General features: G+C 33.6%; 4 protein-coding genes and 1 long non-coding RNA gene across 8 annotated transcripts; all 5 read right to left on the bottom strand.

Annotated features, from left to right (window-relative positions):
- Positions 1-14062: 14062 nt before the first annotated feature.
- Positions 14063-17687, bottom strand: LOC141675236 (BAG family molecular chaperone regulator 1-like). 2 transcript variants are annotated; one of them, XM_074481950.1, is made up of 6 exons: positions 17549-17687; positions 17339-17401; positions 17202-17252; positions 16869-17010; positions 15773-16019; positions 15344-15684 (listed from the first exon to the last, which is right to left on the bottom strand). In XM_074481950.1, exons 5-6 carry the CDS (start codon positions 16005-16007, stop codon positions 15566-15568), a joined length of 354 nt encoding a protein of 117 aa, XP_074338051.1. In that variant the 5' UTR covers positions 16008-16019; positions 16869-17010; positions 17202-17252; positions 17339-17401; positions 17549-17687; the 3' UTR covers positions 15344-15565. The 2 variants fall into 2 exon arrangements, with proteins under 2 accessions (XP_074338052.1, XP_074338051.1); XM_074481951.1 differs by lacking the exons at positions 16869-17010; positions 17202-17252; positions 17339-17401; positions 17549-17687 and having other exon boundaries at positions 14063-15684; positions 15773-16862.
- A 338-nt stretch (positions 17688-18025) lies between these two features.
- LOC141675234 (receptor-like protein 43) lies at positions 18026-21851 on the bottom strand. Of its 3 annotated transcripts, none has more exons than XR_012555945.1 (2): positions 20432-21851; positions 18026-19674 (listed from the first exon to the last, which is right to left on the bottom strand). XR_012555945.1 is itself a non-coding variant. In XM_074481948.1 (2 exons), exon 1 carries the CDS (start codon positions 20725-20727, stop codon positions 19657-19659), a length of 1071 nt encoding a protein of 356 aa, XP_074338049.1. In that variant the 3' UTR covers positions 18026-19523; positions 19648-19656. The 3 variants fall into 3 exon arrangements, 1 of the variants encoding a protein (XP_074338049.1); XR_012555946.1 differs by having other exon boundaries at positions 18026-19523; positions 20473-21851; XM_074481948.1 differs by having other exon boundaries at positions 18026-19523; positions 19648-20727.
- Positions 21852-22552: 701 nt separating this feature from the next.
- On the bottom strand, positions 22553-25759 carry LOC141675230 (receptor-like protein 7). Its single transcript, XM_074481940.1, has one exon. It carries the CDS (start codon positions 25661-25663, stop codon positions 22775-22777), a length of 2889 nt encoding a protein of 962 aa, XP_074338041.1. The 5' UTR covers positions 25664-25759; the 3' UTR covers positions 22553-22774.
- Positions 25760-50730: 24971 nt separating this feature from the next.
- Positions 50731-71495, bottom strand: LOC141675238 (uncharacterized). Its single transcript, XR_012555952.1, has 3 exons — positions 71356-71495; positions 51491-51872; positions 50731-51334 (listed from the first exon to the last, which is right to left on the bottom strand). It is a non-coding gene; the product is annotated as an uncharacterized LOC141675238 (long non-coding RNA).
- On the bottom strand, positions 55047-56758 carry LOC141675235 (receptor-like protein 34). Its single transcript, XM_074481949.1, has one exon. The coding sequence runs from the start codon at positions 56415-56417 to the stop codon at positions 55350-55352; it is 1068 nt and encodes a 355-aa protein (XP_074338050.1). The 5' UTR covers positions 56418-56758; the 3' UTR covers positions 55047-55349.
- Positions 71496-72089: the final 594 nt, after the last annotated feature.

Genomic DNA, 72089 nt, shown 5'->3' with positions numbered 1-72089 from the left:
ATGAGATTAAACACTAGTTAGAAGTACTGGTCAAACTACTCTTTGACTATTAAAAAGGCAAACCAAATATATTTATTTTTTCCTAAACTTTTTTTCATATCACTAAAATATACAGATCTTGACATCCGTACGGTTGGATCATTCATTAATATTTTTAAAAATATCGAATCATCAATATGGGATTAAACACTAGTTAGAAGTACGGGCCAAATTACTAGTTGACTGTTAAAAAAACAAACCAAATATATTTATTTTTTTCTAAATTTTTTGTCATATCACTAAAATATACTGATCTTGACATCCGTACGGTTGGATCATTCATTAATATTTTTAAAAATATCGAAACATCAATATGAGATTAAACACTAGTTAAAAGTACTGGTCAAACTACTCTTTGACTATTAAAAAGGCAAACCAAATATATTTATTTTTTTCTAAACTTTTTGTCAAATAACTAAAATATACAGATCTTGACATCCGTACGGTTGAATGATTCATTAATATTTTTAAAAATATCGAATCATCAATATGGGATTAAACACTAGTTAGAATTACGGGTCAAATTACTAGTTGACTGTTAAAAAAACAAACCAAATATATTTATTTTTTCTAAAAAAAATTTCATATCAATAAAATATACTGATCTTGACATCCATACGGTTGGATCATTCATTAATATTTTTAAAAATATCGAAACATCAATATGAGATTAAACATCAATATGAGATTAAACTTTTTACTGATGTTTCGGTTTTTTAAAAAAAATTTATGAATGATCCAACCTTAAGTATGTCAGGATCTATATAGTTTAGTGATATGAAAATTTTTTAGAAAAAAATAAATGTATTTGGTTTCTTATTTTAAAAGTCAACTATTAGTTTGACTAGTAATTCTTACAAGAGTTTAGTCTCAAACTGATGTTTCTGTTTTTTAAAAATTGTTTATGAATGATCCAACTTTACAGATGTCAATATCTATATATTTTAGTGATATGATAAAAAATTTAGAAAAAAATAAATGTGTTTGGTTTGCTATTTAATAGTCAACAAGTATTTTGACCTCTACTTCTTGCTAGTGTTTAATCTCATACTGATGTTTCAATTTTTTAAACAATATTTAAGAATGATCCAACCTTACAGATGTCAAGATCTATATATTTTAATGATATGAATAATTTTTTAGAAAAAAATAAAAATATTTGGTTTGCTATTTTAACTGTCAACTAGATCTCGATTATTTTAACAAATAAAGTATAAATAAACATAATTCTAAATTTCACCGCAAACTTTTGTTAATGAAATTTATCATAAAATCAATCAAAATTATAATAACTAGTTGTTAAAATATATTCTAATATTTTATAATAATATATTATTTTATAATCAAATGATTAAATAATCATAATATTATAATTTTAATTTTCATAATGTAAAACTAAGGAGAACAAATATAAATTCACACTCCTAAATACAACCGATGACAGTTAAATTTAGTGCCATGTCAGCGATCCGCGTGATTTAGATCCAACATACCAAATTGACCACTTAAAAAATGATCCAATGGCTACTTTTGCATTTTATAAAAATAAAACTATAAATTAAAATAATCCTACCCCCAACCCCACCCCACCCGTCACCCCCCCCCCCCCCCACCCCATCTGTCACTTTCCCCTCCCATCCCCTGCATCTTTCTTCTTTTTTTTTCTCCGGCTAACTTCTTGGTGCAAGATTCTTTCTTGCGAGTCCCAAATTAAGTACACAGTCCTAGTTCAAAGTAGTGCAAGATGCGTAGATGATCAAGTCCAATTGGAAGAAAAATCCTCTAAATGCATTGGAGTTGAGATGCAACTGCTATAAGTTTCAACAGGTTGTAGTTTACAAATGGGGTCGGTTCAAAAAGTCCTATCAAGTTTTACGCATCAACAGGATGTAGAGGAAGTTGACAAGAGAAAATGTTGAAGGAAAGGAGATGTAGTTGGCAAACAGCTGGTAAGTAAGTTTCCTATATTCGCGGCGACATCAAACCAACACAGAGATACGTAAAGACATGCTATAGAAATAGACTAATTTGGTGTGTAAAATTAAATCGAAAAACCCAAATTTTGGCAACATCGGAGTTATGGGAATGGTTGCCGAATTTTTAAGCTCGCCGGAAATTTTTTCCGGCAAGTTTTTTTTTTAAAATCCGGTGCTCGTTATTTCAACCGCATTCAGTTGAATTTAGAACAAAGTTTTGAACCATATACGGTCGAATTTATATTTTAGGCGGACATTTCAATTTTTTTTCAAAAATTCAAATTTTTTGGCGGGATTTTCAAATTTTAGGTGAAAAATAAATTCGACCGATTTCGGTCGTATTTAAGCGGTCGAATTTAGCCGCTCCGTATACTAAATACGACCGTTTTACTAAATATTACTCGAGCGAATACAACCGGTCCAAAAACCGGTTGTATTTAGCTAAATACAACCGTTTCCGGTCGTATTTAGCTAAATACAACCAGTTTATGACCGGTTGTATTTAGCCGTTTTTTTTGTAGTGAGCCCATACAAAGTATGGAAAGAGATTAGATATTAATATTGAAAAAACAATAAATTACTGATGATAAATAAAATTAATAGTATTACCTAATATATATATATAAACAATTCAACTTGAAATTAGGACAAAATATTAAATTATATTAATTCATTATTTTAGTACTTTAGTTTTTATAATAATTCTATTTTTACTATTATTTAATTGATAACTACATAAACCCCTTTTTAGTATAATATTAGTAACAAGTTTAATTGTAAAAAATATGCCTATTCTATTATTTCTCTCTCTTCTTTATCAAAATGCTGCAATATGAAAATGGTTGGCTAGGAAAGGTTTAGACTTGGAGTAAACCATTTGGTATTATTAAAACTTTAATAATTGAACAATGGGCCACAGAAAGCTACATTTGAAGCTGCAATGCAATTCTCTACTGTTCAAGATAGGGCAGCTAAAGCCTACAAATAGAGCTGGCCAAGTGTGCGGTCCGTGCGTGCCGGGCCGGGCCGCACACGGGTTGAACACTCGGTAAGTGAACACTGAACCGGACCGCTGAATTACGAATCGGGCTCGGGCCGGGTTTGAACCGTGATTACAGGATTCGTAACCGGACCGTAAGAATTCACGAACCGGGCCGTGCGGGTTGAATCACGAACCGGGCCGTGCGGGTTGAGCCGTGTGCACCGGGCTGGTATTAAAGCTCATTTTTTCGATCAATCACTGCTTCACCAGTGCTGCTGAAACGAATCGAGCGGTTGAAGAATCACTGCAATCTCAGTTTTAGTTTGGAGATAATTACTAAAACAGTTCAAGTACTCTATTTCCTTGCTGTTTGATCTAGATTTGTGATTTCTGAAGTTGTTGAAGTGACTGTTAAGTGAATTCTATTTGCACTTAGCTCGTTTCCAGTAGATTTAGTTGTTTTACTGTATCCATAGTAGAAAATCATAAATGAATTAGTTGTAGCTTATATACCTGGTAGATTTAGTGTACTGTGGATTTAGTGAATTGGAGGAAGATGGAAGTTACAGAGATTTGTTGTCAAGTTCAACTATGAGCACCAAGTGTTTGATAAACTGACTGAGAAAATCATTGAAAGGAGATAATGACTTACAACACTAGGAATGCTTCAAAAGCAGGCCTGAGATAAGAGTTCTCAGAAGAGTCCTGTTAAGATAATGCATCAAAATTTCCAAGGTTTTATGTAAGGACAAGATGAAAAGTTTGAGAAGTTGCAAGAACAGATTGGATTATTATTGAGAGGATTGAATGGACTGATGAATTCTCAGAATGAAAGAAGAAAGAAGATGTTGTGCGGGCCGGCTCGGGCTGTGCGGGCCGGCTCGGGCTCGTGCGGGCTCGTGCGGGCTCGTGCGGTCCCGGGTTCTAAAATTGGTATTCGTGTTCGGTTCACCTGAATTACCGAGCTGTGCGGGTTTGAACCGGCCCGGTTCGGTCCGAATTTTTTACGGTTTCGGTACGAACCGGTCCCGAATGAGCGGTTCAAACCCGCCCATTTGGCCAGCAAATTTTACCTTTACATGCAAATGCTTACCTTTACATGCAAATTTTTAAATGCTTATCTTTTTGAAGCTAGAATGCAATGTTTTTACAGAATAGGCTAGCTAAAAATGCTCAGCTACATATGAAATTCTTAAATATTTAGATGAAGCCTATTTCAATATCTTTAGAACTAATTTAGCTAGGTTTAATTAATTTTTTTTTTTTTTGTAATAATTCAAATACAAATTGTTTAATCTTCAATTGTTCCGTGGTATTTTTTTTGAACAATTTTTTTGTTAATTTAATTTAATAAAAGTTAATATTGTCCTTCAAATGGACAATAATCCAAATTATTTTTATATTTTTAAGTTTTTATAATTTAATTATTATTAAAAAAATTAAATTCCCGAAGAAATATTAAACTAAAATCTCGATGCCATGCACGTTTATCAATTTAAGAAATTTTGAGTTATAATTAGTTATATTAAAATTATACATTGGGTGTTAATACGCCGCGGTAACGGTAAATGTAGAAAACTAGAGAAATGAGCCGAACTTTAAATTGCTCATGTTTTAACTTTTTAAAAATTATAGAACTAAAACTTTATTCGATTAAAATTTTGTTCGTTTATCGATTCATTAATAAAAATGTTATCCGCGAATATATTAATGAACAACTCGCAAATATATTTCACTAACTATGATTTAACTTATTCACGAACCCTTAATCACGAACAACTTAAATTACGAATTCGTTCTCACGAATATGGTGTTTGCGAACTTTGGAGTTATAATATTTTGTGTTCAAATTTGACTTATTTATAAATCGAACCTTAAAATTCAGTTCATATTTAACTTTTTTTTAATAAAAATGAATGAATCATTGAAAAAACTAAACAACAAGAATGAACTTATCAACTCATTTAATAAAACTCTACTCAGTCTTTCCTCCACACTTATAATATTCAACCTTTAATAAATATTACATGTAAATTATAGAGAATACAACACTATTTTTTTTATATGAACTTGGCCAACATGTATAGAGTACTACTGACCTCCTCTACCTTCAGGAAAATACAAAATCAATAGCCAGGTAGAAACATCCTTTTTCTTATACATTACTTATAACTCAGAATTTATTACTAATGTGTGTGGGGTGCAAATAGTGTGCAATAGAAAGACTAGTCTAAGACGAGTACTTTGAGAAATAAGGCTTTCTCAAAGCTAGAATACAATTTTTTCAAAAATCTTTAACGTTTATTTCTTGAAGTAATACCAATACAATGTACCCGTTTGGAAAATTTTAAAATAAGTAACTTATGACTTAAAATGAATAAAGGACTTAAAAGTGATAAGTAGATGGATACTTATAAGTTAAATAAGTGTTTGGTTAAATTTCAGAATTTTTTTTACTTAACTGAGCTAAAATAAATAAATTTTAAATATAATTATCTTAATTCGTAAATTTTAAATTAGAAAGACATGTAAAAACATAAATTTTAAAACAAAAGTTAATAAAAAAATGAAAAATTAAAATAAGTTGAGAAAAAAAAAATAATATACAGTTCCATGTAAACTTTTTAAAATACACTATTGTTCATATGAATATAAATATAAATATTATATATTAATACAAAATAATTGAATATGATATTATAAATATTATTTTATAATAAATAAAAAAAAATTAAAAAGAATCAAACACAGGTGTAGGAAAAAAATATAGTATATAGGATTTGTACACCTACGATTAAATCTATTAATAAAATATCTATAAGCGGGAGATGATCTTTTTATTTCCCGCCAAATTGAAGTACCTATAAGACTATACTAATTAGTTTCTTCACTAGTCAATCTCTGAATTTGCCGTGAATATGTTTTCTTTCTTACTTTCACTTTGTCCAAAATCAAAACCCACATCGACGTACTATCAATTATGTGAAGTATTTTGGAAATGATGGTAGATGACTTGTTCTAAAAAGTCTATTAATTTTATAAAAAATATATTATTATTATTAATCAATAATTATAATTTAAAAATTAGAAAAATTTATACAAGTGATTAGTGAATATTTATTATTTATTGTATATATAAATTTTATTCGAACTGAGTCGAGTTACTAAGTTTTATACAAAAACTCGGCTCCGCTCGTTTACTTATCGAGCTCATTTTCATTTCATGTTAAACGATCATCTCATTTAAGCAAACGAACCGAACCAAGTTAATTTATTAAACAAGCCGATCCCGGATTTTGTTCACGAACCGGTCATCTACGGCCCTCCGTATATTTACATAGTACATGATTAGGTATGAGCTGCTTTTATCGATAAAGTAGATGCAGGGAGGTTGGTTTTATGAGCTAGTAGTTTTTCTTAAAGCTTTGTCTGTTCAAGTAAATCCAATTTGCCATATTACCCAGCTGATAGTCTTTTGTTTGATGTGTGTATAAGTCTGTTCTTCCATTGCTGTCGTGCAACTTGTTATATATGAGTCCACGTAGAGGGGTCATTATATGAGTGTATATACGATCATTAATTCGAATTTGAATGAGACTGTGACAGCGGAATTTTGGGTCATTATATGAGTGTATAACTCATAATTGCTTTAATCCACAAGAATTTTTGTAATTTGTTTTTATTGTTGAAGTATGAGATACGGTTTGTTTTTTATTGCGTCATACATTGCATAAGGACTTAGCTATGAGTTGCAGGGGTCATTTTTATAAAAAAACTTGGAGTCTGTCTCCTGATCGGTGGGTTCTGAGGAGATCTACTAAGGGACTGGATCTGCGGACTGCAAAAAAGACAACACCCAGCACTCCGAGAATGAAAAGATGATAGAAATGATAGAAAATTTTAATCCTGTTCTCTGATGCATGTGCTTATAGTCAGGTCCGGTCCTTCTTGTCATACATTACGTATCAGTCAGAATCTATTACTAATGTGTGTGGGGGTGCAAAAAGTGTGCATTAGAAAGACTAGTCTAAGACCAATACTTTGAGAAATAACGCGTTTTTGAAAAGCTAAGCTAGAATACAATATCTGCTGTACAGAAAGGGCCAGAAATGTGAAATCAATCTTTCTGCATAAGTTGGGAAGTACTTCACAAAAATTGCAAATCAAACAAACTCAAACACACAAACCACCTTGCTATTGACAAGGTATGAAATCTCGACTTCAGGTGAAGGGCGCCAACGATACCAGCACAGAAAAAGGTCTTTTAACAGTTAAGAATCAATTCCCCTGTTAACTATGAAATGATCCACTCTCCCAGTGTAGTTTAAGCCACATACTTTAAACTAGTAGCTGTAGTCTTTTGCTGATGCATGTGTTTAGTCAGGTCAATGCCTTGGTTGTACATATGTTAGTAGGCCATGTAGAAACATCCTTGAGATTTCAATTCTTTTGTCTGATGCATGTGCTATAGTCAGGTCCGGCCCAGCTTGTACATACATTAGGTGTCAGTCAGAATCTAGTACTACCTCTGTCCCAAATAACGTTTCCCGTTTTGAATTTTTACACTATTTATGATAAGTGATTGACTACTAATTTACATTTAATCTATAAAATCAAATATAGTCATGAAAAGGTATGAAATCTTGATTTTAGGGGAAAGGAGCCAGAGATACCATTACATAAAGAGGTCTTTTGATAGTTAAAAATCTCACCGTGTACGTTAAGGCCAATTACTTTAAACTACCTGGTATTCTTTTGTCTGATGCATTTGTATAGTCTTTAGGTCCGCACATATTTGAGCATTATAAAGAGCAATAGAAGACAAAGACCGAAACTGTTTCATAAGAACCCAAGTAGAGTCATTTCAGACAAATTAAAGTCTTTCCAGTTATGTGTGGGATGCAATAGAAGTCGATCTAGAGCAGTAAAAGACGAAGGCCAAGACTTGAGAACTGAAAGAGATGGGAATGAGTTTGTGAGAACTATGTACTTTGATGCTGGAATGCAATTTGAAGAAAAGGAAAGAACTAATGAAATTTCCTGAACTTACTTTAAACTTTGTTTCTTCAACTAAAGCCAATTATCTAGTGTACAAAATGGGCTAGAAATGTGTTTTGGTCTTCAAAGTGTTTTACACGAAGAACTTTAGGATTTGAAAGAGTCTTTGATAGCTACTTTTAGAGGTGAAAAGTAATATGGTGTCTGTTGTCATTTTGAATACCTGCTAATTTGTGGTGGTACCTGCATGAAAAAGACAAGGCGTGTCGATCCTTTTTAAAAAATTAATTTAGCAGGGGATATACAGCAACTTGAAATTATGTTGGTTTCTTAAATACAAAAACTTCCAGCTAATTAATACAGTAGTTTAGACTCTTTTATCCAAGTTGATGATCTAGCACTTTCAGTGCAGAAAAAGACAAAGACGAGCCACAAGTGAACATATGAGCTCAAACCTTTCATCTCTCTGTTCTGTGCTGTGAGAAACAACCAGATTCTTTAGTGATCAATATGATATATCATCAAACATGTGAACATGACAGAACAACTACAAAGAACTTTGACATACATAATCCAAGAATATGAAATCGTAGACAAATGCGTTTTATTTAGTAAATAAAGTTCCTCTTCAACACAGAATGAAATGATATCCCTGGTCAACTTTAGATACCATTTCCTGTATATTGTAAAATGTAGAACGAGGCGTGACGTAATTGTTGATTAACTAGGTTGCGAATAGGATGAAGTCCTTCGTACAACATCAGCAGGACACCAGGTGAAAAGCTGAAACTGGGTAAAAGTCTATTCTAACCAACTTGAAGTAAGTGCGGAGTGATAATCATCATCGTGCTCTTGCTCCTCCACTTGAAATGTATCACAAGAATAAACTTTAATAGAATCCAGCTCTAAAAACGTTCTATAATTAATTCCAACGCATCGTGGTATCCTGCAGAGGGGATTTTGGAGCTGGAATGTTCAAGAACAGGAAAGAAATAATGCAATTTTTCTGAACTTTCATGTAAAACCAATTCCATGTCTGCTTTGCAGAGTTTAAACTTCAAGTTCATTATAATAAAGTATTACGTTTATCCTGTATATCTTAAGTTAACGGTAAGTATCCTGGAAATGATAGTTGTTTAATCGGACACGAACAAATACTATATCTCATTGATAGTGGTGGCATGATTTTCCAGAAAATTAGTGTTTTCTTGAAAATGCGGTGTTTTGATCATTTTTAATTTGTGAGATATAGTGTTTCTATAATAACCCCTGCATAGGGTTATCTTAAAAACAAAAACACCAAGCTAATTATGTATGCCATATGGGTTTGATTTGCTTGTTTCAAAACAGTCCATGCAGAGGGGTCATTTTAGACACTAGCTCACAGTCTTTTTTCTTTCATCGGCATGCAGTGGAAGACAAAGACCAAGACTTTAAGAATGGAAATATGATGAGCATGGGTCTGAACTGAGAGCGACTTTGAAGCTGGAATTTTCTGAACTTCCATAAACCCTCGACTTTTAAAGTAAAAAAAGCTATTCAATATCTACTGAACTACATGGGCTAAAATGAGTTATATGTGGACTGCAATAGAAACAGTACAGTAGAAGACGAAGACTTAGAACAGTTCAGTAGATGACGGAAATGAAATTTCAAGAAAAGGAAAGAAATACATGAAATTTTATGAACTTTCCTAAAGGTTTATTTCTTCAAGTAAACTCAATTCAACATCAACGTACAAAGTGGGTCAATTTAGAAATTTATAGTCTTTCTACTAATATTTGAGCACTACAATACGAAGACCAAAACATGAGAATTGAAACATCACGCGAATGAGTCTGTGAGAGCTACTTTGAAGCTGGAAAACATACTACAGTAGAAAATGGGCTAAAATTGCATAATTAGTGGTGTGATAGACTCAATAGACTCAATAGGCAGGGGTCATTTTAGATGGATTGTAGTCAGTGTACTAATATGTGGGCTGCAGTAGAAGCACTTTTAGTAGAGGACGAAGACAAAGACTTTAGGAACGGAAAGATGATGAGAATTAGTCATTCGCTACATTGAAGCTGGATGGTTGATGCAGAGGTCATTTTAGGCTAGCTGATAGTTTATTTTTGATAGTCTGAAGCATTTATAGTCAAGTCCGACCCTGGTTGTTAAAAAGACTTCGTGCAGAGGGGTCATTTTAAATGAATTGAAGCATGTCTACTAATATGTGGACTGCAATAGAAGCACTTTAAGAATCGAAAGATGATGGGAATGACTCTATGAGAGCTACTTTGAAGCTGGACTGCAATTTTAGGAAAAGGAAAGAACAATGAAACTTCTAGGTAATTTCTCAAACTTTGTTTCTTCAATTAAACCAATTCGATCAATATCTACCCGGTAGAAAATGGGCTAGAACTTCATAATGTGTTTATCAAACTTAAACAAATAATGGAAGTGTAAACTTTCTGATATGTAGCCCAATTCTTTTGTACATCACCTTAATTTTTGTTCTTGTTAAAAATCATAATTAATTTAATCAAAAGAATCTTCTTGATTTGGTTTTTATTGTTCTTGATTTTCATAATAAAATTGGCTATGAGATGCATGTTTCACAAGAGTCCAGCACTCCGAAAATGAAAAGATGATAAATATAAGGGTTTCTCTGAAATAATTAGAAGAGAGAAGGAAAGAATTAAAGAAGTTTTCTGAACTATCATCAAACAAAACCAATATAATTTCTACCATACAGTATAGGGCAAATTTTCTAAATTTTCTAAGAATTAAAGGAATACGGCACTGTTCGTTCTAAATTTTCTGATTTAAATGAACTTGACTAACATGTACAGTTACTGACCTCTTGTACCTTGACAAAAATACAAAATTAGTAGGTCAGGTAGTAACATCCTTGAGATATCAATTCTTTTCTCCGATGCATGTGTTTATAGTCATGTCCGACCCTGCTTGTTCATACATTAGTTATCAGTCAGAATCTGTTAGTAATGTCTATATGGGGTGCAATAGGAGCACCTTTATTGTGCAATAGAAGGCGAATATCAAGATTTTGAGAAATGACGTATTTTTAGCCTTCTTTTTTCGAGTCATACAAGTACAATATCTGTTGTACGAAAAGGGCCTGAAATGTGAAATCAACTTTTTTGCACAAGTGAAACACTTACAAAAAGAGGTCATTCTTTTTATGCAATCTCGACTTTAGAGGAAGGGAGCGAGAGACACCACTATATATAAAGAGGTCTTTTAATAGTTAAAGATAATTTCCCCTGTTAATTATGAAATGACATACTCTCCCCGTGTACGTAAGGCCAGATACTTTAAACTGCCTGGTATTCTTTTGTCTGATGCATATGTATAGTATTTAGGTGCGCACATATTCGAACACTTCTAAAGAGCAATAGAAGATAGAAGACCAAGACTTTGAGCATAGTTGTCACATTTGTAGCGGTAGAGCACCGGGGGCAACGCGGGGCAACTATAGACACCAGCTCTAAAGTTGGATGTATTGACAACGACCAAGACTTGGAGTGAACCAAGTCAAGTCAGCTTTAAAGTTGTGATAATTTGTAGGGTACTACAGTAACACCTTTTCGACAATAGTCCATGCAGAGGGGCCGGAGTCATTTCAAACAGTTGAGAGTCTTCTGTCCAAAGTCTTAAATGTGCACGACATTGACAAGGACGAAGACTTTGAGAAGTCTTTTACAGCTACTTTCTAAAGCTCAATGCAGCTTCCAGGAAACCAAAGAAATCATGCAATCTTTTAGAATAAATTTATACATGTATTAATAAGATGAAGATCATTGATAGGATTGAGTCCGTGAGAGTTACCTACATTAAAGCTGGAATGCAATTTCAAGAACGGGATAATTAGTAAAATTTTATGAACTTTCTTTACATTACAGTTACAATGTATCTATTGTAAATTATGGACACACATTGAAAGTTCAACAGCTGAAGTTATAAGTTGTTTTCGTTAATAACTGTGCAGAGAGCAAACAGATGACGGGAATGAGTCTTTGAGAGCAACTTTGGGGGTTGGATTAATGCAATTTCAAGAAAAGGAAAGAAATTAATGAAATATTATGAACTTTCTTAAAGCATTGTTTCTTCAAGTAAACCCAATTCAACATCACCAATTCAACATCACGTACAAAGTGGGCTAGAATAGTGTTCACTTCTTGATGTTGGAAAAAATAGCAGTGATGTTAAATCAACTAATCTAGTAAACTCTGTAATTTCCGTCAAATCTTAATTTAATTAGCAAGGGACTCTACTAGAATCAAACAAGTTTAACATCTTCAGTTCAAATGGGCTAGAAATGCATTTCAGTCTTGAGTTACTTTGAGGCTGGAACACATACTATAGTACAAAACTGGCTAGAAATGCGTAGTATTGTTTATATAGGGCTGATCATGCAAAGAGGCCATCTTAAGTGGCTGATAGTTTTTCTCCCATGTACAGTCAGGTCCGACCCTGATTGTTCACAAAAATCAATGCAGAGGGGTCATTTTAGATGAACTGTAGTCTGTGTACTAAAACGTGGGCTTCAGTTGAAGACGAAGACAAAGACTGTAGGAACGGAAAGATGACGAGAATTAGTCTTTCGCTACATTGAAGCTGGATGGAAATTATAAGAAGAAGAAGAATTTAACCAAATTTTCTACACGATGTTAAGAGCACAAAATGAGCTAGAAATGCGTTTAATCCTTAAAATAGCTTTCAATGATGTTGGATAAAATGATAACCATTTTATTAGAAACCTTATTATAAGCTCATGGAAGGAAAATTAATGGTAAACATCCTCTAAATAATTGTTATCTAACCCTCTCTTTTGTATTTGTGAAGTCACATTTAGCTAAAATTATAAGTAAAACTGGAAGACCAATATTTCGATAATGGATCAGTTGATGCAATTCTGGAGCTGGAATGTTCAAGAACAGCAAAGAAATAATGCAATTCTATGAACTTTCATGAGCATTCGTTTATTTATGTAAAACCAATTCCATGTCTAATCTGCAGAGTTTAGTGTATATGCATTCTGTTCTATTTTGAATATAAATTAATATGTACAAATAGTCTGATCTCTACAAAATACTTCCACTTTTCATAAATTGTAGAAGAACTTTAGAGCATTAGAAGACAAAGACCGAAACTGTTTTAGAAGAACACAAGCAAAGTAATTTTAGATAAATTATAGTCTTTCCAGTAATGTGTGGCTGCAGTAGAAGCAAATCTAGAGCAGTAAAAGACGAATACCTAGACTTGAGATCTGAAAGCGATGGGAATGACTCTGTGAGAGCTATGTACTTTGAAGCTGAAATGCAATTTCAAGATAAGGAAAGAACTTATGAAAATTTCTGAACTTTCTTGAAACATTGTTTCTTCAAGTAAAAGCAATTCATTATCTAGGGTACAAAATGTGGACTAATATGTGGACTGCAATAGAAGCACTTTAAGAATCGGAAGATGATGGAAATGACTCTTTGGGAGCTACTTTGAAGTTGGACTGCAATTTCAGGAAAAGGAAAGAATAACGAATCTTCTAGGAAATTTCTGAGAGTCCATGTAAAGGGGCCGAGGTCGTATCAAACTGCCGAGAGTCTTCTGTCCAAAACCTTAAATGTGTAGGCCTTGACGAAGACAAAGACGAAGACTATGAGAAGTCTTTTAGAGCGACTTCCTAGAGCTCAATGCAGCTTCCAGGAAAGCAAAGAAAAAAACCAATCTTTTAGAATGCATTTATGTGTATTAACTAAGAAGAATAAGTTGTAAAAAGGATAATGTTCTCGAATGAACTGTGACACGTTTAATACAAGTGAAAATATTAAGATGTATTAAAACTTGATCTTCTTGCTCAGCCTAGATAACCAATCTGGGTTTGTCATTTGGAGTTGGAATGTAATTTCAAGGTAAGGAAAGATACAGTGACTTCTCTACATCTTAAATGCAAAGTACCAGCTAACATGGAAGTTGAGAGTCTATTCTTAAAAAATAGTATTTTTGAACATCCATGAAATTAGTCTGTCTACAAATTATGGGAGTGTTAAGTACTTTTAAATAATCCAGGTAACCTCTTGAGTTGAGATCGTAATTGTATAAGGAAAACTATCAGTGTAACATATTAATGCATAGTACATTAAGTGGGAGTTGCTTGTTCCAATTGAGTTGATGCAGAGAGGTCATTTATACTAGCGGTTAGTTTTTTCTCTGATGCATGTATACTGGGGTCCGATCCGACCCTGCTTGTCCAAAAGAGTACATGTAGAGGGGTCAGTGTAGATGAATTGTAGTCCGTCTCCTTATATGTGGAACAGAAGCACATTTAGAGCAGTAAAAACAAAGACGGAGACTTTGAGAATTCGAAGATGATTGGATGCAACTTCCAGAATATGACAGAATTAATGAAATCTTATGAACTTACTTAAGCTTATAGTAACAGGTAAATTGCGATGATTGCGATGTTGGATAAATTGAACATCTTCCACATGAAAATAGTTGGTCTACTGTGCATGCTTTTATAACAGGTAGCATGTACCTAAAAATTACATATTATTACCATTCTGTAAGTACCAGGTCTGACCACCTGACCAATATCAATGAAGTTAAAAATATCCTCCAAAATCAATATTCAAGCTTAGCTTAAACTTGAATAATGCAGTTTTTTACTCGTCGGGACTTCATGCTTAACAAAGTGTTGTTGCAAGAAGATGATCACCACAATGATTGTGAAATTTCTCATTTTCATTTTGGCTTAAAAATTTTGGTGGAGTGATAGTTTGTAAAACACTGTACTTTGAGGTGATATTAATATTATTTTATTCATACCTTCGATTTCAATAAGTATTACAATTTATAGGGCTACAATAGAAGCACTCTTAGAGGAGTAGAAGACGAAGACCAAGATTTTGTTGGAATTAATCTAAACGATTTTATTTGTTTTATTGTTTAAATAAATCAGCTGGTCACTAAGGTATTGGTAAGAGTAGGACTCCAGAGTTGTTAGGATGTGTAGTCAGGAGAATAAGTCATGGAGAAAACTAAGGTGTTTGAAAGTTGATGCGAATGTATAAGTCTGGTTCATCCCTGGCTGCTGTGCACTTGGTCTCATAAGAGTCTATGCATAGGTGTCACTTTCGATAAATTATAGCCTGTTGTCTACTAATAAGTGGGCTGCACAACAAGCACTTGTACAGCGGAGAAGACGAAGACTTTTCTCTTTTCTCTCCGAATGTTATCACTTTCATCCAGCACGAACTTGATAGTACTGGTGGCATGGTTTTCCAGAATATTAATGTTTAGGCCACTCGAGATATAGTGTTTTGTTGAAATTAGTGTTTTCTACTAATTAGTGTTTTGTTGAAAATGAGGTGTTTTGATCATTTTAAATTTGTGAGATATAGTGTTTCGATAATAAATCCGGCATTGGGTTATCTAGAAAACAAAAACTCCAAGCTAATACCACAGTTTGGACTTGGTCTTCACTCCAAATTGATGAACTAGCTGCTAATTATGCATGCCCATGTGGCTATGGTTTGCTTGTTTCAAAACAGTCCATGCATAGGGGTCATTTTAGACAATAGCTCACAGTCTTTTTTCTTTTATATGCATGCAGTAGAAGACGAAGACCAAGACTTTGAGAATGGTGCAAACCAGTTGGCCCTGCCACCATTTTCTTCAAATCACCTGCATAATTAACAAAAAAAATGTCAAACAACTAAATAAAAGCATGCAAAAAATCAAAAACAAACAAGACAAATGATAATTTTTTTACCAAAGCTTGCTTGAGAACTAATGTTAAACTCAAGATATGATGAACCATGTTTCACTTTCACTTTAATATTTGGAACTACAACTAAACTATGATCAGCATCAGAGTTTCTTTTCTGAACCTGCATTCCCCCTGGCCTCATTTCTAAAGGAGCATATCCCTCCAGTCCAACGCCTCCAACCGCGGTAATTCCTCGTGCTGGAGTGAATACTCCAGTAGGCTTGCTCTTCATGTTCATCGTCTCGAAAGTCTATTTATAGAATTAGATAACTTAAGAAATGATGGTTCAAGAACTTAAGGTGGAAGCTAGAGAAGGAAACCCAAGAATAAAGAAAGAACCAAACTTGTGACCCACATAGTCAGAACCTCAACAGCAACACACACATGTTTGCATTTGATTACAAGCTAGCACACCAAACTAGCTATAGGCTACTTTAGAAGAGAATGAAATGCCTCACAATTGTCTGATGATGAGGAATGGACAGAGAGGAATATTGTTTAGAATGTGTACTTGAACCATCTATATATAATGAGAATACTTGCATTTTTTTAAATTTTCTCTCTTTTTCTTGCTTTTTGGTGTTGAAAGTATATAGATGCCTTCGATTATGTCGACCTTAATGCAGCACAGGCATGTATTTGTACATTGATTACAGAACCTCAGAACCTCATATGCCGACAAAGTCCCACAAATACACAATGTGCTGGTCTTCAATGTATATGCCCTTTCTCTTGGAATACATATAAATAGACTTCTCATCAATACATCAAAGCAAAGAAAAAAAGAGGGTCTTTTTCAGTTCTCCTCTGGATGGCTTAGTAGTGTGTGCAAAATCATTATCGGAATAAATTTACCCTATCAGGACTTGTCTTTACGGATATTTTAATGAAAAAATAATTCAGATTGTGATAAAATTATTGAAGTTGCTCATTTTGATCTAAATAAGTATACTGCTCTACAAAATTGCACATTGGGCCTTGTTCATTGAAATGAGAATTTTTAACAGAATAGACAGACAAGGCAATATGACTTGGAGAAGAGCACTATAATTTGCAAATCTCAATTCAATGACATTAGGATGCAAAATTGTATATCTACCTCATTCTTCTTTCTGAGTTTTTGTTCTAGCAGGTTTCACCGGGTTGATAATCTTTCCAAGAGTGACCAATGTTACGGAAACAATGGTTGCAATGAAGTATACACTCTTGTTTGCTACAAGTGTTTCATGCAGGCTTGATACCTGTAATTAACGAGCCAAAAAGATATATATTAATCTCATAATTATATTAGTTGGTGTTTTCTGCAATCAATTTTTTTTTGGTCTCACATATTCTGCCAAACTGCGAATATATGAAAGACTTGCTCAGAAATTGATGCATGAGCAGTTAAGAACTATAAGTGTATACAAGAAGTTCACGAACACAAACATACTCTTAGTGTTAGCCATTTTTGGAGGAACAGATTGCTGCCACCTGTAAATGACTGCGAAAGACATAGAAGTTAGTATTCTAATAGAAAAATGCCTATTTTTCTTATCATAATACGAACTATGGGTGCCTGCTTGCTACCTCTTGAACCAGAAATCATCAAAGCTTTCTGAACGAAGAATATAACTATCCAGGATAGAGACCCTGTTACAGGGAAATGAACAACTCAATCAGTCAGATTAATCAAGTAAAATTTGACAATTAAGTACATAGGATAAACAGTTCAATGAACAAGCTTTATAGAGCAAATACTACAACATAAACTTTTTCTTAAGAGGAAGAAGAGCCTACATTCAGGTTATACGGATACATTTAGGATGATCGAGAAAGTGATGATGTCTTTTAGGAAGCACCATGCTACCAATCCTCCCCTTCTTGGTTTATTGTCATATCAGATAAAAGATTTATGTGGGAACAACTTACATGCAATAGAGCACTGACAGTCAGCAACCGGAAGAAACCAGGTTTCTTCCCCTTCTGAACGAGTCTTTCATAAACATCTAGAGAAAAATAAAAGCATTAAAACACACATATATGTTTAATCATGCTTGAATGTAATCCTCCTGCATCAGAGAGGAATTGCTCCACCAGATCGCTGAATGATTTATCAGGATCTGAAAACAATGGAATCAAATAAGCAACAAGAAAATAAGTACACATATGAAAAAAAGAGGTGCAAATAAGCACGGTCCCATTTGGGTTTGGGTGGTGAAGAATCTGTCCATCCACTGAAACCCAGACCAGAAATAATGATAGAAGATTCCAAAATGGACCAAATGAAATAGTATTTCCAACGTGTACTAAAGGCAACCATATATTGGTAATACATTCGTTTCCAGAAGCCCCATTCTTGATACACAGGTTCAGTAAAACGAGTCAGTGGGAACCGTGGTACAAGGTATAAGTACAAAACCATGCATATGGCAGCTTGGAGAATTGCTCTGAGTGCTGGTGAATATGGATATGACTATATGATGATTGCCTCTCATCTGAAGGCGTCCAAATCTAATTGTGAAGAATAAAGAAAACGGGCTTATAAAAACATAAATACAGTACAATATCTTCGATAAACTGAAAAAACCTGAATTACATGGGATGACGGTTGACATAACATACACATCGAAACAACACTTTATTTATCTCCATTTAATCTCCATCCTCCTGACCTTGAGGCCCAATTCCCTGGCAATGATTCCAGCAAACCATTTTGGTTTTCTAGCTAGCAACATCAAGTATCCAGCAATAAATGCAGGCACCACTCCACAGCCGTATCCAATCACAGATCAAGGATTGCATGACAGATTAAGGATTCTCAGCCTAGGAAACGGGTGTTCTATCTCAGAACGGATGTTCATAAGACCATGAAACTTATTAAATTTCAGAACAAGAACTTGGAGATTTGGAAGAGCTTCCAAACACTGCGGGAATTTGTCATTTATTTGATTAGACTGTAACAGAAACACATCTAGAGCGGTAGAAGAACAGGGGGGGGGGGCAACTATAGACACCCACTTTAAAGTTGTACATATTGGCAACGACCAAGACTCGGAGTTAACCAAGTCAGGTCTGGCACACATTGACTGGTTGTGCATGTAGATTAGGTATGATAATATGCTGGGTGCCCAACTAAGCAGGATTCTATCACAATTTTACAGAAACAGGGCCTCTTGTCTGCCACAGAGGCCAATGTTATCAAAAGTTGCTGCACTCTCCCTATCACTAATAGAGTGTCTAGCATAAGATATACTCGTGACAACGATAGCATATGTTAATATATAATACGCACACATATAGTGATAGGCCTACACCAAAAATCTAGAGTTCTTGAAGGCCTATATGAAATTTATAATCTGTATGATTTAGCAGGAATTTGTCAATTGGACAACATCCGTCAGGCCATTTACAGTTCATTAATAAGGTCCAAATAATTTTAAACTTTTCTAGTAAAAAACTTTGCTCAAATAATTTGAAGCTTTGCTCCATCATGAATTCAACTCATAAACTTTTAATCCGATTTTCTTCATGATTTACCAAATAAGAGATTAAAGATAACATGTTGTAATTACCTCCAAATTACAGATTAAAATCACGACCCTAATAGAATTAGATACAATAGGTAAAAGCATATTAAGGGTTACCGGCCTGCAATACCATGTCTGACCACCCGACTGACATCAACGAAGTCAAAAAGATGCTGCAAATCCATCATGCCTAATTATATTGCGCTTGTTCCAACAATCGAAATATAGTTCACCAAAAGATCGAGCTGCAAAAGGAAGTTAACGCCCATGGGCTAACAGAATCATAAGACACAGAGAAGAAACAAATGGGAATATTATTTCAGAATTATAGACTACATGATATGACAGTTAACATGATATAAAAATTACAGAAAATCTTTAGTATCGCCATTTAATCTCCATCCTCCTGATCTTGAGGCCCAATTCCCTTCCAATTATACCAGCAAACCATTTCGGTCTTCCTGCTACCAACATGAAGTATCCGATAATAAATGCAGGTACCACTCCACACCCATATCCAATCACCACAGCTTCCCAAGTAAATCCACCAAAAAAGTAATCATCATCTTCTTCTTCTTGAGCCGCAATATCAAACCCATCCCCTTTCTTCGTCTTAAAATCATGTTCACACTGTTTGGACAAGGGACGTCCGCACAGCCCCAAGTTACCAACATAGCTATCATTTTCAAACGTATTCAATTGTGGCCCTACTGGAATAGGGCCACTGAGTTGGTTGAAAGACAGATTTAGACGTGCAAGTGTATTCAGACTAGAGAGCTGATGAGGAATTTCTCCTTCAAGTCGGTTGTATGACAGGTCTAGTGACTCTAACATTAACAATTTCCCGGTTGAGGATGGTATGTGGCCAGTGAGATTATTGTGAGATAAATTGAGATATCGAAGGGACACTAGATTTCCAATGAATTCATCAATCTCCCCTTCAAAATTGTTCCCCGACAGGTCAATAGTTGTAAATACAGTTAAGATTCTTACAAACTCAGTCTCTACTCCCTTGATTACTAGACTCATTGAATCACTGTAATAGGTGTCGTCCCCCATGTACTTGCGCTCTGTTTTATCCACGTCACCATTCATCATAGCCTTGAAGTTTTTGAAGTATATTGACGGCAGTGGACCCGAAAACTCATTGTACGACAGATCAATGATTCTTAAGCTATGAAATGGGCGTTCCACCTTAAAAATCGTGATAATAATACCATGAAACTTATTTGATTTCAGCACAAGAACTTGGAGATTAGGAAGAACTTCCAAAAATTGTGGGAATGTATCACTAATTTGATTATTTCCAAGATCAAGAACTCGTAAACTATCAAATTCAAGAAAAGAAGAAGGAACTCTTCCTTCTAATTTATTTCCGTTCAAATTTATAGTTTCCAGAAAACGGAAATTTGATAAGTTTGCTGGAAGGCTCCCCTGTATGTTATTCATCCGTAAATCAAACACCGAAAGAAGGGTCAATTGTGTTCGACAACTGGGGAGTACACCGCTCAACTTGTTATGAGACAAATTAAGTACCCAATCCAAGGTAGTTGCTCAAGACCACCTGTAAGCCTGTTGTGAGAAATATTCAGATACCTACTCACTGACCCAATCCAATCAGGAATTTCCCCTTCAATATCATTGTTTGATAGGTCTACATAATCCATTGAGATCTCTGCATCTTTTGAAAAGTGTGGGAACTCTTTCATGTTGCAAGATGACAAATCCAATGTGAGAAGTGTAGGAGGGAGTGGGCTCATAGATGTGCTTCTGACTGAGAGAAAATGGTTATGAGAAAGACCAAGTTCTTCGAGGGCTTCAAGGGGTGAAAACATACTGATGTTCAAAACACCACTGAAATTGTTTGATGAAAAGTCAAGAAAAGTGAGGTTCACAAGTTGAGAAATTGATTGTGGAATGGATCCACTAAAATTGTTAGAATCGAGGTATAAAATTGCTAAATTTGTTAAAATTGGGCCATTGAGAAGTGTTAAAATTGGGCCATTGAGATTATTGTGGCCCAGGTCCAAGGAAGTAAGCTGAACAAGGTTCCCTATGGATCTGGGTATCGGCCCAGACAAATTACAAAACGAGAGGTCCAAACTGGCCAATGACTCTAGATACCCTATTGCATCAGGTATACCTCCGTGATTGAAGTTTATCTCTCTAAGAGAAAGGCTTCGGAGAGTAGCACTACTTCCCCACTTAACTTTGGGTAATACTGCTTTTAGATCGAAGTTACCACCCAGGTCTAGAACCTCTAAGTTGGGAAGGTGGAAAACCTCTTGGGGTAATACTCCGTGTAAACCAGTATCCGGAAGGTTAAGAAACCTAAAGGAAGTAGATAAATTAAAGGGTAAAACAGAGGAGATGTTAACTCCTTCAAGATTAAGCACTCTCAGTTGAGTTAAATTCTGTAATAGTGATTTAAACACTTCATCTTCAAATTTAACACCATCATTGGAACTGAGATCAAGTGAGACCAGTTTATGCAAATGAGAGATTCCCGAGGGAACTCCATATAAACCAGTATACCCAAGGTTAAGAACTTCTAGGGAAGAAGACAAATTCATGGGTAAAACAGAGGAGATGTTAACAAATTCAAGATTAAGCACTCTCAGTTGAGTTAAATTCTGTGATAGTGATTTAAACACTTCCTCTTCAAGTTTAGCATTATACCTATTGTAAGTCGGATTTTTTTTCAAGTTTATATAATAACGATATGCACCCCAAAGTTTTAATATTTTAACGACATGCACCCTATAGTTTACATAATGTGTTATATGTAATATTTATTATATAAATTTTTTATTTATTTTTTATAAATTTTTAAATTATAAAATATAGGTTTTAAAATTTAATTAAAAAAAATTATACGCATATTGGTTAGGGTCGGTAAGTATGACTAATAAAATATGACGAAACACATTTCAAAAAATCTCAATTATATATTAGTCTTTCTACTAATATAGGATACATTTGAGCAGTAGAAGAGGAAGACAAGGCTGAGACTTAAGAACCGAAAGATTATAAAATTTCAAGAAAGGGATCAATTAGTAAAATTACGTACCTGCGTATCTACGTTCATGCTGGAACGCAATTTCAAGAAAGGGATCAATTAGTAAAATTTTCAGACCTTTCTTTAATCAATCAATCGTAAATTATTGACACACATTGAAAATTCAACAACTTGAGTTGTAATAAGTTGCTTTCTTTAATCTAACCTGTTCATGCTGGCACTTCATACATGTGTATATTCATACACAGTACCTGATTAGGCTCCAAAAAACTCCATCTATCTGCTGCGGTTTCCCACAGTTGGCATGAGAATACAAATCTGTTCATGTGTCTATCAAATGAGAGATTAACATAACAATGAATCAAAAATATGATCCTGAATTTAGTAACATAACATACACAATTTGGATTTATTTCACAATTATTCATTACACGGCTAGACGGTTGACATGACATACAAATTGAAACAAATCTTTAATTATCTCCATTTAATCTCCATCCTCCTGACCTTGAGGCCCAGTTCCATGGCAATGATACCAGCAAACCATTTAGGTTTTCTAGCTAGCAACATCAAGTATCCAGCAATAAATGCAGGCACCACTCCACAGCCGTATCCAATCACCACAGCTTCCCATGTAAAACCACCAAAAAAGTAATCATCCTCCTCCTCTTCATCTTCTTCTTGTGTCACATTATCATGTCCGCACTTTTTGGACAATGGTTTTCCACACAGTCCCAAGTTACCAACATAGCTGTCAATTTCAAATGTGTTGAATTGAAAACCTTCTGGAATATGACCTCGAAGTTTGTTGTAAGAAAGATTTAGAAGTGCAAGCGAATATAAACCAATGAGTTGCCCTGGAATTTCTCCTTCAAGTTGGTTGGATGAGAGGTCTAGTGATTCCAACACTGTCAAATTTGCAATAGAAGGTGGTATGTGGCCTGTGAGATGATTGTGAGAAAGATTGAGAAATCTGAGTGACAATAGATTTCCAGTGTATTCAGAAATCTTCCCTTCAAAATTGTTTTTTGATAGATCTATGGTTGTGAATACAGTTAAAATTCTGTTTAACTGAATCTCATAGCCTTTTATCACCAGATTCGTGGAATCACTGTAATACTGCCGCTCCATATAACTTCGCTTTATTTTATTAACTTCTCCATTCATCATAGCCTTGAAGTTTCTGAAATAGATTACTGGCAGTGGACCAGAAAAATCATTGTACGATAAATCAATGATTCTCAAGCTTGGAAATGGGTGTTCAACCTCAGAAGTCTTGTTCATAGTACCATAAAACTTATTTGATTTCAGAACCAGAACTTGGAGATTTGGAAGAGCTTCCAAACACTGTGGGAACGTATCATTTATTTGATTACTTCCAAGATCAAGAGTTTCCAACTTATCAAATTCCGCAAAAGAAGAAGGAAATCCTCCTTGTAATTTGTTGCCATGCAAATTAATACTTGTCAAATTACGAAAATTTGATAAGGTTGATGGAAGGCTCCCCTGAATGTTATTCATCCGCAGGTCAAACACTGAAAGAAGGGTCAATTGTGTTCTACAACTGGGGAGTACACCACTCAACTTGTTATGAGACAAATTGAGTACCTCAAGAAAGCTTGAATTACAGATCAAGTCGGGCAATGATCCATTAAGATTATTGGACTGGAGATCAAGGTACTGAATGGTATACCAAGGTAGTTGCTCAAGACCACCGGTTAGATTGTTGTGAGAAATATTCAGATAATACCACACTGACCCAATCCAATCAGGAATTTCCCCTTCAATATCATTGTTTGATAGGTCTACATAATGCAATGAGATCTCTGCATCTTTTGAAAAGTGTGGGAACTCTTTCATGTTACAAGATGACAATCGCAATGTGAAAAGTGTTGGAGGGAGTGGGTTCATAGCTGTGCTTCTCACTGTGAGAAAATGGTTATGAGAAAGATCAAGATAGTAAAGGGATTCAAGGGGTGAAAACATACTCATGTTCAAAACACCACTGAAATTGTTTGATGAAAAGTCAAGGTCAGTAAGTTTCACAAATCGAGAAATTGATTGTGGGATGGATCCAGTGAACCCATTATAGCTCAAATCTAACTTTTCTAGTGATGGAAGGTTAAACAAACTTGAGGGAAGGGGTCCAGTGAACCCATTATAGCTCAAATCTAACTTTTCTAGTGATGGAAGGTTAAACAAACTTGAGGGAAGGGGTCCAGTGAACCCATTATCACTCAGATTTACATCAATGAGATCACTGGAGTGGGCAACAAATTTAGAGGGTAAAAGACCTGTGAAATTGTTAGAATTAAGGTATAGATATATTATGTTTGTACAGTTTGCTAAATGTGTTAAAATTGGGCCATGGAGATTATTGCCTTCGAGGCCCAAGTAAGAAAGTTGAATAAGGTTCCCTATGGATCTGGGTATCGGCCCAGATAAATTACAAAATTGGAGGTTTAAACTAACCAATGACTCTAGATATCCTAATGATCTCGGTATACCTCCGCTATTGAAATTTATCCCAGAAAGAGAAAGGTGTTGGAGAGTAGCACTACTTCCCCACTTAACTTTGGGTAATACTCCTTTTAGATCTCTGTTACGACCCAGGTCTAGAAATTCTAAGTTGGGAAGGTGGAAAACCTCTTGGGGTAATACTCCGTGTAAACCGGTATACTCAAGGTTAAGAACCCTCAAGGAATTAGATAAATTAAAGGGTAAAACAGAGGAGATGTTAACCCGTTGAAGATTAAGCACTCTCAGTTGAGTTAAATTCTGTAATAGTGATTTGAACACTTTATCTTCGAGTTTAACACCTTTATTGTAATTGAGATCAAGTGAGACCAGTTTATGCAAATGAGAGATTCCTGAGGGAACTCTTCCTTGAAACAGAGTATAAGAGAGGTTGAGATGTGTCAAACCTTTTGCAAAGAAACCGAATTCTTGAGGGAACTCACCGGAGAGGGAATAAAGGTCGTTGTTGGAAAGGTTAAGGAACTGGAGATAGGAGAGCTGGAAGAGAGTGCTGTTAGGAAGAATGGCTCCTTCCAGCTGACTGCAACTTAAATCCAGTCCGATCACGTCCCCTGTCTTGTATTCGCAGGTAACTCCCTCCCATGTGCAGTGATCAGAACTCATGCTCCAATTCTTAGTCTTTGGATGTGAAGGAATTTCATATCTATTTAAAAAAGAATCAGAATAGAAGCAACTTCTTGTAGAGGTACTGATATTCAAGCTTTGCTTAAAGTGGAATAATGCAGTTTTTTGCTCTTGGGGACTTAAAGAAGCAGCAAGGTGGTGTTGCAAGGAGATGATCATCACAATGATTGCCATATAACTGGTGATGAAATTACTCATTATCATTTTGGCTTTAAAAATTTTGGTGGAGGGATAGTTTGTAAAATGTGTATTTTGAGGTGATATTTATATTAGTTTCATTATAAATGTCAAATTTAGGTACAATAGACTTCTTCTTTAAAAGGTTATTCATGTCCAAAGAATGTTCTTTGCGTAATTTTATTAAGTAATTTTGTTACTCAACTGCATAGTTAAAACAGAAATTGAGTTATTTTAATGGCGACACTCTATATATAATTTAAGCTAAACGTAGGAAGTTGTATATACAAGGAGATTCGAACCCAATTTAAGCTAAAAGTAGGTTGTTTATGCTACATGTCTTATTGAGTACTTTTTAAAAATATAATTAGATAAACCACATCGTCTCTTTCAATCATTATCTTTTTTCATTATTTTAACTTTAGAGTAAATAAAATGTTACTTACATCATTTATTTAACGTCGTTTTTTTAATTTTCGTAGTTTAACTTATATTATATCTCATCTTTATATTAAAAGAAGATTAGGGATAAATTAAGACATTTTAATAGCGGTAAAATTACAATTTTCCCTTTTATGTTGAAAAATTATAAAAATGTCATTCCTCACACGATTTTTGTTAAAAATAGGTATATTGTTGTATGTACTAAATCCCAAATCTCCTAATCAGAAAATTTATGTCACTACCATTGTACTACATATATTCTTGAGTTTACATTAAAAAATTTATTAGATGAGCCACATCCTTTTTTTAACAAATTCTTTTTTATTACTTTAATTTTTGAGTAAATAAAATATTAGTTTTTTTACGTGTCTCCTTTTTATTTAGTTTAAGTAGTTTTATTATAAAATTTTAAAAATATCACCACTTCATATTTTTTTTCACTCACTTCACATTTAAAAATTCTCTTAGTTAACTTCAATAATTTTTTTTATATTTTTATATATACTTTATTAAATAATTTTTTATAAAAACAGTATTTAAAAAAATATAATAATTTTAAAATAATCTATAATTTTATTAATCAAATATTTTACATAATGATATAATATATATTTTTAATTTGTCATTCATTTACATTACAAATAAATTTTAATATGATTTGATATTAAAAAATGAGATATAATCAATGTTTTTATATATGACCAATTAGTAGACTATTTTTTAATTTAAAAAATATACTAAAAATATAAAGTTGTTTTTTTTAATTATTCCCTGCATCTCCTATATTCCCGCGAGAATCCCCGTTCTGACAGGGAAGGCGGGGATCGGTGATAAAAAGAATTTCCGTGTAGGATTCAAAGAAAACGGAGTAAGACAATTCAATAAAAAGTTAAAACAAATATTTATCGTATTTAAAAATTATTTTTATATAGACGCAAATTCGTTTGAAATAATATTTCAATATATATACAGGCTCGCACGGGCTATTACGCTAGTTGTTATTAATAAGAGAAACAATCTCTTAAAAGTGTACTTTTGGTTTCACCCATTTTCGGTTTCAGAACTTTTGATTACACCGTTTTTAAATCTTACTATAGCTCTAAATATATTATTTTTCCATATGACTTATAATTCTATATGTAATATTTTACCCATTTTTTGATTCATATATATCATATATTTATATGTTTTTTATATAAACGGAATCGTGTATATATTGTAATTTTTAGATTAATATCTATAATATTATATTTTAAAACCAAATACAAATTTATACATACATAAAAAAATACTTTTATTAGAAAAAAATATGCGATCACAAATTATATAAAAACATAATCTAACTAATAATAAGAAATCTAATATGCAATTATTCGGTAATGTTGATTTAATGTTTTGTTAAATGATCTATCAATCGTGTTGCTCATTACTTGGGTAATGTTTCGATATAAAATGTATTGTATTGTATTGTATTGTATATGCAATAGTTAACAATGTTGACTTTATTGTTCTAATAAGATCTGAGTTAATGAAAACTACATATAATTTTAAAAGATAAACTGTAATAATCGTACAATTATTTTTATTATATATTTTAATTATAATTTAGAATAAATTTTTATAATCAGTATTTAGTATTGATATTTTGATCTCGGCCCATGCTTCGCACGGATTATCAACTATTATTCATTAAAGAAGAATCGTAACAGTAGCAAGGTGATGTTGTCCGACTGATGTTCAAGTTTGCTTAAAGTGGAATAATGCAGTTTTTTTGCTCTTCGGAATTTAAATAAGCAACAAGGTGGTGTTGCAAGAAGATGATCATCACAATGATTGCAAATTAACCGGTGATGAAATTATTCATTATGATTTTGGCTTTAAAAATTTTGATAGAGGGATAGTTTGTAAAATATTGTATTTCGTGATGCAGAATAAGCACTTTAAGAATTGAAAGATGACGAAAATGAGTGTTTGAAGCTACTTTGAAGTTGTATGCAATTTCAGGAAAAGGAAAGAATTATAAAGCTTCTAGGCAATTTCTCAAACTTTGTTTATTCAATTAAACACAATTCGATCAACATCTACGGTACAAAATGGGGTAGAAATTCATAATATTTTTATCAAGGCTATTTGAGCCGGTGAAAAGGTACATTTCTTACATATTTATTATAACTAAACTCCTGACCTCCCGCAAGAGGGTACAAGATCTCAACCACTGTACCAACTCTTTGTTGTCTTTTCTTTTTCACACCCATACCTTTTAACCCTCTTTTAACCCTCAAGTTATAAGAATTATACAAATATACCTTTTAACTCTCAAGTTACTAAGAAATGTACCTTTTAACCTATACCGGTACAAGGAGGGTAAAATGTCGTTTTTGCTCTTCCGATTTATACCGGTAACGGTAAAAAGGGCTAAATGATACGAAATCTCATATATTGGGTATTAAAAGGTACGAGTTGAAACATTCAGGGTTGATGGGTATAACGTTGTATACTTTAAGGGTTAAAAGGTCATTAAGCTTTTTATCGAACATAAACAATTAATGGAACCGTAAACTTTGTGATATATAGCCAAATTCTTTGGTACATCACCTTAATTTTTGTTCTTGTTAAAATTATAATTGCTTTAATCCAAAAGAATCTTATGCCATTTGTTTCTAAAGAGTCCAGAGATGGGTCATTTTTTTAAAAACTTGGAGTCTGTCTCGTGATTGGATTGCAATAAATCTTTTGATTTAAATTATAGGAATATGGCACTGATCGTTCTAAATCTTCTGATTTAAATGAACTTGACTAACATGTATAGCACTACTGACCTCTTGTACATGGACAAAAATGACAAAATCATTAGGTCAGATAGTAATATCCTTCAGAAGTAAATTCTTTTCTCCGATGCATGTGCTTATAGTCAGATCCGACCCTGCTTCTTCATATAATAGGTATCAGTCATAATCTATTACTAATGTCTATGCAGGGAGCAATAGGAGCACCTTTATTGTGTAATAGAAGGTTAATACCAAGACTTTGAAAAATGACGTGTTTCTTAAAAGCCACTTTGGAGCTGGAATACATATCTCTCAACTTCTTTTAACCTTCTTTCTTCATATAATACCAGTACAATATATGTTGTACAAAAAGGAATAGAAGGCTTCACTTCAATAGCATTGTTTGATTGGTCAACATAACGTAATGAGATCTCTGCATCGTTTGAAAAGTGTGGGAACTCTTTCATATTGAAAGATAAAAATCTCAAACTGATAAGCTTAGGAGGAAGTATGATCATACATGTGCTCCTCATAGAGAGAAAATGGTTATGAGATAGATAAAGATATTCGAGGGATTCAAGGCATGAAAACATACTCATGTTCAACACACCATTGAAATTGTTTCATGAAAAGTCAAGGTGAGCGAGGTTCACAAATTGAGAAAATGATTGTGGAATGGTGTCATGGAGTGTATTGTTTTTACAAGAAAACCATTGCATCTTTGACTTAGAGGAATCAAATTCATGTAGCTAACCCGTGAACCCATTTGGCTTATATCTAAATTTTCTAATGATGGAAGGTTAAACAAACTTGAGGGAAGGGGTCCAATGAACCTATTACTAGTCAGAACTACATCAATGAGATCACGAGAGTGGGCAAAAAATGTAGATGGTAAAGAACCTGTGAAATTAAGATGACGAAAATGAGTGTTTGAAGCTACTTTGAAGCTGTATGCAATTTCAGGAAAAGAAAAGAATTATGAAGCTTCTAGGCAAATTCTCGAACTTTGTTTATTCAATTAAACACAATTCGATCAATATCAACGGTACAAAATGGGGTAGAAATTCATAATATTTTTATCAAGGCTAAATGACCTTTTGACCCAGTGAAAAGGTACATTTCTTACATATTTATTATAACTAAACTCCTGACCTCCCGCAAGAGGGTACAAGAGCTCAACCACTGCACCAACACTTTGTTGGCTTTTCTTTTTCACACCTATACCTTTTAACCCTCAAGGTGTAAGTAATGTAACTTTTAGCCCTCAAGTTATAAGAATTGTACAAATGTACCTTTTAACCCTCAAGTTATAAGAAATGTACATTTTTACCTATACCGGTACAATTCGCAGGAGGGTAAAATGTCATTTTTGCTCTTCCGATTTATATCGGTAACGGTAAAAAGGACTAAATGATAGGAAATCACATACATTGGGTATTAAAAGGTACGAGTTCAAACATCCGGGGTTGATGGGTATAACGTTGTATACTTTAAGGGTTAAAAGGTCATTAAGCTTTTTATCAAACTTAAACAATTAATGGAACCCTAAACTTTGTGATATATAGCCAAATTCTTTGGTACATCACCTTAATTTTTGTTCTTGTTAAAATTATAATTGCTTTAATCCAAAAGAATCTTATGCGGTTTGTTTCTAAAGAGTCCACAGATGGGTCATTTTTTAAAAAACTTGGAGTCTGTCTCGTGATTGGATTGCAATAAATCTTTTGATTTAAATTATAGGAATATGGCACTGATCGTTCTAAATCTTCTAATTTAAATGAACTTGACTAACATGTATAGTACTATTGACCTCCTGTACCTGGACAAAAATACAAAATCATTAGGTCAGATAGTAACCTCCTTCAGAGGTAAATTCTTTTCTTTGATGCATGTGCTTACAGTCAGGTCCGACCCTGCTTCTTCATATAATAGGTATTAGTCATAATATATTACTAATTTCTATCTAGGGTGCAATAGGAGCACCTGTATTGTGCAATAGAAGGTGAACACCAAGACTTTGAAAAATGATGTGTTTTTTAAAAGCCACTTTGGAGCTGGAATGCATATCTCTCAACTTCTTTTAACCTTCTTTTTTCATATAATACCAGTACAATATCTGTTGTACAAAAAGGAATAGAAGGCTTCACTTCAATATCATTGTTTGATAGGTCAACATAACCCAATGAGATCTCTGCATCATTTGAAAAGTGTGGGAACTCTTTCATATTGCAAGATGAAAATCTCAAACTGATAAGCTTAGGAGGAAGTATGATCATACATGCGCTCCTCATAGAGAGAAAATGGTTATGAGAAAGATAAAGATATTCGAGGGATTCAAGGCATTAAAACATACTCATGTTCAAAACACCAGTGAAATTGTTTCATAAAAAGTCAAGGTGAGCGAGGTTCACAAATTGAGAAAATGATTATGGAATGGTGCCATGGAGTGTATTGTTTTTACAAGAAAACCATTTCATCTTTGACTTAGAGGAATCAAATTCATGTAGTTGACCCGTGAACCCATTTGGCTTATATATAAATTTTCTAATGATGGAAGGTTAAACAAACCTGAGGGAAGGGGTCCAGTGAACCTATTACTAGTTAGAACTACATCAGTGAGATCACGAGAGTGGGCAAAAAATGTAGAGGGTAAAGAACCTGTGAAATTGTTAAAATTAAGGTATAGATATCTTATGTTTGTACCGTTTTCTAAATGTGTTAAAATTGGGCCATTGCGATTATTATATGAGAGGCCCAAGTAAGTAACTTGACCAAGGTCTCCTATGGATCTTGGTATCGGCCCAGACAAATTACAACCACCAAGATACAAATTAACTAATGACTCTAGATATCCAATTAAATCAGGTATACTTCTATGATGGAAATTTATTCAACCAAGAACAAGGTGTTGGAGAGTAGCACTACTTCCCCACTTAATTTTGTGGGTAATACTGCTTTTAAATCATCATTACTTTCCATGTCTAGAAAATCTATGTTGGGAAGGTGGAAAATCTCTTTGGGTATATTACTCCGTGTAAACCAGTATCACCAAGCTCAAGAACCCTTAAGTAGACAAACTCATGGGTAAAACAGAGGAAATGTTAACATATTCAAGAATAAGTACTCTCAGTTGAGTTAAATTCTGTAACAGCGATTCAAACACTTCATCTTTAAGTTGAACATCATTGTTGCGACTGAGATCAAGTGAGAACAATTTATGCAAATGAGAGATTCTTGAGGGAACTCTCCATGAAAGCCTTGTAGAATAGAGGTTGAGATGTGTCAAACCTTTTGCAAAGAAACCAAATTCTTGAGGAAACTGATTGGAGAGGGAAAAGTTTTAAGACATGTGTGATATAACACCAGATCAAGCCAAAGCAAATGTTACCTGGATAAATATACAACCAATACAAAACAAGTTGAAATTAGCATATCAACATAAAAAGTCAATAAAATAGTCAATGTAAAATTTTAGTTATACTTAACAGACTCGATGTATTAGTATCAATACTGAGACAATCTGTAACTTTCATTTCTTAACTTGAATAACAAACATTTACATTTCTCTATCGTTTCTTCTGTAAAATTCATAACTTGTTAATACACAAGTAGATATAGAACTAATAATCACTATATCGTATCAGAACTTGATGAAAGTCTAGATCGATCATGGAGATTAGTTCATCAGATTCGATTTCATACTTTCAGTGATGTTTTCCTGGTTTTCACAGGTTTTTTCTACAAATTCTGCATCAATCAGGGTTTATAAATGATGATTTATAGATCTTATTTTTTTTCTTTGATTGCTACGTGTTTGATTAATATTTTTGACTTGATAAGCACATCTAGCTTGTTCTCGTAAACAATTTCGTTGTGATCGTCTTTGATTGATTGAATAGAGTAGTTGTTATTGTAAGTTGGTGAAAATAGATCTAATTAGTTATGCTAGGTCATAATTTGGGGAACAATACTCATATTTCTTATGAAAATAATGTGTCAAACAATCTTGTGCGTGATGGTACGGATAATTGAAACAATGAAAATGATATAGAGAACAATGGTTCTACATAACATGATGCACATAATTTGTTTGATGATAACACACTTTCAATTAATTTGACTCTACATACGTTATATCTTCAAAACATAGATCATCCAGGATTAATTCTTATCTCTAAGAAATTAACTGGTACTGATAATTTTGGACCCTGGAAGAGGTCCATAAAGATTGCCTTGTCAGCCATGAACAAAATTGGGATTGCCAATGGTACTTATGCTAGACTTGAAGATACTTCTGAATTAAGAGCTCAATGGGAAAAATTCAACGAAATGGTTATAAGCCGGATCATGAACACTGTCTCGGATGAAATAAGTAATGGCATGGATTATGTTACTTCAGCTCATCATATGTGGGAAGAGTTACATGATCAATTTTCAAGTATGAACGGTAAGAACTACATGCCTTGGAACAGGGTGACAACTCAGTGGAAATCTACTATCATGAATTGAAAACTCTCTGGGATGAGAATACAACATTGGAGTCTGTCATTGCTTGCAAATATGAATGTTAGCGTGGGTCTTACAAATGTCCTGACTAGAGAGAGCAAAGAAAGAAGTTGTTTTATTTCCTTATGGAACTAAATGACAGCTATTCGATAACAAGGGGTCAAATTCTCATTATGTCGCCTTTACCTAGCAGTTCTCAGGCTTTTTCACTCATCAAACAAGATGATAAATAGAAATAAGGATATAATTTCTTTGGTCCTTTCATTGGGAATGTTAAGGAAAAATCTTCTTTTCCTAAGGCAGGAACGTCGGGAGAAAACTTTGTTAATAACAAGATATTTGGTGGTCAGAAGCCTATCCTCAAATGCACTCATTGTAACAAGGAGGGACATACCAGGGAATTTTGCTTCAAGTTAGTAGGATATCTACACAAGAAGAAATCAAAAGGAAAATTCCCTAATCAGTCTACTAGATTCAGATCACTTCTTGAACCTGGTAGTTCTGAAAGTCAAGCTGATACATAGTCTAATTCTAATGTTTTGGTTCATCATATTAGGACTTTACAAAATGGAGCTTCATGAGAACAACCTTCTATTTCACCTTCTTTGGAGCAGCTACAGAATCAGATTTCATATATGAATCAGACGATGATCCTCATGATGAATAAGAAGGATGGTTTTTCTTCCCCTAAGAACAAATACATTCCATGGCAGGTATGGCTTACTGCCTAAATACATCCATGCGTTCTCCTTAATGTCAACTTTGGATAGTTGATACATGAGCTTCTCACTATATGTGTTGTAATAAACACTTTTTCACTAATATCACTTCACTCATAATTCCATTCTAAGTTTCTTTACCTAATAAGCAACTTATTTCTATTACACAAACTGGTGTTGTTCATTTAAATGAGCACATTACTTTATTTAATGTGTTTTATGTCCCTGAATTTTATTACAATCTTCTTGTTGTTAATAATAGACATAATACAGTAATTGTTTTGTCAATTTCTTTTCCCAAAATTGTATTTTCCAGGACCAGACACAACAGAAAGTTCTAGCTAATGGTGAGCTTTGTGATGATTTATACTATCTCACTCAGTCAACCCCTTTCAGCTTACAGTCTGTAATACTCGTTTCTCCTGCTTTTTTGGCTCATGCTCACAATCTGATGGGTCATTCTCCATTGTTTGATTCCAAGACGTGGCATCTTCGTTTAGGATACCCACCACAGGGTGTTATTCAGTATTTAAATTTCCTTACCAAGAACTTTTTCTTGTAATATTGATTATCCCATTTATCCATTATCAAAACAGTGTAAACTTCCAATTCCTAAACACAGTTTCTCACATGCATCTACTGCTTTTGCATTATTACATATGGATGTTTAAGGTCCTTATCAAACATCTACTTTTAATGGTGCAAAGTATTTCCTCACAATTGTAGATGACCATATACGAGCTACTTGGGTTTTTCTCATGCCTGATAAAAAACAAGTGTTCTCAATCTTTTAGAGTTATTCTGTCTTATGTTACTAAACAATTTCATAAATATGTTCGAATGATTCGTATAATGGTAGTGAATTTATAAATTCATCTTTTGGAACACTTCTCAGTTTTCTTGGTATTGTTCACCACTGTTCTTGTCCTTATGCTCCAGAACAGAATTCAAGGGTTGAACGTAAGCATCGCCATTTGTTAGAAATGGCCAGGGCATTATGTTTTTAATCTAGCTTACCTATGAAATACTAGGGTGAATGTATACTCACTAAAATTTATCTTATTAATAGACTTTCAATGCCAATTCTTCAATACAAATCCCCTTTTGAAGCCTTATATGACACACCACTTGATTATTCATAGTTCAGGGACTTTGGGTGTCTGTCTTTTCTTCCATACATGATCTAGATAAGTTTTATTCTCGTTCGATCAGGCCTGTTTTATAGGATATCCTACCAATCAAAAAGGGTTTAAGTTGTTGAATCTTGACAATCATTCTATATTTACTAGCATGCATGTTGTTTTTCATGAACATATAAACCCATATCATGAGAAATCTAAACCTGTTAATGTTTCTGATTCTGATATTCTCCAGTGGTTATCTTCTAATGATCAATCACCATTTAACATTCCTTGTTCAGTCAATGAATCTGTTCCTTCACCGTCATCAGATGCAAGCATACTCCATCATATAATCTCCTCAGAGTCCTACATTTTCACCTCATAGTCAAACTTCAGCTTCTATAAAATCTTTTCCAATGCCACCTTCTATTGAATCATCTGTTACTTCACCTACCCGGACATCTGTTTGGCTTGCTAAGCAGGCCTATCTCCACATTAGTATGATATTGTCCGCTTTGGGCCGAGCCCGCACGGGTTTGTTTTTGGGTCACTCCCAAAAGGCCTCATACTAATGGAGTTATCTAGCTGCTTACATACTAGCAAACTTCCCCTCCCACAAATGATATGAGATAACTCCTAACAATCTCCCCCTTCACACATCGGGCTCGACACCTGTCGGGTCTGCCTCCTAATTATGCGATCTGGCTCCCCTTTGACCCATACTGGAAATCAATCTAGCTTTCTTACTCCCCCTAGGCCCGTATGGGAAGGCCCACCTGTCCTTTTCCTTGAACCCACACTGGGTAGCCCAACTGCCGCTCCCTAGGTCCATTCTGGAGTGCACGTAAGATTGTTGTGGACCGTCTATAACCTGAAGCTCTGATACCACTATTTGGGCTTGCTAAGCAGGCCTACCTCCACATTAGTATAATGTTGTCCGTTTTGGGCTCGAGCCCGCACGGTTTTGTTTTGGGGCACGTCCCAAAAAGCCTCATACTAATGGAATTACCTAGCTGCTTATATTCCAACAAACTTCCCCTCCCACAAACGATGTGGGACAACTCCTAACAATCTCCCCCTTCCCACATCGGGCTCAATACCTGTCGATTCTGCCTCCTGATTGTGTTCAAAAGGTGTTCAAAATGATGTGGTATATATTTTTCATACTATATACACATAGTTTGGGCAATGATCAAAAGGTGTTCTCTATCTGTCTCCCTGTACTACACCAGTGAGGCGGATGTCGTGTAACGCTGAAGGTTGATTGTCATGAGTCCGTGTGTACATAGCAGGGCAAATTCAACTTTAACGCAGTGATTAATTTCACGCCACGACTTTTATTCAGATAAGTAATCCTAATTTTTATTTGTTATCATCGATTCGTCTGTTATTATTACTTTCATCATTCGATGAAGAATGCTCATGATGTTGACCATATGAATAAGAGTTTTAGCCTTATGTTTCTTGAGATATAAGGTCGAGATCTCGAACATATTGATTTTTTGAACTTTTGAAAAATATTTCATCTATTTGTTGATTTATAATCTTCGACTTGGGCATTATTTGTCTTTCTCATATAATGTTAAGTTAGTATAATCTATTTACTAATTGGTCTACCGTTGTGAATCAATAACCTTTACTAACATTCTAAAGTTGAACTTTGTGTTTGCTAAACAGATTTATATCAATATATCGAGATTGAGGTGCAATGAATATTATTTTCCTTTCCTCACTCCTCTATATAGTCTATGATAATGTCTCTCCCAAAGTACAAGCACGAGCTAATAGCAATTAAGTTTAGCTTAGCTCCATCAATCAAACTCTCATAAAGCCCAGCTTCTCCCATTCCTTATTTCAGCTTTGTTTTGAGTGGGGTCTCAAGGGGGCGTGGAAACACATAAGAACTACACTCGGAATCTAGCCCTTATGTCCACTGATAAGCAATTCTTTTCTGCTTCTCAACGACTATGACTCTCGCTGACAGGATTGTGAGACCACACCACTGGAACAAGGAAGAGGGCCCCCACCCTGATTGAACGAGCTCAAATCAATCTTCCCTGTCTGTAGTTGAGTCAGACATGAGAAAAGGCGCAATCAGACGTCACTTGTTTAGAGCTTCCAGGCATAGCTCAATTTTGAAAAGTGTGGAGAAGTTCTAAAACAGTCCACGTTGGCCCAACAACCTATTGTTTTTTCCTATATTAAGGTGTCCTCTCTTACCTGGCTTATTAGCTCCCAAGACCTAGGAAAAAGAGTGGATTTGCAGGGTCCCAACTGAATTGACTTATGTTAAGACGATCTATATGATATCAATAATATGATAGTTTTAATAATATGCTTGTTTGATAATATGTCTGAAAGGGGTTTGACATCTTGCTAGAATTGCGCTCTTAACTTAAGTGTGAAGTTTTTAACTTCTCTTTATTTATACGTCATCTTTTTATGATACACTTGCAATGTATATTGTAAAGTTATATGTTATTTTTCGGTATATTCAGACATACTTCATTAATTATAGTTATGAGGGGTTTGTTTTTTTCTTGGTCTGTAAAATGAAGTATTTTTGCATGAACTTAGAGTTAACATTAAATATTTGAGGCGTAGTGTTGAAAATTTTGTGGCTCTATTTTTTTAAGGAGTAGTGGGGAACATAAACCGTAAATGATGTATATAATAGTGTGTTAATCTTATATTTGTTCACAATATTGTGATGCATTGCACAACTGTAAACTTCATTCTTATTTAATTTTTAAATGAGAATATATCTGAAAGACAGTTACATGAGTAATATATCTTGTAAATAATAAAAAAAAATCTCTTTTTTGTGGCAAGAGAAATAAGAGTATGAGAATTTTAATCAAAATTTAATTTTTATAGAGTTTATAATTTTGATGCCCATTTTATTTGACTGTGGGGGATGACAAATATGTCAATATTAGTATTTGTATAATCATTTTCATGTCTCATGTAATAGTCATTTGCGTTTGATGAATGATTGAGATGCTTGGACATAAATATCTTAAATAATAAAAGTCTTGAGGGGGTAATTTAAGGAACATTGTACATGATTGATTTCTCATCACTCTAATTATGTTGAAAAATCTTATCAATTTGTACTACTTGTCATTGTTGCAGCAAGTATCTCATGTGTAGCGTGTGACCCATATTTTACTAAATAATTATAAAGACACTTTTCTATAAATTTTATCATGTCAAATTTATAAATTGATGTGACATGAAATTGATGGTTGATATGTATCAAGATGGATACTTTGATACTAGAAAGGTACCACATGATGAGATTACGTGTTTTATAACTCTCCAATTAGTTTGAAATTTTCTTTTCAATCTATAAAGTAAGTTTCTACTTGAGAATAAGAAGAATATTTCGTTTATAGATGTATGTACAATATAATAACTTTGTTAATCAGAATAATCGAGTTACATGATTGTTGGAGAGAAATTATATTTATAATTGGTCGCAAGTACTAAGAATATACTTGAAGAAAAGAGCTAGGCAATGTGAATTTAGGTTGATAATAATCTACGTTTATGAGAAAGAGAATATAAACACCTACGACATGCCATAGTGTGGAAATATGATTAGTCATAATGTGAAATCACTCGAGTATGTAAAGTTAAAGGGGAATATTGTAGATCCTCTTTACAAAGGTCTTTGTTAAACATTGTTGCTAGAGTTGGCGTAAAATGTCTAAACCCTATCGTGGAGTAAATTGTGTTAAATCATAAAAGTGATCATTATGACCTTTGGAAGGTGTTACAATTGGAATGGTTTTAAAGCCTATGCGGACTGGATTGTGATGGATACCCATCTTAGAAATTTCTAAGTTCAATGGGTCAAACAAAATCATAAAAGAACTCATGTTTTACAACCACCATTCCAATTTAAAGAAAAGGTGTAGTATTTTTTTTATTGTCATGTGTGTTAGGTTGAGTTAATACTCTTAATAAGTTGATAGCCTTGTAATAGGTGGTTTGCGACAATATAAACTTGATGAACTTACCTATATGAATGTGGGGGCTACGCCCAACTCCCTATGAGATCCAGTAGGCTAAGGACTCTAGAGAATTCATAAATATCCATCTAAATATGTGTTACATCTTATAACATATATTGTTAAAGGCATTATCAAGGTTAATGTCATGTAAGAACACCTTTTGTTCTGAGAAAGGTTTTAGTGGGCATATATATCTTCACTAACTGCCATAAAAGGTTCAAGATTTTTTTCACCTAATATGGTTGTGTGACATATATGTATGCACGGGGTATCAATTCAAGTCCACAAGACATCGATACTTACATAACTGATTATCCATTGCCCATAAAACTTCTCTTATTACACCAATTATATTTTTTTTATCATGTGGGGGATTGTTAGAATTAATATTATTATTTATTCCAATATTAGTTTGATTCAAAAGAAAATTAATATTTTTAAGTGTGAGTCTTTTATTTAAGACTTTTCACTTGTATGACCTTTTGTATTTGAGATATTTCACTTTAAGACCTTCTAGGTTACACCTCCCCCTCATAATTATTTATAACCTATGACCTTTTAACTATCTTGGATTTATACATTTCCACTCCAATAAAATGAGATCTACACCAATTTATGAACAACACGATCAACGGATAATTAAACAAAATATTAAATCAACATTACCAAGTAATTGCATATTAGACTTATTGTTAGCTGAATTTATGTTTTTATATAATTTGTGATTGCATATTTTTTTCTAATAAAATATTTTTTTATGTATAAATTTGCATTTGCTGCTATAATAGAATTATGTAGGTATGAATTTTGAAATTACAATATATATAAACGATTTCGTTTATATAAAAATAATATAAATATGTGGTATATAAGAATAAAAAATGGGTAAAATATTAGATGTAAAATTATAAGTCATACAGAATCAAAAAAGAATAAAAATGGTAAATTTAAAGCTATAGTAAGATTTAAGAATGGATGAAACCAAAAGTTCGTAAAACCAAAAAAGGAAGAAACCAAATTACCCTTTAAAAGATGGTTTCCTTTTTAATTAATAATAAAAATGTATAAAGGATTTCATTTTATTATTTAATAAAAAATAAAAAAATCTACATAAAATAGAAATATCGTAATTATAATATGATTTCAATCTATAATTTGCTAAAAAATAACATAGAAATCTACGTGAAATAGAAATATAGGGGTGAAATCAAAATATGGCGTAACCGTAATAAATGAAACCAAGTACCCTATCAATAAATAATTTAGAGTTCTACGAAAATAGAATTGTAATCATATTAGAGTTTGAACAATTTTACTATTTTCTAGGGGTGAAATCAAAATACAATTTCTATAATACTTATATCATTTTATTAAAATGGAATTTTACCAATAAATTAAAATTTTCTTAATTAAAAAAATTCTAATTCAAACACATGACCTATTTACTTGGTCGTGATTTGTATTTTTCGGAACCTATTTAGTTGGGGCAATTTATGAATTTATTTATTTTAATATTTTAATTAAAAATAGGATTTAAACCTATAAAAATAATAAAAAAGCATGGCTTATAAAATCTAAAAAAAGTTAAAATTAATACGTATAAAATTATAAGTCATATAATAATCAAAAAGAGGATAAAAATAATACACTTAAAGTTATAACACGAATCACAAAAAATGAAACTAAAAGGTGCTGGACCAAAAAATAAGTGAAACCAAAGTAAGTTTAGCTTATTAATAAATGTTATGTTATGTTATGTTTTGGCGATTTTGTATTAATTATTTTTCATAGTCTAAAATAAAAAATTATAATTTTTTGTGCTCATGGTACACAATAGAAAAACTCAAAAAAAACTCTCGTTCTTTGGCTAATATTTAAGTTTAAATTTGCGATTATTATATTTTAATAATTTATATTAATTTTATAATAAATGATCATATTAAAAATATTTTTAATATTAGTGGATCATATTTGATCACTGGGATCCGCTGAATCATAAAATATCCCATCAAAAAAAGAAAAATACGATACTAACTCATATCTGGTTTGAATTCGAACTTCCAATATCAAGATCTTTTTATATCTGAAAAAATATTATACTAAACGCAAATGGTAACACTTTGAAAATAAAATGATCAAGACTTGAGAAAATGGGTACTCGTTTTACACTGTCTGCTTATAATGAAACAAATTCTTTAAAAGTGATTTCTTAGGCTAATGAATGTTTTATTAGTTATTGCTTTCTCGAAGGAGTGGATTGGTATTTTTATATATTTTAAATGCAATGATTTCCGCCCTTGGCCGGTAATAGGTTTTAAAAACTCATTCTTTGACTATCTGCTTGACCTTTACAGCAACTAGTAGCACTTTTTTTTTATCATAGGTAACCCGCAGCCGCTACCCTTCGGGTGCGCACTGGGTAAACCCTACGGGCTCACGCAATAGCCTGCAAACCACGTGAACCAAGGTAAACCGTATTTAAGCGACAGGCTCTGACTCAGGAGGCATAATCATTAATTCTCCTCCCGTGGGATTCGAACCTGTGACCAAGAGGACAGTTTTCCTCTTTTTAAGCAACTGAGTGAAAGACCAACTCTGAGAATTGACAGATGACTCGTTTTTAAAAGCTACTTTTAAAGCTCTCTTAAACCTTTGGTTTTTCAAGTAAAACCTATTCAATATAAACGCGTAATTGAAATTTTTTTCCTATGATATAAATGCGGTCAATGCTTCAAATCATGCTCCAATTCGTCGTCCCTAAATAGTCAAAACTCATGCTCCGGTTGGTCGTCCCTGGGTGCGATGGAATTTCATAATATTTAGGAGTTATTTTAGGATTGCTAATTTCCAATCTTAGCTTAAAATGAAACAATTCATTTTTTGCAGTGTAGGACTCAAATGCATTGATGCTGGTGTCTCAAAAAGATGAGTAGCATCATGGTTGGAAAAGAACCATATCGTCAAATTCCTCACTATCATTTCTGTTTAGATAAAACTAAAAGTAGAAGATTGTAGACTAATTGAATTTGGCCCGTTAGATGATTGTGACTGAGGACTTGGAATGGTCTCATACTAATTACATTTTCGGTGATTGGGTCGAGAAATTTTACTTAATATTTAATTAAAATATTTAATGACTTATTATATTATTTTAATATGAATATTGAATCTGTATAACGATAAGGATTTGTCAATTAATATCTGTTTATGCACAGAACTCAGTATCCGTTGATGGACCGATCCTGACGCCCCTGGTCAAGATTTGCTACAGCTGGTAGATCCTGATGACTGGCCAGTCAGGATTTGCTGTAATAAATCGTGACTTTTACCTTCAGTTTTTGGAAATATTCTATTAAATGCATATTAAGTCAGAATATTTATTTTAATTAATACATATCTTGAGTTACATTTTTATTTTGTATTATATACAGACTAAAATGTTTGGAAGAGATTTACGTCAATCAAATAATTGTGAAACCCTAACTAATATATATATATATATATCCACCATAACTTACAAAACATGACATAGGTTTTCTGGGTAAACTGAGGTACGGGTGGCTATTGAGTGCTACGTATTTGTGGACGAAGTACTCTATGGTGTTATATCATGTAAGTGATATTGCTGCAACCCAACACAGCGTAAATGGAGCAATAATCTCTTCAAAAACAGTCTAGACTTCTCGAATGTTAGGCGCCTCAGCTTTATTGATTTTTCAGATTTATTAAAGATTCTGTTAGAGATATGTGTTCTTATCTATCTTTGTCAATTCAGTTACTAATTAATCTTGTTGTTTTGCCTTCGTGTTTTATTTCGTTATTTGATTTAATTTGCTTATTCTTGTTAATCGTAATTATATATAACTGCGTCATTATTGCGCGTAATATTAATTTTTACCCAACATAATCAGTATCATAAAAAGAATAAGAGCAATTTGTAGGAGTTCCAATGGTCAAGCTTTGCTTAAACCGAAACAATGCAGTTTTTTGGTGGATGGGACTTAATGAAACAACAAGGTGGTATTGGAACAACTAAAAGTAGAAGAAGATCTGCCCTATACCTCACACTTGCAAATAAAAAACCTTGTACCAAAGACTAATTTATATATTTATATAAAATGACCAAGACCTCAAGTTGGGTCAGTCTTTTAAGTTGGTATAGTTTAATCTTGTTTGTTGGACTTGGAGCACTAATATGTGGTTGGTAATAGAATCCAAATGAGAGAGCACTAGAAAACTAGCTAGAAATATCAACACCTGCCCTAAATGTCAATGAGCATGTATTGACAAAGACCAAGATTTCTGTGTAAGTAATATGAATGAGTTTTTGAGAGCTACTTTTTAAAACTCGAACTTAAATATCACTCCTGACATTTTTGATTTTTACTAGGAGTTCTAGTATGGCTTGTGTTTCATCAACATCACTTGAATTTTAATTGTCCTTAATTCCCTGTAAGTTGGAATAAAAGTAAGTCTGTGTAAGTCCAATTCGTAACAAATGCCAATGCGCACTTTCATCGAGAGCTTTGGTAAAACATAATTAATTCTACCAACAGAGTGTTGGTTCAGTGGTCGAGAATTTTGGTTTCTCTAAGAGAAGTCAAGAGTTCGACTTCTGACGTTACTTAGAGTAAGTCCAACAACTCTCTTATATGAGCTCTTAAATTCAATTATAAGGATTTTGACAAAAAATGGTGCTCCAACAGTGACTTAGTGCTTCCTTAAATCACTAAGACATGGCCTTCCTTCTTTATCTTTAAGGAACTTCTAGTGCTCCCTTATAACACTTTTAGCAATAAAAAATTCATCTCTCTTTCTTCTTTTTACTTTTCTCTCTCTCTTTCTTCCACATATATTTTCAAATTTATTAATATAATATTAATAAGGAATAAAGTTAAGGATCATTGTTGGAGTTCAATTTCAAAATCATGTCTTAAATCACTAAGAGCTAATATTTTATAATATTTATAAGGAACCCATTAGAACACTATTGGACTTGCTCTTAAAACTATAAAAATCCAGAATTTGTTTATATCTGAAATAATATTATACTGAACCCAAATATGAACATTTTGAAAATAAAATGATCAAGACTTGAGAAAGGGGTACTTGTTTTCCACCCCAATCATTTTACATCCCTTGGAGACTGTTAACACTGGCTTCCTTGTTGATAATTGAGTGAAATACTGTTTGCCACAATGAAACAAATTCTCTAAAAGTGATTTCTTAGGGTAATGCGTGTTTTATTAGTTTTAGGTATTCTTATGTATTATTAGCTCTGGTATGTGGTTGAAACTTTATAGAAATTGTTGGAGACAGAATCATACCTTACTTGACCTTTACACCAACTAGTAGCACTTTTATAATATGCTGGATGCACAAGTAGCACTTCATAAAGCAATGGAAGACCAACTCTGAGAATTGACAGATAACTCGTTTTCGAAACTACTTTTAAAGCTCAATTGCAGTTCTCCCAACTTTCTTAAACCTTTGGTTTTTTCAAGTAAAAATATGAAAATAAGAACCTTTAACGTATACGTACACGAGACAGATGTTAATAAAGGAGTATGTCTTGCTCCTTCCAGCTGACTGCAACTTGAATCCAGTCTGATAACGTTCCTTTTTGTGCACAGAATTTACCCTAATGTAAAATAGTCAGAACTCATGCACCAATTCGTCGTCCCTGGGTGCGGAGGAATTTCATAATATTTAGGAGTTATTTTAGGATTGCTAATTTCCAATCTTAGCTTAAACTGAAAAAAATTCATTTTTTGCATGGTAGGATTTAAATGTATTGATGCTGATGAAGCAATTAGTTGGTGCCACAAGAAGATGAGTATCATACCTGCTTGAACATTTGTCTCTAATAATGTGACAGTGCAATTCAATTTGACTGAAAGCTTTTGATGTTATCACAGATTTTGACATGTTGCTTCAATGGGGATCACAAAGGTTTCATAGATTTTGAAAGTTTTTTCCAGTCGGCTTGCTGTGATTCAAAATTCTCCACATCGTACATGTACAGTTTATAAGTTTTGAGACACAAATTTATCAATCCAGACGTAAACAACACACCTTACTACTACTATGCTCTTACATTGGTTCCGCCCCTGGTTGGCAGACATATTCACTAAGCCTTTAGGGACACGTCAATAGACATATCTATTACATTCTTTTGCAGATTTTTATTAATTATTTTTTATAGTCTAAAATTATAAATTTTCGTGCTCATGCTCACGATACACAATAGAAAAACTCAAAAAAAACTCCCGTTCTTTGGCTAATATTTAAGTTTAAATTTGTAATTATTATAATTTAATAATTTATATTTATTTTATAATAAATGATCACATTAAAAATATTTTCAAAATTAGTGGTTCATATTTGACTGGGATCCGCTGAATCATAAAATATCGAGTCAGAAAGAGAAAAATACTATACTTTGAATCCGAACTTCCAATATCAAAATCTGTTTATATCTGAAATAGTATATTAGTGCTTCCTTAAATCACTAAGACATGGTCTTACTTCTTTATCTTTAAGGAACTTGTAGTGCTCCCTTATAACACTTTTAGCAATAAAAAATTCATATCTCTTTCTTCTTTTTACTTTTCTCTCTCTCTTTCTTCCACATATATTTTCAAATTTATTAATATAATATTAATAAGGAATGAAGATAAAGATCATTTTTGGAGTTCAATTTTAAAATCATGTCTTAAATCACTAAAAGTTAATATTTTATAATATTTACAAGGAACCCATTAGAACACTATTGGACTTGCTCTTAAAACTATAAAAAAAATATAATTAATTCTAACTATCATAACTTATATTCACTACTCCCTCTGTTTCGTTTTAATTGTCGTTTGACTTTTCTGCACTCATTTCGAAGTGTTTTGACCGCATAGTTAAAATAATAATTTTTAAAATTTTCTTTTTCTGAATAAAAATATATAACTTAAACTTTTATTTACAAAAGAAAATTTTAAAAAATAATAATTTTTACTATACGGTTAAAGCATCTTGAAATATGTGCAAAATTGTCAAGAGACAGTTAAAATGAAACAGATGGAGTATATAACATAATCATTACTTTGCATAGCCCTCGTCAAGAAAATAATGCAAAGTTAAAACATATAATTATTGCATTTTTTTCTGCTTAAAACATATACTGCTTTGTAAGGCTATAAGCCATATTTGTCAAAAAAAAAATTGTTGTTTTGCCTTCATGTTTTATTTCGTTATTTGGTTTAATTTGCTTGTTCTTGTTAATCGTAATTATATATAACTGCGTCATTGTTGCGCTTAGTATTAAATTTTACCCAACATAATCAGTATCATAAAAAGAATAATAGCAATTTGCAGGAGTTCCAATGGTCAAGCTTTGCTTAAACCGAAATAATGCAGTTTTTTGGTGGATCGGACTTATTGAAACAACAAGGTGGTATTGAAACCATTCAACTAAAAGTAGAAGAAGATCTGCCCTACCTTGTAACAAAGACTAATTCATATATCTATATAAAATGACCAAGACCTCAAGTTGGGTCAGTCTTTTAAGTTGGTATAGTTTAATCTTGTTTCATCTTGTTTGTCGGACTTGGAGCACTAAATGTCAATGAGCATGTATTGACAAAGACCAAGATTTCTGTAAGTGATGTGAACGAGTCTTTGAGAGCTACTTTTTAAAACTCGAACTTAAATATCACTCCCGAGACTTTTGATTTTTACTACAAGTTCTAGAATGGCTTGTGTTTCATCATCATCAATTGAATCTTAATTGTCCTTCATCAAGTTGGAATAAAAGAAAGTCTCTGTAAGCCCAAATCAGAACCAAGGCCAATGCGCACACTTTCATCGAGAGCTTTAAAGTAACATGGTCGACGCTATATCCAGAATGAATTCTTTTGGCCTATAACCAATTCTTCCCTTTCTTTTTTGTAACTTGCGAACCAGAAGAAGAATGACTACAGATGGTATAACCAGATTGAATTTCCATATAAACCTCACTAAGGTCCCTATTCAAGAAGTAAAACATAATTAATTCTACCAACAAAGTGTTGGTTCAATGGTCAAGAATTTTGGTTAACTATAAAAAAATATAATTAATTCTACCTATCATAACTTAAATTCAGTATGTAACAGAAACATTACTTCACATAGCCCTCGTCAAGAAAATAATGCGAAGTTAAAACTGCAAACATTTTCAAATAAGATTCAACTTCTACTTGTAAACTTTAACAGAGACAGAGACAGCGACTTCAATATAATTATTGCATTTTTTCTGCTTAGATAATAAAATTTTTCAAAACATATTACAATTATAATTCTTTTTTCCTAGAAGTCTCAACAATTTCTTGATAGGGTAGTCTCTTTCATCTTAGTACGATTGCACCATATTTTGGTTTCACTACTAGATTTACATTTATGTAGAATTATTGTCCAAATTATTGTCTTCAACAACGTATAAAATCTATTATTAAAGAGAAAAGATGAGATATATTTTTGGAGATAGCAATTAAAGCTAAAAAATTAGGCAAAAAGGGTGCATGTTGAAGCGGATTTCAAAGTAGGGGATGCAAACTGCAATTTATGAAAATAGGTATACAAAATTGAATTTTGGCCAAATATAAGGGATGCAAAATGCAATTCTCTCTTTATTTTATTCAAAAGTGCAACAGTTAACATAGAATCGCATTCTAATCTCCATCCTCCTGATCTTGAGTCCCAATTCCCTGGAAATAATTCCAGCAAAGCATTTTGGTTTTCCAGCTAGCAACATCAAGTTTTCGTTGATAAATGCAGGCACCACTCCACAGCCGTATCCAATCACCAAAGCTTCCCATGTAAAACCACCAAAAAAGTAATCATAATCTTCACCAACATAGCTATCAATGTCAAATGTATTGAATTGAGAACCTTTTGGAATCTGACCTTCAAGTTGGTTGCAAGACAGATTTAAACGTGCAAGTTTATATACACTGGCGAGTTGTTGCGGAATTTTCCCTCCCTGTCCAAGAGAGTCCATGAAAAGGGGTCAGTGTAGATGAGTTATAGTCCCGTCTACTAATATGTGGACTGAAATAGAAGCACATTTAGAGCAGTAGACGACGAAGACCGAGACTTTCAGAATCCGAATATGATGGGAATGAGTCAAGAATGGCAATGCAGGTTCAAGAAATTGAAAGAATTAATGGAATCTTATAAACTTTCTTAAACCTTTGTTTCTTAAAGTAAACCCAATTTAACATCCACTGTAAAAATGGGTTTGCGGTAATGTTAGATAAATTTATAAGTTGATAAATTGCGGTGATGTTAGATAAATTGATAACCAGTTTATTATGTATCATTAATCTAAGATATGCAGAGCAACAAGCAAACAAATTTTCTGGATGTTTAGCAATAAGCATCTAACTTTGCAAGGATATCTTATGAACTATCTTATGAACTATCTCAAAGGAAAATCTTATCATAAGGGCATGGAAACGAAAATCAAAGTTAAACTCAAACTCAAACATCATCCACATGATTAATATCTAACTTTTACTGTAGCTTGTAAACAGTAAAATTAAAGTTTTTTATTAATTAAAAACCTTTATTAATAAGCAAACTCTTTTAAGTGGTATATAAGTATTAGTTTTGGTTTTTCTAATTTTTGGTACCATCAACTTACGGTTTCACTTCATATATATCTTATAATTCTACTTTGGTATGTTTTCTAATTCTACTAAAACTTTTACATGTCAACTTACCTCAGAGAGTTCAAAACCAATATTAACTTGGTCCAGATGGTAATGCAGGGCAATTACTCTGCATTTTTATGCTACCAAAGGTGTTTCCAGTCCAACTACTTATGAAAAGATCAACTCTGCCCATGTACTTCAAGCCAATTACTTCCATAAAGCCGCAAAGGTGGTCGTGAACCAAAATCTATTCTATTTACAAGCCATATGTAGACTGTAACTGAAACACATCTAGAGGGATAGAAGGACAGGGGGCAAATATAGACACCCACTCTAAAGTTGTACCTATTGGCACACATTGACTGGTTGTGCATGTAGATTAGGTCTGAAAATATGCTGGGTGCACAATTAAGCCCACAAAGTTTGTGATAGACACTAATGTGTCAAGTGTTTATCCTCTCTTACGTCTCATATGTAATATGAAAATATGCTGGGTGCACAAAGCCCAGAAAGGTTGTGATAGACACTAATATTATTTAAGAATTATGGACCAAATGAGATGACAGTTAACATGATATACAACTTACAGCATATAAGTAATTATCACCATCTAATCTCCATCCTCCTTTTCTTGAGGCCCAACTCCCTGCCAATAATACCAGCAAACCATCTCGGTTTTCCATTACGGGTTTGCAATTTGAGAAGTAAATGTTGATGCGAATCAGTCCTGCATATTGGCGACGACCAAGACTCGGAGTTAACCAAGTCAGGTCTGGCACACATTGACTGCAGGTTGTGCACACATTTACTAGAGGTGCACAGAAAGTAGCACAGCAAGACCAAGACCAGTACGTTGAGAATTGACAGATGACGCGTTCTGGAAAGCTACTTTGTTTCTTCAAGTAATACCAATTCAATATCTACTGGCCACAATATGATAGAATTAACAACCACCTACCTTTACTAGTTTCCTAAACTTAGTTCTTTACTTTACCTTCATTATGTCTTTATCAAACTTAAACAATTTGTAGCACTAGTAGTAGCACTTTTATAATTAATAACACTGTCAGTTTCCATCTCCAATTTGATCCATTATCTCATTTGGTGATTTGAAATACTCACAAACGACCTGGGTTTGTGACTGAAGACCTTTGGCTTCAGTGGTCATTGCAACAAACTTAATTGAATGTATCATATCAACACTACATAAATCAAAGTACTATACTTTGTAATTAACATTATTGGGGAAATTATTCTCAAATTCACCTTCGTAGTATAAAAAAAAGGGGAAATCGACAACACAAATAATAAGCAAATTGGGTTTTCACCGAGGGCAAAGTAGCATAATTGAGGAACAAAAACTAAGGGGGTGTACTGAACTGATATTTTAAAGGATTTTTTTTTATTCATGAAATCTAGTGGAATTTTAAAAAATGTATGAGAATTTTATGATATTCAACTAGAATTTTAAATTATGTTACAAAAATCTAGTGGTATTCAATCAGAATTTTAAATTATGTATGCAACTGAGATTATTTAAAATCTATTAAAATTTTATGGTATTCACATGCTGATGGATTTTTTTGAACTTCATAAAATGATGGATTTTGTGGGATTGTTCAATCTATTTTATGGTTTTTGAAATCCCACCATAATTCAAGAGATTTTGAAGGATTGTATTTAAATCCTCAATACTCTGCATCAACTCTACCATATTTGAATTTGATATTTGGACTAGAAAGCACAGAATGGAGCTCCAAGGTCCCTACATCTCCAGCTCACTCTTCTTTGCTTTGGTGTATTTGTACATTGATTACAGAACCTCATATGCCGACAAAGTCCCACAAATACACAATGTGCTGGTCTTCAATGTATATGCCCTTTCTCTTGGGATACTTATAAATAGACTTCTCATCAATACACCAAAGCAAAGAAAAATAGAGGGTCTTTTTCAGTTCTCCTCTGGATGGCTTAGTAGTGTGTGCAACATCATTATCCGAATAAATTTACCCTATCAGGACTTTTTTACGGACATTTTAATCGGTTAACTGAGAAAACATAATTCAGATTAAAATACAATTCCTGAATTTGCTCATTTTGATCTGAATAAGTATACAGATCTACAAAATTGCCTATTGGCCTTGTTCATTGAAATGAGACCATGCTTATAAACACGGACAAGCCAAAGAATGTTAGCCATAGAATTTTTTACAGAGCAGACAGACAAGGCAATATGACTTGGAGAAGACTCTTCTCAGAAGAGCACTATAATTTGCAAATCTCAAATCAATGACATTAGGATGCAAAAATTGTATCTCCACCTCATTTTTCTTTCTGAGTTTTTGTTCTAGCAGGTTTCACCGGGTTGCAATGAAGTATACACTCTTGTATGCTACGGGGTGTTTCACGTAGGCTTAGAAGAATCCAGGTTTCTTCCCCTTCTGAACATATATTAAAACACACATATATTACTAAAGATTAAGTTTATTCATGCTTGAATGTAAACCTCCTGCATAAGTGAGGAATTGCTTGACCAGTTCGCTGACTTACTTCTGCGGGATCTGGAAAAAATAATGAAAAAAAGAGGTGGAACTTACAATGACGTAGCCAGGTACTGACTTGTATGTTCCATGAAAGTGGCACTTGAACTGAACTCTTTGCCAATTCAACACCCAAGATGTCTACATTTTTTGCACGGTCCCATTTGGGTTTGGGTGGTGAAGAATCTGTCCATCCACTGAAACCCATACCAGAAATAATGAAATAGTATTTCCAACGTGTACTAAAGCCAACCATATATTGGTAATACATTCGTTTCCAGAAGCCCCATTCTTGATACACAGGTTCAGTAAAACCAGTCAGCGGGAACCGTGGTACAAGGTATAAGTACAAAACCATGCATATGGCAGCTTGGAGAATTGCTCTGAGTGCTGGTGAATATGGATATGAGGATTGCCTCTCATCTGAAGGCGTCCAAATCTAATTGTGAAGAATAGAGAAAACGGGCTTATAAAAACATAAATACAGTACAATATCTTCGATAAACTGAAAAAACCTGAATTACATGGGATGACGGTTGACATGACATACACATCGAAACAAATCTTTATTTATCTCCATTTAATCTCCATCCTCCTGACCTTGAGGCCCAATTCCCTGGCAATGCAACATCAAGTATCCAGCAATAAATGCAGGCACCACTCCACAGCCGTATCCATTCACAGATCAAGGATTGCACGACAGATCAAGGATTCTCAGCCTAGGAAACGGGTGTTCTATCTTAGAACGGATGTTCATAAGACCATGAAACTTACTCAATTTCAGAACAAGAACTTGTAGATTTGGAAGAGTTTTCAAACACTGCGGAATGTATCATTTATTTGATTATTTCCAAGATCAAGAGTTTCTAAAATTTTCAGATTCCACAAAAGAAGAAGGAAATCTTCCTTGTAATTTGTTTCCATGCAAATTTATACTTTTCAAATTACAAAAATTTGATAAGGTTGATGGAAGGCTCCCCTGAATGTTATTCATCCGTACATCAAACACTAAAAGACTGGTCAATTGTGTTCGACAACTGGGGAGTACACCACTCAACTTGTTATGAGATAAATTGAGTACCTCAAGAGAGCTTGAATTACAGATCAAGTAGGGTAATGAGCCATTAAGCTCATTGTGCTGGAGATCAAGCAACTCAATATTATTCCAAGGTAGTTGCTCAAGACCACCTGTAAGCCTGTTGTGAGAAATATTCAGATGAGACCTCACTGACCCAATCCAATCAGGAATGTCCTCTTTTTCAAAATCATTGTTTGATAGGTCAGTGTAGATAAATTAGAGTCCCGTCTATTAGTATGTGGACGGGAATAGAAGCACATTTAGAGCAGTAGAAGACGAAGACGGAGAATTTCAAATACATTTATTTTTTTCCAAATTTTTTATCATATTACCAAAATATATAAATCTTGATAGCGGTACGGTTGGATCATTCATGAATATTTTTCAAAAATTGAAAAATTAATATGAGATTAAACACTAGTAAGAAGTACTAGTCAACCACTAGTTGACCGTGAAAATAACACACCAATTTTGTCATAGAACTTAAATATATAGATCTTAATATTCGTACGGTTAGATCATTTATAAATATTTTTTTAAAAAAATCGACACATCATTTACTAGTGTTTAGTCTCATGTCGATGTTTCGATATTTTAAAAAATAATTATGAATGATCCAACCATACGGATGTCAAGACCCATATATATTAGTGATATGACAAAATTTTCAGAAAAAGTTAAATTTATTTGGTTTCTATTTCAACAGTCAACTAGTGGTTTGAATAGTACCACTTACTAGTGTTAAGTCCCATATCGATGTTTCAATTTTTTTAAAAATATTTTCGAATGATATAATCGTACGGATGTCAAGCCTAGTATATATTTAGTGATATGACAAAATTTCCAGCAAAAAATAAATTTATTTAATAACATGGACATTGAATATTTGTCTCATTCATGGACGATTCTTGAGATATAACATATTCCATAAAAATTTCTAACCCACGTAGAAAAGCCGAAGTTAAAAATCCTCTACTATCGATCCTTTGATACATCCATTTTTGTGGATATGGGTCGACCTATTTAAAATCCGATCCGAGATCCGACCTGATAAGAAAAATCCGATTATAAATGGAGCGTATATGGATTTAGGCCAATCCGATCCGTTAATAATCCGATTCGTTAATACTCCGATCCGGTTTATATATATATGTATATATATTTATATATTTATATATATATGTGTGTGTGTAATGTCATAAAAATATTTTTTAATAATTCTAATTTAAAACCTATTATCTTCGAGTGAAGTCCCATTATCTATATTTCGTTCGGTTCGGTCTCTAAAGTCTAGTCTGTTTCTATAACCTTAGTTCTTTTACCTTTTAGAGCCGCATAACCCAAGTCTCAATTCATATAATACTTTCATTTCCAAGTCAAATCCCATTATCCTCGAGTCAAGTCTCATTATCTATATTTCGTTCAGTTCGATCTCTATAATCTAGTCCATTTCTATAACACGAGTTCTTTTACATTTTACAGCTGTGTAACTCAAGTCTCAATTCATATAACATTTTCATTTTGGAGATCTGCCGAGTACAAAATTTAAGAGAAGTAGATAAAGTAGGTTAGTATTAATAAATATGAGAGACTGAATATATCGGCCAAAAAATAGACGATATATCAAGTTAGGTGGTAATAAATATACAGATTTAATATACCAACTGAATAATAACAGAGTCACTGGACATACCAACGGAATAGTAACAGACATATTTTTAACCGATCTAATATTACAACGGAATATTAACGGAATGCACACGAAAAGCAAAGTTGAACGTCCGTTGGCATGTCATTACGCTCTCCGTTGGTATCGTGTGGCGGGAAATTTTGGCGCCTATTTTTCTAACAAAAATATCCGTTAGTAAATATTTGTTAGTAATCCATTGCTAATCAGTTAGTATACTGTTAGCTTTCAAAGTTTCTGAGTCCCGTTGGCAATCCGTTGGTAATTACTAACAGATTTGTTTTCGTTACCATTTTTCGTTGGTATAAATGGGAATTATTGCAGTGGATGATGTGAATGAGTCAGGAATGAGAATGCAACTTTAACAATATGAAAGAATTAGTGAAATCTTATGAACTATCTCAAACCTTTGTTCCTTCAAGTAATCCTAATCAAACATCTATAGTACAAAAGAGTAAAAATATTATGTACTAAATTTGCATGATTGATATTATCCACAAGACAATTACTTCCATAAGGCCGCAAAGGTAGTCGTGAACCATTAATCTATTTTACATGGTAATTATGGTAGGCCTACACCAAAAATCTAGAGTTCTTGAAGGCCTATAATATTTATAATCTGTATGATTTAGCAGGAATTTGTCAATTGGATAACATCCATCAGGCCAATTACAGTTCATTAATAAGGTCCAAATAATTTTAAACTTTTCTAGTAAAAAGCTTTGCTCAAAATAATTTGAAGCTTTGCTTCATCATGAATTGAACTCATAAACCATTTAATCCGATCTTCTTCATGAGTTTACCAAACAAGAGATTAAAGATAACATGTAGTAAGTAATCCGATCTTCTTCCTGAGTTTACCAAACAAGAGATTAAAGATTGCATGTAGTAAGTACCACCCAATTACATAGTAAAATCAGGATGTTAATAGAATTAGGGGTACATGCCTGTAATACCATGTCTGACCACCCGACTGACATCAACGAAGTCAAAAAGATGCTGCAAATCCAGTCACGCATAATTATATTGCGCTTGTTCCAACAATCGAAATATATCATCGGACACAAAGACGAAACAGATGGGAATATTATTTCAGAATTATAGAATACATGAGATGACAGTTAACATGATATAAAAATTACAGAAAATCTTTAGTATCGCCATTTAATCTCCATCCTCCTGATCTTGAGGCCCAATTCCCTTCCAATTATACCAGCAAACCATCTTGGTTTTCCTGCTACCAACATGAAGTATCCGATAATAAATGCAGGCACCACTCCACACCCATATCCGATCACCACAGCTTCCCAAGTAAATCCACTAAAAAAGTAATCATCATCTTCTTCTTCTTGGGCCGCAATACAACACTCATCCCCTTTCATCGTCTTAAAATCATGTTCACACTGTTTGGACAAGGGACGTCCGCACAGCCCCAAGTTACCAACATAGCTATCATTTTCAAATGTATTGAATTGTGGCCCTACTGGAATAGGGCCACTGAGTTGGTTGAAAGACAGATTTAGACGTGCAAGTGTATTCAGACTAGAGAGCTGATCAGGAATTTCTCCTTCAAGTCGGTTGTATGACAGGTCTAGTGACTCTAACATCAACAATTTCCTGGTTGAGGATGGTATGTGGCCAGTGAGATTATTGTGAGATAAATTGAGATATCGGAGTGACACTAGATTTCCGATGTATTCATCAATCTCCCCTTCAAAATTGTTCACCGACATGTCAATGGTTGTAAATACAGTTAAGATTCTTACCAATTCAAACTCTACTCCCTTAATAACCAGATTCGTGGAATCACTGTAATACTGCTGCTCCATATAACTACGCTCTTGTTTATTCACGTCAGCATTCATCATAGACTTGAAGTTCATGAAATATATTGCCGGCAGTGGACCTGAAAACTCATTGTACGACAGATCAATGATTCTTAAGCTAGGAAATGGGCGTTCAACCTTAGAAATCGTGCTTATAAAACCATGAAACTTATTTGATTTCAGCACAAGAACTTGGAGATTATGAAGAAATTCCAAATATTGCGGGAATGAATCACTAATTTGATTATTTCCAAGATCAAGAACTCGTAAACTATTAAATTCAACAAAAGAAGAAGGAACTCTTCCTTCTAATTTATTTCCGTTCAAATTTATAGTTTCCAAAGAACGGAAATTCGATAAGTTTGCTGGAAGGCTGCCCTGTATGTTATTCATCCGAAGATCAAACACTGAAAGAGTGCTCAATTGTGTTCGACAACTTGGGAGTACACCACTCAACTTGTTATGAGACAAATTCAGTACCTCAAGATAGCTTGAATTACAGATCAAGTCGGGTAATGAGCCATTAAGCTCATTGTGCTGGAGATCAAGCAACTTTATACTATTCCAAGGTAGTTGCTCAAGACCACCTGTAAGCCTGTTGTGAGAAATATTCAGATAAGACGTCACTGAATACACTGACCCAATCCAATCAGGAATTTCCCCTTCAATATAATTGTTTGATAGGTCTAGATAATCCAGTAAGATCTTTGCATCTTTTGAGAAAGACCAAGATATCCGAGGGATTCAAGGGGTGAAAATATACTCATATTCAAAACACCACTGAAATTGTTTGATGAAAAGTCAAGGTTAGTGAAGTTCACAAGTTGAGAAATTGATTGTGGAATGGATCCACTAAAATTGTTAGAATTGAGTAATAAAATTGCTAAATTTGTTAAAATTGGGCCATTGAGAAGTGTTAAAATTGGGCCATTGAGATTATTGTGGCCCAGGTCCAAGAAAGTAAGCTGAACAAGGTTCCCTATGGATGTTGGTATCGGCCCAGAAAAATTACAATTGAAGAGGTCAATTGCATAATTAGTGGTGTGATAGACTCAATAGACTCAATAGGCAGGGGTCATTTTAGATGGATTGTAGTCAGTGTACTAATATGTGGGCTGCAGTAGAAGCACTTTTAGTAGAGGACGAAGACAAAGACTTTAGGAACGGAAAGATGATGAGAATTAGTCATTCGCTACATTGAAGCTGGATGGTTGATGCAGAGGTCATTTTAGGCTAGCTGATAGTTTATTTTTGATAGTCTGAAGCATTTATAGTCAAGTCCGACCCTGGTTGTTCAAAAGACTTCGTGCAGAGGGGTCATTTTAAATGAATTGAAGCATGTCTACTAATATGTGGACTGCAATAGAAGCACTTTAAGAATCAAAAGATGATGGGAATGACTCTATGGGTGCTACTTTGAAGCTGGACTGCAATTTTAGGAAAAGGAAAGAAAAATGAAACTTCTAGGTAATTTCTCAAACTTTGTTTCTTCAATTAAACCAATTCGATCAATATCTACGCGGTAGAAAATGGGCTAGAACTTCATAATGTGTTTATCAAACTTAAACAAATAATGGAAGTGTAAACTTTCTGATATGTAGCCAAATTCTTTTGTACATCACCTTAATTTTTGTTCTTGTTAAAAATCATAATTAATTTAATCAAAAGAATCTTCTTGATTTAGTTTTTATTGTTCTTGATTTTGATAATGAATTAGCTATGAGATGCATGTTTCACAAGAGTCCAGCACTCCGAGAATGAAAAGATGATAAATATAAGGGTTTCTCTGAAATAATTAGAAGAGAGAAGGAAAGAATTAAAGAAGTTTTCTGAATATCAAGACTTTGAGAAATGACGTATTTTTTAGCCTTCTTTTTTCGAGTCATACAAGTACAATATCTGAACTTTCATAAACATTCGGTTCTTTATGTAAAACCAATTCCATGTCTAATCTGCAGAGTTTAGTTTATATGCATTGTGTTCTATTTGAATATAAATTAATATGTACAAATAGTCTGATCTCTACAAAATACTTCCACTTTTCATAAATTGTAGAAGAACTTTAGAGCATTAGAAGACAAAGACCGAAACTGTTTCATAAGAACCCAAGTATGGGCTGCAATAGAAGCCAATCTAGAGCAGCAAAAGACGAAGACCAAGACTTGAGAACTGAAAGAGACGGGAATGAGTTTGTGAGAGCTATGTACTTCGATGCTGGAATGCAATTTCAAGAAAAGGAAAGAACTAATGAAGTTTCCTGAACTTTTTTTAAACTTTGTTTCTTCAACTAAAACAAATTATCTAGGGTACAAAATGGGCTAGAAATGTGTTTCGGTCTTCAAAGTGTTTTACACGAGGAACTTTAGGATTTGAAAGATGATGTGAATGAGTCTTCGATAATATGGTGTCTGTTGTCATTTTGAATACCTGCTAATTTGTGGTGGCACCCGCATGAAAAAGACAGCTTAGCAGAATATACAACAACTTGAAATTATGTTGTTTTCTTAAATACGAAAACTTCCGGATAATTAATACAGTAACCTCTTGAGTTGAGAACGTAATTGTACAAAGAGTTGCATAGTATATTAGGTAGGAGTTGCTTGTTCCAGTTGACTTGATGCAGAGAGGTTATTTGTACTAGATAATAGTTTTTCTCTGAAGCATGTATACTGGGGTCCGATCCGCCCCTGCTTGTCCAAAAGAGTACATGTAGAGGGATCAGTGTAGATGAATTGTAGTCAGTCTACTAATATGTGCACTGGAATAGAAACACATTTAGAGCATTAGAAACGAAGACGGGGACTTTGAGAATCCAAAGATGATTGCAATGCAACTTTCAGAATATGAAAGAATTAATGAAATCTTATGAAAACTACAGACACCAGCTCTAAAGTTGGATGTATTGACAAAGACCAAGACTTGAGAGTCTTCTGTCCAAAGGGTTAATTGTGTAGGCATTGACGAAGACAAAGACTTTGAAAAGTCTTTTAGAGCTTATACAGAAAATTTGACCTGTAATGCTCCCTGAATAGTTTCCTGCATACTGATAACATTGCCCGAGACTTCCGATTGTTACTAAAATGCAGGATCAGTTTGCACAGCACGCCCAATTTGGAACAAATAACCCAACGGGAACCACCACCAAGAGCTTTGACAAACATCTTAGCTAGTCTCAAACTTTGTGGAATTATTCAGGGAAGAATCAGACTTGCTTTAACATTTTCAGTAATAAAGTGACGGTACAATTTTGTATGTTTACTTTAGTTCTGTCATGTTTAGTGCAAAGGTGTCCTCAATAAGATTTTATTACCTTGCATAACAGCTCTGTGAGCAACAACTTTTCGATACAACTGATAGAGTTGTCTTTCTGAGTAGCTAAGCTATTCAAGATCTATTACAATTTTACACTAGGTACATTCTCTATATTCAAGATCTCTTTAATGTCATATTCATTAAAAAGATCAAGTTTTGCCAGAAGAAGCAAGGTGGTGTTGCCAGAAGATGATCATCACAATGATTGCGATATAACTGGTGATGAAATTACTCATTATCACTTGGCTTTAAAAATTTTGGTGGAGCGATAGTTTGTTAATTTTATTAAGTAAAATGCGAATGTTCGTTGCAGAGAATGTTCCTTGCAGAAAGTTATTAGTCTATCTATGTCTAATAATATGTGGTAAGCAATAGAAGCACTTTTGGGAGACGAAGACCGTTACATTGCTGGGCAACAGTCCTTGAGAGCTTCTTTACTTTGAAGATGGTATGCAACTTTTTTCTGGTCAAGAGAAAAATATCTTGGAAAACTTATGGAGAGTCGAAATTGGATATGTTTATTTTCATTCGTAGTTTCATACATAAAACTAGACAGTCTTAGAATACTCCAAATTTATAAAGTAACACGGCACTGATCGTTATAAATCTTCTGATTTGAATGAACTTGACTAGCTAACATGTAATATGGGGTGTTTACAAAAGGTTCCAAATTAATTATAACCATACGACACTGATCGATCTAAATTTTCTGATTTAAATGAACTTGACTAAGATGTACCGTGACAAAAATACAGAAACACCCTTGAGATTTCAATTCTTTTCTCTGATGCATGTGCTATAGTCAGGTCCCAGCTTGTACATACAGTAGGTGTCATTTGAAACAGCCGAGAGTCTTTTGTCCAAAGTCTTAAATGTGCAAGGCATTGACGAGGACGAAGACTTTGAGAAGTCTCTTACAACTACTTTTTAAAGCTCAATGCAGCTTCCAGGAAAGCAAAAGAAATCGTGCAATCGTTCAGAATAAATTTATGTGCATTAAATTGTAAGAAGAATAAGTTGGAAAAAGGATAATATTCTCGAATGGAAAGTGACACGTTTAATACAAGTAAAAAAATTAGGATGCAGAAAACTTGATCTTCTTGCTCTGCCTAGATAACCAATATGGGTTTGTAATTTGAGAAGTAAATGTTGATGCGAATCAGTCCCTGAGAGCTACTTTTGGAGCTGGAATGCAATTTCAAGGTAAGGAAAGATACAATGCGTTCTCTACATCTTAAATGCAAAAACTACAAGCTAACACCGAAGTTGAGGGTCTATTCTTAAAAAAAATATTTATGAACATCCATGAAATTAGTCTGTCTACTAATTATGGGAGTGTTAAGTACTTTTAAATAATCCTAGTCACCTCTTGAGTTGAGATAGTAATTGTATAAGGAAAATTATCAGCGTAACATATTAATGCACATTACATTAGGTGGGAGTTGCTTGTTCCAATTGAGTTGATGCAGGGAGGTCATTTATACTAGCGGATAGTTTTTCTCTGATGCATGTATACTGGGGTCCGATCCGACCCTGCTTGTCCGGCCAAAAGAGTACATGTAGAGGGGTCAGCCTAATATGTGGAACATAAGCACATTTAGAGCAACAAAGACGGAGACTTTGAGAATCCGAAGCACTCTTAGAGGAGTAGAAGACGAAGACCAAGATTTTTAGAATTAAAAGTTGATGCGAATATATAAGTCTGGTTTGTCCGTGGCTGCTGTACACTTGGTCTCATAAGAGTCCACTTTTAGAAAAATTATAGCCTGTTGTCTAGTAATATGTGGGTATGATTTTCTAACTGATGAACTAGTTGCTAATTATGAGGGTATGATTTTCTAATTGATGAACTAGTTGCTAATTATGTTTCAAAACAGTCCATGCAGAGGGGTCATTTTTAGATACTACCTCATGTTGGATTAATAATCTAACATAATTATTTATTTTCTATTTGTTTTGTTTTAAATAATTGGTTGTATGCTGTCTAAGTATACAAGGCTTTATTTTAGGAGTCTGTTAGTAGATTGACGGAGGAAAATCAGCAGTTAGTTCCTGATCTTCTGGTCTGTTATAATCTCTGGCCTATTATAAGTATTATATGTATTCATTCATCATAATTATCAGAGTACGTAGTTGATCCATTTAAAGGTCATCTTCTAAACATCGTTGTATTGTTTCTTGTTTGGCTTTAATCTCTGCTTATACCTCACAGTCTTTCCTTACATGTGCAAGCAGTAGAAGACGATGACCAAAACCTTAAAAGTGGAATGATGATTAGAATGGGTTTACATTATAATTTCAGCAACTTCCAGCTAAGACAGCAGTTTAGAGTCTTTTCTCGGAACTGATGATCTAGCTCAACTAAATATTTTCGAACCTTAATAATTATGGCCTGTCTACTAATTATGCGGGTGTTTAGTTATTTCAATAAAAGGCGCTCTTAGATTCTTTCAGAATTGAAGGATGATCGTTAGTGCGAATCTAAATGAGTTTGTCAGAGGGGATTTTGGAGCTGGAATGTTCAAGAACAGGAAAGAAATAATGCAATTTTTCTGAACTTTCATGTAAAACCAATTCCATGTCTGCTTTGCAGAGTTTAAACTTCAAGTTCATTATAATAAAGTATTACGTTTATCCTGTATATCTTAAGTTAACAGTAAATATCCTGGAAATGATAGTTGTTTCATCGGGCACGAACAAACACTATATCTCATTGATAGTGGTGGCATGATTTACCAGAAAATTAGTGTTTTCTTGAAAATGCGGTGTTTTGATCATTTTTAATTTGTGAGATATAGTGTTTCTATAATAACCCCTGCATAGGGTTATCTTGAAAACAAAAACACCAAGCTAATACCGAAGTTTGGACTTAAACTTCACTCCAGATTGAGTATCTAGCTGCTAATTATGTATGCCATGTGGGTTTGATTTGCTTGTTCAAAACAGTCCATGCAGAGGGGTAATTTTAGACACTAGCTCACAGTCTTTTTTCTTTCATCGGCATGCAGTGGAAGACAAAGACCAAGACTTTGAGTATGGAAAGATGATGAGCATGCGTCTGAACTGAGAGCGACTTTGAAGCTGAAATTTTCTGAACTTCCATAAACCCTCGACTTTTAAAGTAAAAAAAGCTATTCAATATCTACTGAACTACATGGGCTAAAAATGAGTTTCAGTGACTTCATCATGATTTATTCAAACTTGAAAATTCTAGATTTATAAATCCTCTTTGAATTTTGTAGTATAGGAAATTTTGTACTCGTGTTGGAAGAAATAACTTGAAAATGTCTAATAAGTGCTGAGCTTTACAAAAAAAGGACATGAAGTTTTCAGGATTTTTTGCTCTTAAGACAAATTGCTGAATGTTTATATGTGGACTGCAATAGAAATAGTACAGTAGAAGACGAAGACTTAAAATAGTTCAGTATATGACGGAAATGAAATTTCAAGAAAAGGAAAGAAATAAATGAAATTTTATGAACTTTCCTAAAGGTTTGTTTCTTCAAGTAAACTCATTCAATCAACGTACAAAGTGGGTCATTTTAGATAAATTATAGTCTTTCTACTAATATCTGAGCACTAGAATACGAAGACGAAAACATGAGAATTGAAACATGACGCGAATGAGTCTTGCATAATTAGTGGTGTGATAGACTCAATAGACTCAATATGCAGGGATCATTTTAGATGGATTGTAGTCAGTGTACTAATATGTGGGCTGCAGTAGAAGCACTTTTAAAGCAGTAGAGGACGAAGACAAAGACTTTAGGTACGGAAAGATGATGAGAATTAGTCATTCGCTACATTGAAGCTGGATGGAAATTACAAGAAGGAAAATTAATGGTAAACATCCTCTAAATAATCGATATCTAACCTCTCTTTTTTATTTGTCAAGTCGCATTTTGCTAAAATTATCAGTAAAACTGGAAAACAATTATTTCGAGAATGGATCAGTTGATGAATTGATAACTACTTTGAAGATTGATGTTATTTCAATAAAATCACTCTTAGAGTAGTAGAAGAGACCATGGCTTTAAGAATTGAGAGATGATCATTAATTCGGCTTTGAGTGAGTCCGTGACAGCCGAATTCTGGAGCTGGAATGTTCAAGAACAGCAAAAAAATAATGCAATTATCTTAACTTTCATAAACATTCATTTCTTAATGTAAAACCAATTCCATGTCTAGTCTGCAGAGTTTAGTGTATACATTCTGTTCTAATTTGAATATAAATTAGTATGTACAAATCGTCTGATCTCAACAAAATACTACCACTTTTCAAAAATTGTAGAAGAACTTTAGCGCAGTAGAAGACGAAGACCGAGACTGTATGAACTATTACAACTTGCGTAGACATAGACAGAGAGGCCATTTTAAGGTTCGTCCCTGCTGGCTGTGCATACATTAGATATGAGATGCTTGTTTCATAAGAACACAAGAAGACTCATTTTAGATAAATTATAGTCTTTCTAGCAATGTGTGGGCTGCAGTAGAAGGAAATCTAGAGCAGTAAAAGACGAAGGCCAAGACTTGAGAACTGAAAGAGATGGGAATGAGTCTGTGATTGCTATATACTTTGATGCTGAAATGCAATTCATTATCTAGGGTACAAAATGGGCTAGAATAATGTTTCGGTCTTCAAAGTTTTTACTTACTACGAAGAACTTTGAAAGATGACATGAATGAGTCTTTGAGAGGTACTTCACTACAAGAAAAACGCAATCAGACAACACCGATTAGACAACACTCGACCAAAAAAGTGTTGCCCGAATTTTTCATACAATGGTTTTTTTGCAACCAAAAAATTGGCGTTGTCTGACGTTAATTACTACAAGCGATAAAAAAATGTTGTCCAGTAAAACAAATCAGACAAGTGTTTTCAAAATTAATATGTTGTGTGAATGGGAAGGCTTTAGTATTACTACAACGCTTTACGCTGTGTTCCAGAAACATTTTTTGGAGAGAAAAGAAAAGAAATGTAAAGAATACATTTATTCAGCTTGTTCCCGAACAACTTTTATGAAAGAAAGGAAAAGAAAGCTGCAGATTTGGGAAAAAGTTTTCTTTATTTTTGTCTCCAAAATCTTCTTCCCACTATTCGAAAGAATAGGAGAGAAAGTAAAATTGGTTATTTTGTATTCTTTTCTTTTCTACCCTAAATTCGGGAACACAGCGTTAAAATCCATTGTCTAGTTGATGAAGACAGACAACCCTTTCTAAAGTGATGTTGTGCAAATGAGTAAAATCGTACAACGATTTTTAAAATACATTGTCTGAAAATGATTGAGATAACGTCTTGTTTAACGGTTGTGGAAATGAGACAAGTGTTTTTTCTACTAGTTATTTAAGCTCGAATCACACAATGTACAAATTAGGTGTTGTCTAAATGATACCTGATAGACAAGTGTTTTACATATATTGTATGTCACCAATATCAGACAATAGTCTAATTCTTAAAACCGTTGTCTTTCTTACTAAATTTAAAAACGTGTTGCACAACAAAATATTCAAATAAATCGTTGTCTAGTTTATTACAATAAAAATAGTAATAATTTCAAAAAAAATAATTTCCAGACAATTCATTTTAATTTTTTAAAAAACAACAAACTCTAATTAAATCAACTTTCATCTAGATTAAATATTTAAATTTTATATTTCAAAATAGTTTAATTATCTACTTTATAATTAATAAAAAAAATAATCACAAGTGCTTCAAGTTTACATTGTTAATTGTTCAATCCAAATAAGTGTTTTTCGACAAAGCATGTTGTATTAATCAACCTTATACAAGTTTTTTTAAAATAAAACACTTGTAAGAGTTAGACAACCGTTATCGATATTTATAATCTGTTGTAAAATATGTAATACTACAACAGTCTTGAAGAAAAAACTGTTGTAGAATTCCAACAACGATATTTTGTGTAAGACAACCTTTTACCAACCAAGCTTCATTAAAATATCATGTCTTTAATACTAAAACAATGCTTTCGAACACAAAACTTTGGTGCAAAATTAACTCTCACAACACTAGTAAACCATTGTCCATATAATATTAAGATATTGTATCAAAGGTATTCATGCAATACTTTTGGACAAATAAACAGTTGTATGTATCTGATCATGTCATACATTAAAATCCAAAACTGTTGTGTGTAGAAATTTATTACAAGAGTTCTACGAGCTCAATTTCATTTTTGTTGTCTATCTAAATACACAACAACGTTTATACAACAATAAGTGTTGTACGATTGGTTTTAATGTTATACCTTACACAACGGTTTTCTGAGTTTGTGAGAACCCTTGAGTAATGTCGCTTGTTACGACGAAAACAAGCAAAAAACGTTGTCTTTTCTGGATGTAATACAACGGGCTTAATCCATAATCATTGTCTGTATAATTGCAGACAATATTTTTTAGCCATTGTCTGATCCAACTAACAAACGGCGGCTCAATAGTCAACGGAAAAATAGGGTATCAGACAACGGACATAAACCGTTGTTGAAGCTTGTTTTCCTTGTAGTGCTTTTAGAGCTGTAATTTGTGGTGGTACCTGCATGAAAAAGACAAAGCGCGTCGATCCTTTTTAAATAATTTAATCTTAAATACAACAACTTCCATCTAATTAATACAACAGTCGAGATTCTTTTCTCCGAATTGATGATCTGACATTATCAGGACAGAAGAAGTTGAAAAGGAAAAATTAATGAAACTTCTAGGAAATTTCTCAAATTTTGTTTCTTTAATTAAACCAATTCACTCAATATATACGGTAAAAAATGGGCTGGAACTTCATAATATTTTTATCAAACTTAAACAATTTGGAAGTGTAAACTTTGTGATATGTATCCAAATTATCAGTAAAACTGGAAGACCAATATTTTGAGAATGGATGAGTTGAGAACTACTTTGAAGATGGATGTTATTTCTATAAAAGCACTCTTAGAGTAGTAGTAGACAAAGATAATGGCTTTGAGAATGGAGAGATGATCATTAATTCGAATTTGAATGAGACTGTGACAGCGAAATTTTGGAGTTGGAATGTTCAAGAACAGAAAAGAAATAATGCAATTCTCTGAACTTTCTTAAACATTCATTTCTTTATGTATACACTCTGTTCTATTTTGAATGTAAACTAATATGTACAAATGTCTGATCCCAACAAGTTACTTTCAGTTTTCATAAATTGTAGAAGAACTTTAGAGCAGTAGAAGACGAAGACCGAGACTGTATGAATTGAAATACGATGTGAATGCAAATTGTGTTTTTAATTACAACTCGCATAGACATAGACAGAGAGGCCATTTTAACCAGAAGACAGTCTTTTCTTTAATGTTTGTGTACGTGAGGTTCGTCCCTGCTAGCTGTACAAACATTAGATATGAGATTGTTGTTTCATAAGTCATTTTAGATAAATTATAGTCTTTCCAGTAATGTGTGGGCTGCAGTAGAAGCAAATCTAGAGCAGTAAAAAACGAAGACCAAGACTTGAGAACTGAAAGAGATGGGAATGAGTATGTGAGAGCTATGTACTTTGAAGCTGAAATGCAATTACAAGAAAAGGAAAGAACTTGTAAAAATTTTCTGAACTTTCTTTAAACTTTGCTTCTTCAAGTAAAACCAATTCATTATCTAGGGTACAAAATGGGGTAGACTTATGTTTCTGTCTTCAAAGTGCTTACTATGAAGAACTTTGAGATTTGAAAGATCACGTGAATGAGTCTTTGAGAGGTACTTTTAGAGCTGGAATTTGTGGTGGTACTTGCATGGAATTTCTTCTAAAATTATTTTGCTTTCTAAATAACCCAAGGAGAGGGTTATCTTAAATACAAAAACTTCCACCTAATTAATACAGTAGTTGAGACTCTTTTCTCCGAATTGATGATCTGGCATTTTCAGGACAGCAGAAGTTGAGGTTATGACTAATATGTGGACTGCAATAGAAGCACTTTAAAAATCGAAAGGTGATGGAAATGTCTCTTTTAGAGCTACTTTGAAGATGGACTGCAATTTCAGGAAAAGGAAAGAACAATGAAACTTCTAGGAAATTTGTCAAACTTTGTTTCTTCAATTAAACCAATTCGATCAATATATACTGTAGAAAATGAACTAGAACTTCAGAATGTTTTAACAATCTTAAACAATTAATGGAATTGTTAACTTTGTGATATCTAGCCAAATTCTGTTTACATCAACTTAATTTTGTTCTTGTTAAAATCATAATTGCTTTAATCCACAAGAATCTTTTTAATTTGTTTTTATTGTTGAAGTATGAGATACGGTTTGTTTTTTATTGCGTCATACATTGCATAAGGACTTAGCTATGAGATGAATGTTTCAGAAGAGTCCATGCAGGGGTCATTTTTATAAAAACTTGGAGTCTGTCTCCTGATCGGTGGGTTCTGAGGAGATCTAGTAAGGGGCTGGATCTGCGGACTGCAAAAAAGCAGTTTTAGATAATAGAAAAAGACAACACCCAGCACTACGAGAATAAAAAGATGATATAAATGGTAGAAAATTTTAATCATGTTCTCTGATGCATGTGCTTATAGTCAGGTCCGGCCCTTCTTGTTCATACATTACGTATCGGTCAGAATCTATTACTAATGTGTGTGGGGTGCAAAAAGTGTGCAATAGAAAGACTAATCTAAGACCAATACTTTGAGAAATAACGCGTTTTTTGAAAAGCTAAGCTAGAATACAATATCTGCTGTACAGAAAGGGCCAGAACTGTGAAATCAATCTTTCTCCATAAGTTGGGAAGTACTTCACAAAAATTACAAATTATTTTGAATAGTGTGGAACACCTAATTTTATTATAATTAAACAAACTCAAACACCCAAACCACCTTGCTATTGACAATGTATGAAATCTCGACTTCAGGCGGCGAAGGGCGCCAAAGATACCATCACAGAAAAAGGTCTTTTAACAGTTAAGAATCAATTCCCATGTTAATTATGAAATGATCCGCTCTCCCAGTGTAGTTTAAGCCACATACTTTAAACTAGTAGCTGTAGTCTTTTTCTGATGCATGTGTTTAGTCAGGTCAATGCCTTGGGTGTACATATGTTAGTAGGCCATGTAGAAACATCCTTGAGATTTCAATTCTTTTGTCTGATGCATGTGCTATAGTCAGGTCCGACCCAGCTTGTACATACATTAGGTATCAATCAGAATCTAGTACTACCTCTGTCCCCAAAAACATTTCCCGTTTTGACTTTTTACACTATTTATAGTAAGCGATTGACTACTAATTTAAATTTAATCTATAAAATCAAATATAGTCATGAGTGATTTTGTTGGATTCGTATTTATGAGTACTTTAATACAATGAAGTTTTTATATTTTTTACTAATACGATATTAAAGATATTAACAATCAAATGTGTGCATTGACAAATGTGTCCAACACAAAAGGAAAAAGTATTTAGGGACGGTGGGAGTAATATTATTTTGAAGAGGAGGTCATTTCAAACAGTTGAGAGTCTTCTGTCCAAAGTCTTAAATGTGCACGGCATTGACGAGGACGAAGACTTTGAGGAGTCTTTTACAGCTACTCTCTCCGTCCCAAAAACATCGTCTATTTTGACTTATTACATTGTTCATGGTAAACGATGGTAAGCGATTGAATATTAATTTACGTCTAATCTATAAGATCAAATATTGTCACGAGTGATCTTGTTGAATTCGTATTTATGAGTACTTTAATACAATGAAGTTTTTATTTTTAATACTAATATGAAATTAAAGATATTAACAATCGAAAGTGTGCATTGACAAACGTGTCCAAGACAAACGGGAAACGTTTTTAGGGAATGAGGGAGTACTTTCTAATGCTCAGTGCAACTTCCAAGAAAGCAAAGAAATCATGCAATCTTTTGGAATAAATTTGTACATGTATTACCTGTTAGAAGAATAAGTTGGAAAAATGATAATGCTCCCGGATGAATTTTGACACGTTTAATACAAGTAAAAAAGATTAAGATGCAGAAAACTTGATCTTCTTGCTCTGCCTAGATAACCAGTATACGGGTTTGTAATTTGAGAAATAAATGTTGATGCGAATTAGTCATTGGGAGCTACTTTTGGAGCTGGAATGTTAATTCTAGCAAGAAATCTACGTTAACACATAGTGGCTAACACGGCAGTTGAGAGTCTATGCTCCATCTTGATAATATAGCTCAATTAAATATTTATGAACATCCATGAAATTAGTTTGTCTAGGTGGTCTGCAATATGAGCGGTCTGTAATATAAGCACTTTTAGATAGTCTAAGTAACCTCTTGAGATCGTAATTGTATAAGGGAAAATTATCAGTGTAACATATTAATGCATAGTATATTAGGTAGGAGTTCCTTGTTCTAATTGAGTTGATGCAGAGATGTATACCGGGCTCTGATCCGATCTGACCCTGCTTCTCCAAAAGAGTACATGTAGAGGGGTCAGTGTAGATGAATTGTAGTTCGTCTACTAATATGTGGACTGGGATAGAAGTATTTACTAATATGAATTGTGAGATAAATTGAGATATCGGAGTGACACTAGATTTCCTATGTATTCATCAATCTCCCCTTCAAAATTGTTCACGGACATGTCAATGGTTGTAAATACAGTTAAGATTCTTACCAATTCAAACTCTACTCCCTTGACTACTAGACTCGTTGAATCACTGTAATAGTTGTCTTTCCCCATGTAGCTGCGCTCAATTTTATTCACATCACCATTCATCATAGCCTTGAAGTTTCTGATGTATATTGCAGGCAGTGGACCCGAAAACTCATTGTATGACATATCAATGATTCTTAAGCTAGGAAATGGGCGTTCAACCTTGCAAATCGTGTTTATAAAACCATGAAACTTATTTGATTTCAGCACAAGAACTTGGAGATTAGGAAGAACTTCCAAATATTGCGGGAATTTATCACTTATTTGATTATTTCCAAGATCAAGAACTCGTAAACTATAAAATTCAACAAAAGAAGAAGGAACTCTTCCTTCTAATTTATTTCGGTTCAAATTTATCGTTTCCAGAGAACGGAAATTTGATAAGTTTTCTAGAAGGCTGCCCTGAATGTTATTCATCCGTAGATCAAACACTAAAAGACTGGTCAATTGTGTTCGACAACTGGGGAGTACACCACTCAACTTGTTATGAGACAACTTGAGTACCTCAAGAGAGCTTGAATTACAGAATAAGTCGGGTAATGATCCATTAAGATTATTGGACTGGAGATCAAGGTACACAATGCTATTCCAAGGTAGTTGCTCAAGACCACTAATTAGCTTGTTGTGAGAAATATACAGATACGAACCAACTGACCCAATCCAATCAGGAATTTCCCCTTCAATATCATTGTTTGATAGGTCTAATGAATATAATGAGATCTCTGCATCTTTTGAAAAGTGTGGGAACTCTTTCATGTTGTAAGATGACAAATCCAGTTCGGAAAGTGTAGGAGGGAGTGGGCTCATAGATGTGCTCCAAACTGACTAATGACTCTAGATATCCTATTGAATCAGGTATACCTCCGTTACCGAAGTCTATCAAATAAAGAGAAAGGTGTTGGAGAGTAGCACTACTTCCCCACTTAACTTTGGGTAATTTAGATCTATGTTGGGAAGGTGGAAAACCTCTCGGGGTAATACTCCGTGTAAACCGGGGTACTCAATAGAAAGTTGGGAAGGTGGAGACACTGAAGAAACCCGAAGAAAACAATAGAAATAAACATACCCTTCTCTTTCAGTCCATTCAAGATAATCTATATCAGTCCATTCAAGATTGTTGACATTCTCTTTCGAGATTATTTTCTTAATATTACCATGAACCCTAATTCAGCCCCCGCCCTATCAATATCTTGTTAGTTTGTTATTATACCAAGAAAAGAAACGATCTTGTCAAGTACATTTAAATGTTTATAGAGAACTTTCAAACATATTTTAAATACAAACCTTTGTTGAGGTGCACTCTATATATAAGAGTCACATCTAACCAAGGACAGATACAATGCCGAGGGGTGCTTACCGGTGGCATCTTTACCGCCTGCCTGCATCCCCACTAACGCCTTAGAATGTTTGTTCTATGTCAACCAAATACAAAACTGACAAAGTCATACTAAATTTCATTCCGAAACTCATAATGTAGTATCTCTCCCACATTTCATCATCTAATGTAGCCACACAATGTTAAGATCAATGTATCTTACACTTCCTATTCATGATCAAAAAATACAGAGTGCTAATGAACTCTCCAACTTTTGGGGCAAATACCTAATTGGCTACACAACCAAAATTCAAAACACGCACACACACAATCAAATAAAAATTCTCTCCAAAAAGTTCGCTTTTTTAACAATCACATTCTACCAAACCACATCAAAAAAATTAAAAAATCAAAATATTATTGATGAAAAACAAGTATTTTAGATAAAAAACATACCAGCCAATGAGATAACCCACAGCCAAAAAAAGGTAACATAAGAACCAAACCATAGATAAATACCCCACAGCCATAAGAACCAAAAAATGCAGATTTGAAGAAAGCCCAAATGAAAGATATGACAGAATCACACCAGTAAGGGCTGCATATGTGTTTTAGGATGATCGAGAAAGTGATGATCGAGAAAGTGATGATGACTTTTAGGAAGCACCATGCTACCAATCTTCCCCTTCTTGGTTTATTGTCATATCAGATAAATTTATGTGGGAACAACTTACATGCCATAGAGCACTGATAGTCTGTGTAGCCAGCAACTGGAA

This window comes from Apium graveolens, chromosome 7, assembly GCF_009905375.1.
Source record: "Apium graveolens cultivar Ventura chromosome 7, ASM990537v1, whole genome shotgun sequence".
Taxonomy (NCBI): Eukaryota; Viridiplantae; Streptophyta; class Magnoliopsida; order Apiales; family Apiaceae; genus Apium; species Apium graveolens.
Note: the sequence above shows the minus strand (reverse complement) of the source record. Positions and strands in the feature narration are given on the sequence as shown.

Bases quoted from the DNA above. Each gene is read 5' to 3' on its own strand.
- LOC141675236 (XM_074481950.1), bottom strand. From the start codon at position 16,007: ATGAACATGAAGAGCAAGCCTACTGGAGTATTCACTCCAGCACGAGGA. The intron at 15,685-15,772 runs GTAAAAAAATTA...TTAATTATGCAG, and splicing joins TAGTTCTCAAGCAAGCTTTG to GTGATTTGAAGAAAATGGTG.
- LOC141675234 (XM_074481948.1), bottom strand. From the start codon at position 20,727: ATGAATAACATACAGGGGAGCCTTCCAGCAAACTTATCAAATTTCCGT.
- LOC141675230 (XM_074481940.1), bottom strand. From the start codon at position 25,663: ATGATAATGAGTAATTTCATCACCAGTTATATGGCAATCATTGTGATG.
- LOC141675235 (XM_074481949.1), bottom strand. From the start codon at position 56,417: ATGAATAACATACAGGGCAGCCTTCCAGCAAACTTATCGAATTTCCGT.